General features: G+C 37.8%; 1 protein-coding gene across 2 annotated transcripts; it reads right to left on the reverse strand.

Annotated features, from left to right (window-relative positions):
- Nucleotides 1-773: 773 nt before the first annotated feature.
- Nucleotides 774-34,412, reverse strand: LOC145772695 (MAP/microtubule affinity-regulating kinase 3-like). Of its 2 annotated transcripts, XM_082584567.1 has the most exons (22): nucleotides 34,289-34,412; nucleotides 28,285-28,455; nucleotides 27,116-27,169; nucleotides 26,618-26,666; nucleotides 23,878-23,943; nucleotides 23,065-23,135; nucleotides 21,752-21,808; nucleotides 19,365-19,499; nucleotides 18,957-19,058; nucleotides 18,641-18,760; nucleotides 17,827-17,926; nucleotides 17,180-17,292; nucleotides 14,005-14,149; nucleotides 12,713-12,830; nucleotides 10,998-11,085; nucleotides 10,532-10,623; nucleotides 9,907-10,020; nucleotides 8,001-8,342; nucleotides 7,843-7,875; nucleotides 4,871-4,994; nucleotides 4,393-4,545; nucleotides 774-3,766 (listed from the first exon to the last, which is right to left on the reverse strand). In XM_082584567.1, the coding sequence occupies exons 1-22, from the start codon at nucleotides 34,316-34,318 to the stop codon at nucleotides 3,698-3,700; spliced, it is 2,346 nt and encodes a 781-aa protein (XP_082440693.1). In that variant the 5' UTR covers nucleotides 34,319-34,412; the 3' UTR covers nucleotides 774-3,697. The 2 variants fall into 2 exon arrangements, with proteins under 2 accessions (XP_082440693.1, XP_082440694.1); XM_082584568.1 differs by lacking the exon at nucleotides 7,843-7,875.
- Nucleotides 34,413-72,089: the final 37,677 nt, after the last annotated feature.

Raw genomic sequence — 72,089 nt, forward strand, 5'->3', positions numbered from 1 at the left:
GGTATGTGACCCCAATTCGGATGGTTTTCAAATACTTTAAAAACGGTAGCGATTGTGTTCTTTTTTTGCAAAGCGTTGGTTAGTTTAGAATATTTTCCTCGCACTGTCAAAGCCTCTGATAGGTTATTCCTGGCAGTTTCGTATACATGCAGCAGTTTTTAACGCAGGGTCAGTTACCAAGATTGGCAGAGTGAAGTTTCTGATGGATGTTGCCATGGAATTATTCTATTCACCAGGTGCCGCTGAATGGAGAGCAGTCTGAAATGCGTTGCTTAAGTACGCACCCCGAAAACCAAACCGGCGTGATCATGAGTCGGGCGCTTAACCACTGAGCTAACGGGGCGGATGAACATACTAAGCAAAGCGTTAGATACATACCATAAATATGATACAAAACCTAACATACAAGGCCTGAGCTGCTGAAGGTAGAGGAGTAATGAACAATACATTCTATTGGTATTAAGCCATATTCGATGGCTTTTGTAGTCTATCGTTCATCCGCTAGGTACTACAAATGTTACAGTATACAACAGTGTCTCTTTTTTTTGCAAACATGAAGCTAATCCCTCAGAGGTAGCTGAAGGTCAAGAGCGTCACGTTCAAGCAATTTAGTTACAATAAAAAAAAAAAAAAAACACAGCACAGTCGTTGAACTTAAGTAGATACAACCACCAAACAACCGATTTTTTTCACTGCATGAGCAAGACAGGGCCTGCATGGGTTTTCGTATTCCTCGTTAGTGCCGAAATCGATACACAGCAAGGACACAAAGGTATCTTTGAAATAGGCAAAGTTTCGAGTGTATTTTGGTACATTAGCAACGGTTCGACAATACGAGCGACAATGTATGAGAAAAATTATGTAAAGGACGCGACATCAGTCGTCATGAAATTTGTTTAGCAAATGCTTTCAAGAAAAACACATAGTAATACATAGAAATAATGATCAATTCAGTAGAGGTGAGATTTTTCCACATCCTAAAGGACCTTCTTGCAAATGGCAGAATCAGGTCATTCGATTGGCTTCAGTTTTAGAAAATAAAACCTAAAAAAAATCTGTTTTTACATTGACTCAACATCTTCCGACGTTGAACAAATGTAGAAAGCGAGAGAATTAAATCATCGCTGAAAAGTCAGTTTTCATTGTCGCAAGGGGACCAACTAATTTCACAACGGCGAACGTCAAAATCAACAATTGCCTTTCATTTTCACCGTCCAACAGTTTTAACAAAAGAACGAAGGATCTTGCCAGAGTGCTGACATTCGCAATGAGGCCGACAACGCCACAACTTAGCTCGCAAAAGTTGCTCTTTTTAGATTGTTTCAACGTCTGGAGAAATTAAAACGATGTACTGTGAAAAAGAACAACTTTTACTCGCTGGGTACAGAGCATTTATTCAAAACAGAAAGTTTGATGTTAACATAAATGACAAAAACAAAAAATACGAGCAACATACAAACTGTGTCCACAATCGACCTTACTCCATTGTTAGCTTATGTATATCTGACGTTGTTTTTACGTTATCGGCTTTCTTTGACTGTTTTGTACAGAAATTGTCAAAAATCGTATTGAAAAGTAATTTAAATTCACTGGTGAGCAAGTAAATACAGATAGACTCTTAAATCGTCACAACCAGATGACGATCCACCATTACGACACTAGTGGTTGAAACAGAAACGAAAAACAACCAGGGTCAGATTTTAAAACAGCAAAATGTGATAACAACGATTAAACCAACTTGTTTACGTGAAAGGGAGAGAATGTCTTGCAATAGTGTTGCCCACCAACAGACGCTTAAATTTGCTATCGGTAATACAGAAGTTTCAAATCGTCATGGATACTTTGTGGATTGACATCTGATACAGCACTTGAAGTAAATCTGTTCGATCACTCTCAAGCGAACATGGAATTAGTTGAAAGTGAATTGCCATGTGTGTCGCATCAAGTCTTTGACTTATCATCTAACAACAGCTGCTCGCAGGTTTGTACAAATTTTATACATTTTATCTAAAAAAGAAAAAAACGAACACTTCCTCCCATATAAAAATGCTCAAAAGCAAAAGTTTCCAATGCAACACATGTAATGGTACAACATGATCTACTGTATTGTTGTGGCACGAATGACATGGCAAAGAGCCCGGTATAGGCTCGTTGCACATCAGCGTGGGGAACACAGACTTTGCCTTCATCAACAGAACAATTCTTCATGATTACATAAGAAAGCAAACGGCAAAGAACATTTTTTTGCTTTTTAACTTTTGGAAAGTAATAATAATCAATGAACATGAAACAAAAAAAAATCACAAAAAGAACATGGTCAACGAAAAGGTCACAAAATCTCGGATGTAAGGGCGTCTTCAAAGAACTACTGTACATCCGGAAATCAGTCCGTTTTTACATCGATTCAATGTACGCAGACGGACTGATTTACTGGAGTACTTTCCATGCTTCGAAATTAACCGATTTCACAATAATTCAACGTCGCCATACGTTAAATGTAACTGAGTAAAAGTACAGTAGTTGCCTTAAAAAGGACGTTCTTATACAAATAAGATCCCAGATGTCAATTGTGCTACCGTCCAGCGTCCATACATTACCAAAAGCTTGCTTTTGAGATAAAACATTTCTAAGACGTGAATATCGATCAAAAATAGTAATTTGTACAAACTAAATGGTAAAGAGCACGCAAACAGAAAGGAAGAAAATTGTGCTGAATGATAGCTAAAACATTTTCAGTCAAAGCCCAACGTAAAAACGTTCGCACATGCGCAGTGGACAGCGAAAAGAGTGAAACGCTCAACCCAAGCAGGTACGGGGCTCATCAATGCTGTGCCACGATAAGATCCATTCAGCTGGGACAGAACATGTTTGCTGCTTACGCGCATGTCCTCTACCTAGTACAAGGATTCTCAAGACTTTTTTTCCTGCGATTACATTTCACAAAAATATCGCAGACGACCTATTATAATCTTAGTTTTGATTAGATTCGCAACCCTAATTGAGGTAGCAAACCACAGTTTGAAAACCTGCTCTGGTATAGTTATTATGGTTAGCCTGCATCTATAGAGGTGTATAGCGAGTAACTGTATGTTCGTTGGCAAGGTAAGCGACAGGCTATGCTCGCTGATATGGTGAGCAGTGAACATTCAGCCTTGTGCTGATAGCTAAAAACATTCACGTTGGTATATTTGCAATAAATAGATGCAATTTAACGTTAAAGTGATATTAGAACATATCAAGATGCTTTGTATGTGATGCAAATCATATTTCCCCATCGCGTCTCTAAATTGCAATTTGAAAGAGGAATTGAGCCGAGACGTATTATGCAGTGACCAGACAGCAAAATCGGTAATATTTACATTGATTCAACGTCTGCAGATGTTGAACGAATGTAAGATTGATGGATTTTGCTGTCTGGAGTTCTTACATACAGCATTTTTCAGGTGCACAAAACGACGTTAAAGCAGTTTAATGGTTCAATTTAGAAAATCTTTACAAGAAATAGTGTTGGCTTGATTTGTACAATCTCAACAAAAGACTATTCCATGGGTGACAAAAATAACCCTATATTTCATCTGTTCAACGATGCAAAACGTTGGATAAATGCAAAGTGTTCGCAATTTGCCGCGGCAGCTACAAAAACCGCACAAGTGTTCATGTCGAGTTTTTTCACAAAATGACAAAGGTTTCAGGAAAGTCACAATTGCAATTCATTGGCCACTTTAGACGCGATGTTCTTGAATGCGATGCTGGTGCCAGATATCCTCTGAAAGAGAGAGATTGCCATTAGGTTTATATTTTACAGATTCGGACAACGATTCATTCCTTTGCCTGGTAAAGTCGACGTTCAAAATATCCCTGGGTTATTAAACAGAAAGCAGAATAAAGTTTGAATGATAATTTAGCGTCACTCTTTTTCATCCCCGAGACCGACCCACCGATCAGGGTATCATCTTTTACAAACACAAGTGTATCTCCAATGCCTCTTCTATGTTGCCTTCACAGCATATAAAGTGAGGGCACGCCTGGTTCCCCTTTCACCAGTGTGGCACTTGGAACATACCACATGGTCAACGACCACCCTTTCTCAACCGAAGATTGACTGGCTCTCTGTGGTCCGGAGTAGCCTCGTAGATCCTCGGTTGTGAAACGACAAACCCCTATCTATACACTACAGTGCAACCAAACAAACTCAAAGAGCGTTTATTTTTTTAAACTAATGACGTTCACCAGACATAACTCGTGCACAGTCGGCATTAAGACATCAGCCAACAGGACAGGCTCTGAACGAGTAGAATACCAAGCGAACAGATGGAAATCAATTTTGTCAGTGTGGTTTATTTTGAAAGTAGCAGATCTTGAAAATTTAAAGATTTCTAACAAAACTCTCACCTTAAACCGGACTCCGTTCAGGGACAGTCTTGGCAATTTGCAAACCTCCATTTCCCACTGCACGAGGTTGTCGGCATGCCCGTAGCCACCATGCACGCAGAAGAGCAGAAACTTCTCTCTCTGTTCGTAGTCGCAGCTGTTAGCATCAAGCACCTGGCGAAAGAGGACCCCCTGTTAGTTGTTGAGGAACTACGCTTGGCTAATGTTTACAAGGAATTCACTGAAAGGATTTCACTTTTTGTATAGACGAGTCCAGTTCAATAGCTATTTTCAGAAAAAGTGCGTTAGAAAATTCCGTTACTGTAGCGCCGGTAAAAGTTGGTAACGGCTGTTACAAGTAACTAACCCATTTAACAAATTATACTCATCCCCAGAGGTTGACGCTACAAAAAATAAATGAAAGATTACAATGTGTTGTCATGACACAAAAATACATTTAAAAACTAAACCCGGTAATTGATAGACAGGACTATCATACTTTTCTGATTTCCTTCATCATATCTTTAGGATCCATGGACGAGGTAGTTTTCATCGACCAAGTGAAACGAAGAGAACGAGGTTTGCTTTCCTTTTCAGTTTCGGGAACTCCCCGAGCGGGATTGCTGAAATGTCACCGAGTCAGCAAGTTGTATTGGTTTTACGTCGACCATACATCTCATAGCATTGAACCAACACAACACAAACCAACCTCATCACACAAAGCACAAAGACAAGGCATTTTTTTAAATATTAGTAAAAGCTCAATATCAAACCAAATTTTGTAAGAAACAGAATTAAAGTCAAGTAAAGAAACCACTTCAAGTCAGTTGTTTCAGGGGTCGGCAACATGTTATAAAACTGTGGAGCGGTTCCAAGTAAGCGTCGTCAGATCGGGCCGGCCGTCAACGTGTGCGACAACCCTTGATCTAACCAGATCATACTGCTTCACGTTCACACTTTAACGTTGGTATGTTGGAAAATTTAACATGCTTTTCTTAAGAGGATGCACGTCCATTTGCCGGGTAAAACGTAAATGACAAAACGTCACATTGTTTAGGTTAATTGATAAAAAACATTAAAAAAAAACAAACTTGTACAGTAATATTAAACTTTGAAGATTAATCGATTTTTTTAAAAGGTTACCGATTTCTTTTGCTAACCTAAAAAATTCAAAGGGCTCTGCTAAATGTGGACAAATTTTGAAATTAAAAAATCATAATTTCAAATACGTCATTTTGATCATTGTTAAAGCGGCAGTAGCCTACAAAATACAGACCTACTACGGCTGTCGGGCAATGTTAACATAGAAAGTGCCCTTTATTTTTTGCCCTATACATTCAAAGTCCCATCTAAGTCAAAATAATTAGAATTATTTTCCTTTAGTTTTTCAATCGTTCATGTCAGTGAAAACCAAAATGTTAGTTGAAACCAAAAATGTTTTACTCCATATAGAACATAATTAAACAGCAGATGCCAAAACTTCCTCAAGGAAAAGCTGCTAATTGCATTTCCTCCGAAGCTAAAATACATGCGAAGCGACTATTTATTCGACGTTATAACTAAAGTTCATAATAATGACGTTTTTTCTTTATACTGTATTACTCTAACACCTCGTTGGAATAGTTGCACATCGATGGAAAATACATCGTGATAGAGAGACTGAAAGATTGACAAATCATGCAGTGGAATTGGGCTATGACTGATAGCAAGCAATTGCAAACAAAATGACTTGTAGGTCTTTGAGTTTCGAAGTAATATAAAAGTCAAAAAGATAGATAACACAGAAACTGGTTTCTAATTTCGTTGCTGTCAACACGTATGGGCAAGACAGTGTGACTTTTTTGAATTGCGGTCACATGTGTGCAGCCACGAGTGCTGCAAAGCAGCTCAAGCGAGATTGGCTTAGTTTTCAATCCGAAATGTTCCGAAAATTCCGAAATCCGAAAATCAATCCGAAATCAATCCGAAATGTTCTTCTTGGCTGTGCGTGGCATAAGATGTATGAGTATTGAGTAATCTTATGGCATGTAAATTCTTACAACTCACAACGGACAGCAAGTGACCAAAAAATAAGTGAAACTTAAACAGTTTGAGAACCACCAACAAGGCGATATTCAATATATCAATCTATAATAATTATTAACAAACTTTAAAGTTGATCGTCCCTTATTCTTGACAACAAGTATGTAATTCTATTATTTATTGTACTTTGAAAATCGAACTACATTTTTACAATGAATCAAAAAGTGCTTGCTCGTAACATAAAAGATATCTCAAATTTTACGTTAAATTTTAGTGTTAGATTAATTTAATACCTTAGATTAGACATCGATAATTCGATATATTTAGTACGTTTACAGATGATTACGGGTATACAAAGTGATGGTTAAACAGACACACCAAGCTTCTAAAAAACAGCAGGCACAACACACCGAACAACATGCGTTTATTAATTAACACAACACAATGTTAAGTGAAGATTAGAACCAAGTGACTAAAGAAGCTGGAGATCTGTTGCCAAGATTTCGATGCTTGAAGTGACATGGTGACTGGTGATATGAAAAACGCAGTGTCCTGGAATTGCAGTGTAGCAATAATTTTTATGTCGCTGCTCGCTTATTTTTGAATGCTGATTTCAAGAATGGATATTTTTTGGCCCCACCGTTTCGTTACAACAATCGCATACGTTTAAGTTATGTGTTGACTTGCTGTTTTATTTTTTATATTGAAACAACATAAGCGCATGACTTGCAACATCATGTCGTGCCATAAAACTTCGGCCATAACTTTTTGTGGTATCCAACCTTAATCCAGTTACCAAAAGTTTAGATTAAGTGGACAGAAAGACGAGGAAGCCACCTTCATGTCCACTTTCATGCTTTAAGTGTCTTGCCTAAGACGCAGCCGCATGTTATTGAGCAGTGTCGTGTCGGTACTCTTTTGAACGTCGAATCATGGATTTTACCACTCGGCTATTGAGCCGACGTCAGGCATGACTTGAGAGCTACTGACAAAAACGCAGCATTTCTGAAATCAGCGGCCGAAAATATATACAAAAATTCGTTGAAATGCAATGAAAAAATTATAAATTTTTGTTGCATCTGTGGTGGTGCGAGCATGAACCCAGACGTTGAATCAATGTAAAAAACGACTGATTTGCTGACTGGGAAAGTGACGTTTGTTTATTTCAAAAGATGTAGAATAGTGATGGTACTTGTGCTGTGCATTAAAAATTATTCTTCAGATGTGGCACCTACGCCGATTTGCAGATCGGCAGCAATGCAGTGAACAGGCAAACCAGAAAGAGAGCAGGAGTTAAAAATATTAGCTACCAAACAAAAAAAGTTAGGTCGCATTGACAGTGAATCAACGTTTGACCACGTTGAATCATTGTAAAAACAACATAACTTTCCTCCAGGCAAAGATGTGGTCAATGTTGCATGCTTAATTCATGCCAGTCTAATTACTGACCGTTCGTATCTGCGCGAAAACCGTAACGATCTCCTGTAAAGTAGCATTGATTATTAACACGACATCTACACACGACAAACGCATGGACAATTGACTAGCAAACAAATTAACAACATCAAACATGACTACATGAAAACTGGCATAGAAAGCTTGCTCACCTGCGGTTGAATTTCGAGGATATTTTATTAAAGAATCCTCCGCTTTCACGGGAGCCCGACGCCCCTTTGTTGGTGGGTGCACCGTGGGCGTTGGCCCCACTGGACATACAATCCCCTACAGAGGGGGAAGATGGCGGAGGAGGGCCGTTGTAGGTCGCGATTCGCCGTTGTCGTTCATTTGATTGTGGTCCGTGATAAGTGCGTCGTTCCCTTGCGTTCCTAGGGAAGGGAGTTGTGCTGCTGGATGAAGACTGGACGTGTCTACCGTGGACTGACGACCGCGCGCCTGGGGCGACACTGCTGCTACGAATTACCGGTGAAGTGTTGCCGCTTGGTGACGTACTGTGAGGAGAAGAAGTAAAACGATTCAAATTCCAAGCCCTGACACTTTCCACGTATTTTGAAACCTCACCATCACCAGTTTAAAAAGGTCGACCTTGACCTGCTAGAACACGGCCAAATATGTTGCTATTTGAAGAAATTCCTAAGAGTATGAATTGTTGCAATCATAGCAACTGAGAAACATGTCATCTTCCCATTTCCAGAAGTAAGTAAAATAAGCAATATTTGCATCTAGACATATGTTTGGCTTGTTTAACCGGAGATTAGGTACGTACGTTGAGCACAGTTGACACAATAAATGTAATATGTAAGACTTTCCAACTGCACCCTGGAGGTAGTATCGTTTGATGCAATTGCATATTTCATTTAAAATATCAAGGATTTTTGTAATTCTACTCTATGTTGTAAGCTGATCATTTGATGTGCCAATTTAAATTTTAGTTTGTTTTGTAAGTAAAATATGGCTATTGGCGAAAAATCCTGCTATACAAAAAACCTAACGACTGTATGATGACACTACCTCCAGGATGCAGTTGGAAAGTCTTACATATTTTACATTATTATTGCATAAATTATGCTTAACATGCATATCTAATCTCCGGCAAAACAGGCCAAAAATATGTCTAGAGGCAAATATTGCTTATTTTACATGACAGGTCTGTCATGGCTGATTGTAACAATTAAGACTCTTAGAAATTTTCCCAAATAGCAACATATTAGGCCGTGAGTCGACATTGCGAGACTAGTTATCACAGCGCTGTAAAGTATATTTGAGGTGACGTATCACTTTGGGTGAAGAGAGAATGCCCAGAGGAGTGGAAACAAAATAAATGTGCCACTTTTCAGAGGATAGGGGGAACAAACATGAGAAATGGTTCGAGTGGTAAAATTGAATGATATATTAGACGATAGAGGAGCAATTGTTCATTCTGAGAAGGATACTGGAAGAGCACCAAGAAAAACGATACTTTTGTTTCATGAACTTAGAAAAAGCTTTTTGCAAAGTCTCAAAGGAAGTGATGGAACAAACAATTAGAAAAAGAGGTATACCGGAGGACGGAGGTGCTGGTGAGAGAGGATGTGTCGATGCATGAAGGCGCAAGAACAAAGCTAGAGTTGTATAAGATTATTATTCAGATGAATTCATTGTGAAGGTCAGGAGATACACCTAGGGTTAGTATTGTCACCTCTGATATTTACTTTTGTTGTAGTTGATGTGGCTGCAAGGGTAAGGGAGGGCTTACTGAGCGAAATTTTGTATGCAGATGACCTAGTCTTGACCAGTGATAGCATGAGTGGATTCACAAAGATATTCCACAAATATCCAGACAAATCAGACTAAAGGAAGATGCGATGGGCAGAATGAAATGTAGAAAAGAGATAAGCTATCGCTGCATAGAAAGAATCGACCACCTCTCCCAGTGGGGACAAAACCGAACTGGGATGATGTGGACGAAAATGGCTACTTCAACTGTCCAAAGCAAATAAAAAGTTTAACAAGATTCCCCAGGACGATTAATTAATTAATGTAAAATTGCAAAGGCTAAGTCTAATGTAAACTTACGTTGGTCGAACGTCAGCTTCAACGGGCTTATCCAATAGCATTTTTCCAGAGACAGCAGCAGTGGTGGTGTGAACTTTAAGATGCTTTGAGTGGGAACTGCTCTCTTCAAATGGGCTGAAAGAAACAAAAGGCTGATGACCTTGGAATTTGGATAAAAATAGTAAACGAAAGTATGTCGAAAATTGTGATTGCGAAAATCCGTATTTAAATGAGGATACTTTCATCCACAACAGATGATGCTTTTCAGTGCGGGTTGTTTTGTCGTAAGAAATTCTGTCAGCTCAACCATTCTTATACAAATGAAAAAGTTACATAACTTTTTTGGCAAAATAGTGTGAGAATAACATATTTTACTACCCAATGTAAATACAAGACTGACATGTCGGAACGTTAAAATATTCTATTCTCCGATAGCTGGCGTTCAACGTCAACGAATGCTGTTTAGACGTTACCATCAAAGTTCCCGCAATTTCAATAGTAGCATTGTATAGTTTTAGGTATTTTAAAAGCAGTCGGAGATATTTTTCCTTTCTACTATTATTATTATTTTTCTATAACTTTCCATACAATACCAAAGTGATAGAAATGAAGATTATCATTTTATGGGGTTCGCTTGCAATCATACCTGCCGTCGGAGGGCTGCAACACGCTGAGTTTATCGTTTTTCCTTTCCGTTCCAACATACGTGTTCCTTCGCGACATGTCTGTTTTCCGATTCTGTGGAAAGTAGTCGTTAATCGAGCAGGGTTGACAACGATTTATTTCAACAGCTCATGTGAAAGTGTCTCTAAAAGGTCTGTCGTATCTTACACTACAAAAAAGCTTGGTTGGTCGCTACTTTGTGACCAGGAAATAGGAGTTTAACTATGTTGACTTGAAGGTAAAAGTTGAAGAGCTCACCACGCAATATGAAAGATTAGAGCACGGTGAAGTGGATTGCTTTTTCAAACTAAAGTTAAGTGAAAGAAAAGCCACAGTTTACACTACACAAGTGGATTGCAAGCTCAAGGTTACTATGCAAAAGGTCCAGGGATGAGCTTTTAAAGCAACAAACATTGCAGTCTAATATCGTTCATTGAAAACAAGGGAACCTTCGCGCTTTCTGATCTCTGTGAGCTTGGTATCTCCGATTTATTTGGATTGGCACCGGTGGATGCGAGCAGGGTTGTCTTCGCATTTCTGAAAAATTAATTTGGCACAATCTTTTAGATAAGGTGTTGCGACCGTGCAATATTTTAAACTGATTGTCCTGTTTCGGTATCAAGCACGTTATAACGTCCGCGTTTTGTCGCTTCGACCCTTTTCAAGACCTCTCCTACGTTTGGCATATATTGTTTATCTTTGTGCAGGCCTCTAAATTCACGGCGGACACGGCGGTCATGTCCGCCGTCACAGCATGTGATGTCCGCGGGAAGTACCATCTAGATCGGTCATATTTGTCCGCCGAGAAAGAACACAGGAACTAGCGATACAAATCGTCATTGCATACCACGAACAATTGTTGCGAGAATATAATTTTCCTCGCATTCTAGCACGCATCTAGAAAATGTGAATATTGTATCGTAACCCTTAGTTTCCATTCAATCAGGAAAACTTTCGATTTTTACGTTGCTTCAACGATTGATGACATTGAATCAGCGTAACAAAGGTGAATTCTTCGCCAAGAATCGATGGGAGTACGGTACTTCTACACTATTCACGCGCAACTTAGTTCACGTCTTACGTCACATCTCTGGCTTTGATCTCCGAGTAATATTGATAAGGCAAGGTTGGTTACAAAATTTTTTAAGCTTTGATATTACAGTAAGACAGAAAAGGCCTAGGGAAAATTCACTTTCGCTCACATGACACGCAAAAATAAACCTAAATAAAAAGCCTAGTAAAACTTTGCACAGCAGAAAATAGTAGCGTTAGTGTAGAAGTTTTCCGATTCGTGCCCAGAGCATTGTGACGCAAGAAGCCACACGACCTCGTTCGGTGGAAGTTCGTTCAGTTCTGCGGCGTATTAAGCAGCTACAGGGCGCTTTGACTCTTCAAGCGCAGGTCGTTGGTCTGATAAAAGCCTTTCAGCGTGACTTCACTGCAATTTTAACAAGCCTTCTAAACCGTAGCTATAGTTCTCAAATGGTGAAGAATTATCAAGATAAAGTAATTAAGCATGACGATCGACGCTAAAACTGGTGTGTCCGCCGTGAGACTTAATTTGTCCGCCGAGATAGCTGCTCAGACCGGAGACGTTTGTCCGCCGTCAACAAAAACGAATTTCGAGGCCTGTTTGTGATGGTCAGAAATAAAAACAAACTGATCTGATGTCATCTTTCGTGTGTAAAATAATGGTGGAAATGCATTAGAACTTGCCAAAGCTGCGTTTGGCTGCAAAAGATCTTACTCAACTCTGTAACAACGGTCATGCAGTAGTATTTTTAAACTCTCGCTTGGCAAGATCCATGCAGAAAATAATACGACTTGATTTTTCGAGAACGTGGTAAAAGATGCAAAGCAATTCTTTAAGTTGCCGGGACTTTAATGTTACAGCAAACATAGCATGGTTTCAGACGTTGTGAAAATCTCAAAAGAAATTACAATGATCTGCTCACTTCTTTGTAAGCTTGTGAAGTAATATAGATTCTATCAATATATTGATTCTTTTGCGAAAAAAAACTTTAATTCGTGCAACTCATCTCTGACGAGAACAATTCATTCAGTCATCAACACGTAATAAACACAAAATTTAACAGTCAATCAAGGGTTTAGACATAAAAAATCAACTCCGATGTAAAAAAAGGAAATATAAGTTTGAACGCACCGCGAGCTGGGGTCTTCAGGTGTGGCAGTTGCGCTGGATTTCCTAGAGTCACCGTTGTGGAGATTGTGATGATGGTCTGACGTAGATCGGGCCACACCCTTGGACGTGGCTTTCGAGTCTAAACGCAAAGGTAAGATAGATGAACAATGGATAGAAATCGAATGCTTGGTTAAAAAGATTATTATTTTTCACAAGTTTTTTTCAATTGATCAATATTAAAAAAAAGTCAACACGTTAACTGTTTGAATTAACCATTTACAAGTTTTTCCAATTGTAATAAAGCTTCAAAACATTCAACACATTAACCATAACTTTTTGCCTGTGTTAGTGAAACGTTTCATATGTTTATGCGTTGAAATAACGATGTATGGCTCCGCATAGAATTTTAATGCCAAACGTATTATGGGTAAAAGCTCAACCATACATTAGTGAACAGCCTGAGTGAAGATCTTTCATAAATGAAGTTACTTTCAAACTAAACTGCGTTTAACGCATTTGTGTTATACCTGGTGAGTATTCTGATGCTGCTGCTTTCCTATAGCGCTTTTCCATATCGGTCACGTGCACGTTGGCTAAGCACTCGCTGAGGATCCTGTACTTTTCTGTACCTGCTTTGAGCCGGGTTGATCCAATCAGAACACGGCGTTCCATTGTAAAAGCGTCCCCGGCGGAGAAGTCGCGATATCTCGAAACTAAATTTTCAAAAGCGGCCGCAGTCACCACAGCGAAGTAGTTGCTTGCTATCTGAAGCGATTTCTATCGCACTTCCCAAAACTACAAGATGGCTGTCAGGCATTGCCATTCAACTGCTTGTCTAATTAAACTATATTAAAGTACACTAGAAACCGCTGTAACCTTCCTCCAAAGAAAGTGAAGCAAACGATATAAGCAATCTACTTCACTCGAGCTCGAACAAATGTTTCACTTTACTTTCTTAGCATTAACTCGCACTAACTGCTTTCAGGAAACTTGCTCACTCAAACAAACAGTTTATGCTTGACTATCATACAACTGGCTGGTGGTGTTAGTTCCAATTGAAATTGATAAGGAACAGACATCATGCAACTCATACATGAAGCAATTGTCATCGTCTGGTCACAAAGAAACACATTTTTAATTTCACCACAACCACACCAGCTTTTAAATTCTATCGCAAAATAGTCGCACATAAAGTTCGCAATGAATTAGGAGATGTCATATCACCAAAGTGGTTTTCATTTTCAAGCAACCTGGTTTAGAGGGGCTCCATGAAAGAAGTCACGATGGCGTTTCCACCTTAGGAGGCTACTCACATTCTGCACTGCTTTTCCTTCGCGCTTTTTGATTGGTAGAGGCGCTGCGTAGCACCGATCGATTATGCTGATTGGACGGCGAGGACTGATTGGCTTGCTTGAGTGACAACGCACTGCTCGACCGTGACGCCGTGGAATCATAGAGCTAGAAAGTCGAAAGCATAAGAACTGTTAGATAATTTAATTAACACGGTCGTTAAAGTTTATGTCCTTTTAAGTCCGTCGACCAGACCATGGATTTCTTAATAGATCCTACTATTAAGAAGTCCATGACCTGACCCTTGGACTAGCGAAGAACAAGGTCTCTAACGAAGCTGGTGTGTTACGGGTGCTTTCCAGAGTTTTAACAAGGAATTCCCATTGTCATTACGTTTTATCATAACTCTTTTTCGTTTAAACCACTGGGGCCGATGGTTTAATCTTTTACCATCCAGGGGGTCTGTGTTGGCTCGAACTACACTGAGAGGCTGCTAGACAGCAGCCAAGCACAAACACAGAACCTTTTCCTGATATGATTGTTCGATTGGATGGTGTTAGCTTTAAACAGAGTAGCTTAATATTAAAACACAAGAGCAAACACAAAGCAGCTTTCAATCAACATACTGTTGTTGCTTGTTCAGCGAAGCAGCTTGCCATAAAAGAATTTGTATTTATTCACTGGTCAGCAAACAAGTGTGTTATTGGAAAAGAGCTTGGGACCAAAACCAAAACTCTACAAACTGTTACTTTTTACCCAACTGAAACTAACTTTTCTACAGTAGTTGAAGTGAATGAACAAAACATGCTTGGGCAATATAGAATATGATTTTACATTTCGATATTTAACCACTTTGCAGAGTAAATATCATACATACATAACATCAAAAAACTGGTTGAACACAGTCAAGTTATACTACCTAATACCTACTACCAGCACCGACAAATATAGGGTATGTTTATTCCTCATGTTCTCAGGGCAGGCCAAGTTGTAACTCATTAAATTATTGATGATTTCATCGTTGAAAATATGCATGAACGACTTTTCTCCACGTGTTTCAATAAGGTGGTTAATTTTGGGACGTTGAAAAAATTAATAGTAATATTGCGTTTTTCTTCAACGCTATACAATACAACTATATGGAAGCACAGAGGAGTAGTGAGTGAGCACAATATATATTTTTGTCAATTCATTTCTGAAGTGCTGAGCGCAACAGTGAAGGCCACGGTTACTTTCACCATGACATGTTTTCACAAAATATTTGATCCGACAACTCAGAGGTTCAGAGACTACAACATTATCGAACAGACCACTGCTTTGGTTAAAGCTGGTTAATTGGCGGTCTATGCATCATGTCGTATAATATAGATTTAAATAAAGAAACACTTTATTAGCCACAATGACATGACTGGTAACATCGACTTTGGATAGCTCGATGGAATATCAATAAATATGCTTCAAGAAATATAATGGTCAATACTCAACATAAATGCAAGTATAAAATAAAAAAAAGTTTCCATTGTTGCGGAGTGTTCATTGGAGAAGACGATAGCCTAGCCATTCAAAGTAATTTAGAGCTTGGCTTGATTGGTTTAAGACCTTGTATTTTTTTTAAACAAAATGTTTTCTACATCATACAAAAAAATTTAGTGGCAAAGCCTTAGTAAAAATCGAGGTCATATCAAACTAGCGGCAGCCCATGCCTCAATTGCCCCATTGCCTCCAATGTTGCATGTTTTATGGCACATGGAAAAGAATTTGATTAGTTTTTGTGCCACTGTCTGATTCTAAAGTTATTACAAGCCATAGCGAAATAGTAAAGTCTTTATCACATAAGATCACAGAAAGATATGTAAGGTGTAAAGGTCATAAGATATTTAATTCAAATTTTTCACGTAAAACTATAGATCTCGAAAAATACAATTCACATTGACAACACGCTTTATAAGCTCATATTGTAAACGAGGGAGCTATAATAAAAATGTCCTTCTAATATTCCATGTGCTTTCTTAAGTACTGAAGTAAAATAATCACGCACAAGGTGCAAAACTCACAAAAGTTGTAAATCATTTGCACAACACATTGAAACAGAAGCACTTGCACTTAACTATTGGCTACAGTGCAGTCGATTTACATCAAACTTTAAAAAGTTTCTTCATGATTTTAAGTCTTCGAGTTCATCAAAAATGTCATTCGTGATTGCAAACTTAGTATCTTGTCAGTAAAGTGCATCGGGACATAGACAGCAAAATTCGTCATTTTTACATTAATTCAACGACGTTGCATGAATGTAAAAATGACGAATTTTGCTGTTTGGGGAGCTTTCGGAAACAGACCCATGACAAATTAATAAGTGGATGCATAACTTGAAGTGGGAAGAATGTAGTGTTGGTACTATGGGCTCGGCTGTCACTATCTGCTTCGTAAAACGCTAAGAGCAACGTATATCTGCGATGGATATAGCGCTACATAAAACCACACATTTATAATAATAATTATTCTTATAGTGTGCGCATCCAGGAGGCCACAGTATCGAGGTTCACTTATTTAAGCGGCCTAGTGTTTTTGTATGAGGCAAATCGATTTATTAAACTGTGGGGCAGGCAGTGGAAAGCTGGGTTAGAATAACGTCATCTAAAACTGCTATAACGGCTAGCGCTAAAACATGTATATCGTTTGGTGCCATACAGAATACATGGAGCAGGTACAGATGACACGTTAAACAGTTAGTTTCTCGATACTGCGTTTGGGAATAACGCTGTTATCTGTCGTAAGCAGACGTTGAACCGATGAAATTAATTTGCCTGGTGGACAACAATGACAATGATAGCAAATAGAGACAACACTCCAAATCACTATGTTAGAAGAAGCAAAGAAATCGATTCCAACTGAAACACGTTTTTGAGAAGTCAAAACTGTGACGTATATCAGGTGCTGGCTCTGTGGTGAGCAACGAGCGGTCGTTTGGGATCTACGTCATCGGTAAAACGGGACCAATGAATCACACATAAGTACTCGGTTATAAAGTCACAAAACGCACCATTGAAAGTGAGGTTTTATTATCAAGCGGACAGTTACCGTACATGGTGTGATGGCAAGTGACAACGCACAAATACAATGTCATTGATCAAGACAATCCATGCTCTTTAGCAACGCCTTCCTCAGGTTTCTAATCTATAATAATAATCAGAAACTTACATCAGACGTTTTAGATCCCAAGAGCAGGTACGTGGCAAACGGATCGTCATATGCTCGCGTTTGCAGCGAATGTAGCGTTTCTTCGCGGTCGTATCCCATAGCAACCATCGATTCTGAAATTTGTCATCAAGCCAGATAACGAATTAGGTGAAAGGTGAGCAAAAAATCAAGTCAATTTGCGACGGGAAAAAACTAGTTGAAACCAGATTGTTTCAAACCGTCTGTTTGCAGTTGTTATCAAACGGAAACATCGTTGACACCTCTTTTAGTAATGTACCGAATCTCAAAAACCGTCAACTTGAACTAATGAGAAACGATTCCAAGCAAAAGAGTCTCATGGTTTGTTTGTATAGCCACTAACATGAGTATTGAGTATTGTGCCACCGTCGATTGTAACAAGCGTAATCGTTTTCACTGTCAAGTGCAGACTTTCCGCTCAATCAACAATATCCCAGGCAGCAAAATCATTGATTTAAACGGCTGCAGACGTTGAATCAATGTAAAAACGACGGATTTTGTTGTCTAGGATGGTCGTAGCCAGTTTTCTTTTATGTCAAGTAAAATAACAATTTTACTGCATGTCATCAATTCAACTCTAATCAAACATTAGTTTAATACAATAAATCTGTAGATTTTAACATCCTTACGCAATCTGTCCTCTTCGTGATCACAAAAAGGCGTCTCGGTGAACGGTTTCAAGGGATCGTCGGCGTGGCCTATGTTCATCCACTTGTCTTGCATTACAGACTGAAAGCAAGGTAGGTTGGTGATGCCTGTACCTGTACTTTATGAAAATTTAACGTACAAGAACGTCTGGACATTGTAACTTTGCTAACCGCGTGACACTTTTCCAGTCACACCACACATTGACAAAAAAACAACAACAAGTAACTTTTGTGAGACTATGCAATGCTGGTGAAAGCAAACGCAAAAAAAAGTGTAAAAACCAAGAATTAATATCGATAGTGCATGGAAAAGCAGAAGTGCAGGCATTGATGAACGGTTAGTGGCGTTACTACTCACTAATTAGCAGATTTGCCACATGATCAAAAGTATATAAATTCTAAATCTTGAAAAAACAGTTACAACAAAGTAAACCCATATTAAAAGCAGCTCAATTGAGAACAAAGACATCATAAAAATCATTTCGACAAACTAACAAAACTAGGACAAGTATGAACTGTATTTTTCCATGTTTTATTAAAAAAATACGCAAAAATATCTTATGCCACGCAAGCACAATGAGACCTACAGTTAGTACGAATGTAGGGTTGCCAGATTAAAAAAAAAACGATGAAAACAATCTTTTCAATTATCATCATTATGAAAGGTCACAGAGAGTAATACAATCATAAAAAAAATGTATAGCAACAAAAATAAACATACAATGCGTGCTTATGGGTAATTCGACGGTGCTTATGAGTACTTGGGTGAATTGTAGGACCCTTCATAAATACTTACAGTTAAAGTCCCTCGCCGAGAAGGGTTGAGAACAAGAAATTTTCTAAGCAGTTGCTCGCAGTCAGTTGACATGTAAAATGGAATTCGGTATTTGCCACGGAGAACTCGTTCTCGCAGTTCCTAAAAAGATCTCTCATGATGGGAAACTGTTTAGAAACCTCAGGCAGATGACAACTGTCACAGTTACAACGGGCCGTCGTCTGTGCAACAAAAATCTTCACCGATTTCGGGTTGAAATATCAATTTATGAACATACGCTTGTGATTTATGCAATAAAAATATCCACAATATTATACAGATTTCTTATTAAACTCACTTTTAAGTTTTGTCCGTCAAAAGGCAGCGATCCACTGACAAGAGTGTACAGGATGACACCGAGCGACCACACATCCACTTCTGGTCCATCGTACTTTTTACCCTGAAGCAAAGGCATGTTAGATCGGCTAAAGAGAAGGTGAAAGTATTATTTTCTAAAAGTGTATTTTTTTATGAAAAGCTAAAGTGTGTTCATACTTATTAACACATTTTTAGTGCCCAGTCAACAGCATTTTTGTGAACATGCAATTCTTGCTTTTGTTTCTCGCGAGGTTGCACATTTTATTTTTAATGTTAATATGATGTAACGTTTTTAACTACAGAAGACCATTCATGCTGTCATTGTTCACTTTCTCCGACTCTGCCCACAAATTTGTCGGCTAGAGAGAAAATGTTTGGAGATATGTACCTGAAACAACTCTGGTGCAGCATAAGGTGGACTTCCACAAAATGTGTCCAACTTTCGACCGGGAGTGAACTCATTGCTGAATCCAAAGTCAGCTATCTTAATATTCATATCGGCATCTAGGAGCAGATTTTCAGCCTGAAAATAACAACGACTGGAATTAAAACGAATGCAGGTGGAAACACACAACATAAAATTTAACAGAACAGAACAATGACATAACATGACATAACAATGACAGAACAATGATATAACAGAACATAGATTTCATAAAATTGTTTGAGTTTGTGGTCAAGTCTTTTGCGACAATTAAGCACTGTTGTTATAAATCATTTCTTGTGACAGTTTACGCATTTATTCCACTAAACGGGAAATTTTTAAATCTGAGTGTGAAGGGTATTTTCACAATGACTCTTGGCATGCCTTGTACACAAACAAAAATGGTTTTCAACCTAACAGTGTAACAGACGTTCGACAACCGCATCGATGATCGATGGACAACTGCATGTTAATTTTAACGACGTTAACGTGAGTAGATTTAAAAAGTACCAACAAATGCGTTCACATCCTGTGGCATTGAATGCTGCTTTCGTTTGGATGATGCTCAGACAAAAATGCATGCACTTTGCATTCGTTCAACGGTAAAAAAAATAATTTTTGTCAAAACGTTTTGATTTCCTGGCTTGAAAAAGAAAGGGAATGTCATCATCATAATCCATCGTCGGTTTGTTCCCCACTAGTGGGGGTGGCCGATTGTTTCCGCGCAGCAATTGTTTTAATCCCTTTTCTCCATTTCACCCTGTCCCTTGCATCTTCCTCCTTCAGTCCGACTTTTTTAAATTCATCCTTCACTTGTTGTTTCCACGTTCTTCTTGGACGACCGCGTTTCCTAGTCAAATGTCAACTAGCTAAACTTTATTTGAACCCCTGGAACACTTTGTGCTCTGTAAATGTCACTGTCCAGACAGAAAATCAACCGTTTCTTTACATTGATTTGCTGTCTGGGTAAGAACAGCCACAACTATCTGGCTTTTGCTCTTACAAAATCAAAGGTGGTTCTCCACAGGTTAATATAGTGGTGATGGGAATTCAACAACAATTAAAGCTGAGAAGCGTTTGCTAACGCAAGGCCTACGCCGTTTCATGGCTTAAATGTCAGTTGCTTTCAAATCGCTAGCACGTTTGCAAACAGCTAATAATATCGCAAATGCGTTCTTTCTAATGGCTAGTGCTGACAAACAATCTTGCACTACGTTGCATGCAGATACTGTATCATCACTCTGAGACAACAAAATCCGTCATTTTCACATTAAATGCAAAAATGACGGATTTTGTTGTCTGGAAAGCATACGTTGTAAAATTGTTATAACGAAATGTGTTATTCCTTTGTGACAAACACAAGCTCAATATTTCATGTAATGAATGCCATATCGATTTCAGTGAATAACCGTAGACTACCAAACAAATCACACTGAGAAGTTAATCAGAAGTACAAGCGATCATGTATGGGGTAAAAGCGTAGCTTATGACGTCTATGCAGTCACCAAACCAGTCACTTTTTTACATCAGACAACTAGTCTGTCAAAGACAGCAAAATCCGTCATTTTTACATTGAATGCAAAAATGACGGATTTTGCTGTCTGGGGCAGAGATCCTTAGCCTGAAGACGATGAATTAATGTAAAAAAGGACTGGCTTGTTGGCTGGGTTGAAGCATGAGAAGCACCTTCTAAAGTCGTCGGGTTTGTAAATAAGGTGAAAAACACAGCACGTGTGATAGTCGTTGACGGGACAGTTTTGTTGATATTTCACTACTCTTTCCGGACGAGGTCGTTTTTAGAGTGTTTGGCACAGTGTTTGCAAAATTCATTTCAATATGTATGACACCGTGCGCTAACAACAGGAAGGCTTCAGGCAAAGGATTAATTTTAAAGTTGCAAACGACAGCTTTTAAATACTGAGCGAGCTTAAATAAATTATTTATCAAAAGTTTTATTTTGGAAAGTGAGGCATGCAGCGCTAGATAACAGAAAAGTTTCATAAGTGAAGGTAAAAGGTAAGTTTCACAATGCAAGTAACACTTTTTCCACTACGAAAATTGAAAAGTGGTGCTACTTCATCTCTGGCCTACATAAAAGCTAAGCCACCTTGAAATGCACTGTTCAACACTGTGTATAACACAGAATGGTAACATGTTACAGAAGACCGCTTTAGAAACAAAAGACCAAACGCATGATCAGTTGATCACACAACAGCAATCGATTTGCTTTGTCATGCACTGCATTAGAACAATGAAAATTAAATATTGAAACACAAAATTCTACAACCATCCAGTTTGTTTTTCTTGTAAAACACGAGTAAATGATTGATTTTTTTAAAGCATTTTGTTACCTTCAAGTCTCTGTGGACGATTTTCTTGCTGTGTAGGTATTCAACGGAAGAGACAATCTGAAATGTAAGTTTTGAGTATTCTCTCTAAAACAGTCTCATGCTTCTTTAGCATCGTTTCAACGTGCCTTAACGTTGCAACAGTGTACAAAAGGCAACTTTTGCTGTCTGGGGCATGGATGGTTCGACCAAACAGCTGTGTTATGAACAACAATAGGTATTCTGGCATAGGCAGACGTTTACATTGCGTGAGTTTGCTTGAAAATGATTGAGTGGAAAACTAACTTTTCTTCTCAGCTTAATGAATCATCGCTCACGCAATAACCAACACACATCTTCATCACAGCGGCAGAATAAACAGTTTCTGAACAGCGCAGTTACCAGATGGCATATCAAAACACATTTCACTAAATATGCCACAAGTCAGGGCGATAAAATAATACAGATCTGTGATAGGGTTGAAAGACCACCAATGGAACGCACATTTACAGCCATGAACTAATAGACGTAGAACAGGGCTACGATACCATTAGCGAACATTTTGACTTATGATGTAATTGATGAAATAGACCAGACTGAAAACTGCAGCGTTTTGCGTTCTATTGACATGGGCAGTTTAAGGCTTTAAGCCTCTCCAGACAGCAAATCAGTCGTTATTTACATTGATTCAACGTCTGCAGACGTTAAATCAATGTAAAAAAAAACGACTGATTTGTTGTATGGGACCGCTGTTTGGGACAACAGAGCTTATACCTATCTTTCGCTTTTTTGTATCAGCAGTCAATATTGGCAGTTTTGTTGGGAAAAATTATGCCAATAGCGAACAAACTTTGTCCTGCCTACATTGGTTCAATCTTTTCTTACGTTAAACACGTTGCAAAAAGGACAGGCTTTTGTTAGCTGAAAAGATCACACAATAAGGTTTTTAAATAGCTGCACCGACAAGAAGTTAAAACGTAATAGTCGCGGAATGAAACTCCCATATAGAAACTTCGCAACAACATAAAACGTTTTCCGGACAGACGCTACTTAAGAAAATTCTAAATATTAAAAGCATAGGCTTCTTGTCTTTCGGGACCTGTAAATCTTGTCCTAGTAAGCAAGTATAGCACAAAGATACAAAGCACAATCAATATTGCGATTTCGTTGCTGACTTGATAAAAATTAATGGACAATTTTGTCAAGGTTTATCCACTTAGGTCCACGTATCTGCTGGAGAGAGCAAATCGCAATGAACTAAATGTCAATGATGTCAATATCGTGATGTTGTTTTCTTGTAAAAATAAGTCAAGATAAATATCGACAGTGCTTCCTACCTGTCTGAATTTTGCTCTGGCTTCTTTTTCTTGCATCTTTCCATGTGCGACCAAATAGTCAAAAACTTCACCTGAAAGAAAAGTAATATTATCATGCAGCACAAAACCACCCAACAAATGTTTTCATTGCAAAGCTACGCCACATGCCAGGAAATTTGCCAGCAGCTTCAAAAAGAAATACGCAAAGCAGACAATAAAAACACAATGTAATTTGAATATGGATTCGTTTTCTGGTCAAACATGTCTACACTCTACATATGGGAAGCTTGAAGAGCACACAGTAGGTTAGCTGTGCTGCTTTTCGCTGATTAAATACAGATTGTGAAGGTATAATTAAGCCTGTGCTTGTGGTTGTTACAGGTCAATAGGGTTTGAATAACAACCAGTAAGATTGAGAAACTTGTATCAATTAATCATGGAACGAATGGTCGTAGTGACATTGTTAAAATTGGATGTTCAAAAGCAAAAACAAAAGCGATGACATACAAGCCGTTGTACCAGGCATCACAACATCAATAAAAGTTGATAATTTCAAGAGTGCCTAAGCTTGGTGACGTGGACAGTTCAGTTTGTTTGGCTTGACATCAGCGACTTACAAAACAGGATTTCAATGATATTATCAACGTTATCACGTAAGCAAAAGTAAAAATGATGTCACTTTATCAACAACAAATCAACAATTTTACGATAACTGAACACAGCCAGACGTAGAGTCAACATAAAGTGCTGAAACTGTTGTCTAGCGTCTATAACAGTTTGACGCATGACAGCAACAAAAAACTGTGTTTTACGATTACTGAAGTAAATACGTACCTCCATTTGCATATTCCATTACCAATAATAGCTGCTTGCTGTTCTCTATAACTTCATACAGTTTAACTGTAAATAAAAAAGAAGTTTAAAACGTTTCGTCAATGTCTTCTAGCACTTTACTTTGTGGAAACAATTTCAATGCGTAATTTCACAATAGATTTCATAAGCAGAAAATGCACCAAAATTGTGAGTTTCGGTAAACTTGGTGTAGTCGCAGAACACTTGCGTTTCAAGTCTTATTTTACTACCTACGGCACGTCGGCACCCAGTTTGAGATCACACCAGATTGTTTATAATAACCCAACCACACTGAATCCGTCGCTGTAATGTAACAAAAGGACTGTTTAAAGAAGCAAAGTAACATTTGAGAGTGAGACCAGCTCAGTGGCCAAGTGGTTTCGCCTTTGGTTCTGGTAGATCTGAGATCGATTCGAGGTCGGGTTAAACCGACGACTTTAAAAACGGTACCGATTGTGTTCTTTCTTGCATAGCGCAGTGAGAATAAGTCAGGTAACGATGACATCGTAAACCTGATATCAAATTGAAAAAATGAGCCTTGTCGCTAAAAGACCTTAGCTGTTGTAGAGCGACAATAAACAAATTATTTGAGAGTGGGACAATAAAAACCACTCCATTAGTGCTGTACAGCAACTCTATTTGTAAATCCTTTTTAGAGTCAAAAGGCCTTATCTTTTGGATGACAGTACCTGGAAAAAGCTACCTATTTCACAAATCAGTTATTTTTCGTATTGATTCAACGTCTAAAATCGTTGAATCAATGTAAAAAAGAACTGGTGTGCTGACTGGACAGAAAATAGATGAATAAACCATCTGGAGCAATCAAAGCAAACGTTGAACATTGCTACAAGTTTTGAGATATATGGCGATATGACAGGTGCCTCTACACTTAAGACGATTCCAGCTAATGGTAAATAATGATATTCCAATGTCAATATACCTTAGGCACAACAGAGTAGGTCAATAGCATGCAGAAAGATATATTGACTTAACAATGAATTTTAGAGAGACGTTATTGGCAAAAGATTAACTTCAATTTACACCGATTCATAATAATCTTACATCAAAAACAAGGCAAAACGCCTGCTCACACTTATGTGTCAGTCGATGAACACATTTGCATGTTCAAATTCACAATCAAAAGCTGTCGAACTTATGCCATGGCCAAGTGCATGTCTGAAAGGACATGTCGAATAAACATGAAAAAAGAAACTCGTCTCAGTGACACTCCATAGTCGAGAAACCTAATTACAGGTATTGGTTCCAATTATACTTGAAGCCTCGAAGTAGGCCATAAGTGGTAGTGCGAGGTAGAAGGTAAGCTGCTTGTTTATATAAGTAAGGAAGCACGCGTTGTTTCAACGTAAGCAGTGATCTAACTCTAATATTTTCAAAGGCTTTTCTGTGCAAATGATTAACGTTTCAAAATGATATGCGCTATGACATAAGACGTATACGGCACTCGCATGTTATTATTCAAGCACAAAATAAAGGAGGTTATACAGAAGAGAAAGAGATGAAATTACCAACATGTCCGGATATAGTTTCAATCGTTATATTTAATATTGAATTGAATAATTACAAAATATTAATATAATCGGCCGAATATGGAAACCTGGAATAAGAAATTCAAATTGGCTATGGTGCCAACTACAAAGTACACTTTATATAAATTTAAAAATGGCTAATATTCTTTGTTATGCAACAAACAAAAGTGATTTAGAAAGGTAAAGCAGTGAGCAGCAGTTGGGTTTCGAAACGGTGGTTTGCTTCATAAGTTAATGTGAGTGTGTTTTCAAGAAGGTGGAAGTCCAAGAACGGAAGTTTGAGGTAAAAAACTACTCTGCCCAAGACTGCCTTGGAGTTGATCTTGGTCTGAATCATGGTCTGAATGAAGGCCTACCAAAAGATAGAGGGAGCCACGACGAAGCTTAAAATGTAACTTTATTATCTCTAACCAACAGGCCATGCCAACGTGCAAACTAAAATTGATAGTTTTAGTAGAAAATAAATATAATCTTTGTGTATATTTGGCGCAATATTATGCTGTTTTTACCATAAAGATATTTGGCATTTTAGTTGGAAATCCAAAGAGCATATGGCAACACTGGTAAAAGGAAAAGATTTATCATTTTTTGTAATTCAGTGAAACCCGAAGTTTTGCAGTGATTTGAGGTTCAGTGATCATACTTTGGTAATCCGGATTCTCAAACCTAACATTTCAAAAAAATATAAAGTAGATTTAGCTTAGTTTTCAAAATCAAAGTTACATCGAACTCCGGTCATTGTTATAGATTCGCACATTGGCAAGGCCTGTGTAGTGTGTACATGGTAAATAGACCGCCATGATTCCAACCTGAGAATGAAAGACATGAAAACGCAACGCTACTAATCTTGTTTGTGATAAGCGCACAAAAATGTATTTTCGCCACACTCAAAACAAGCTATTTCAAGGAGAATTCAATAAAGTGAGAATTTACTGATATTATATGTCATCACCTGGTTGGATATCTAGATGAAAATCAAGATATAAACAGCCAGCATGACAAGGACACAGTATCTTATCAGTGTGGGCATCGCCTTGTCAAACATTTACATAGGATGGCAACCGCCAGCGCAATACATAGTGTTTCAAGTCTAATTAGAGGTAAACAAATATTCACGCAAAGAAACCATAAATACGAGTCAAAGAATAAAAAAGCAGCGTAGAGTGACAACTCACCGATATTAGGATGGTCTAAATGTTTCATAATACGAACTTCACGAAATAGCTGAAAAAGAAATCTTTTAAAACACAATGCAATAAACGCATTGAACATTGCTTTGACATTTTTATGTTTAATCATTGTTTGTGTCGAGATTTAAAACAAAGCGTAGGCTTTGAATGAAAGCTTTTTAGCAATGCTTCATGTAGCAAGGCAAGGCTTGAAATGGAATAGGTTGCGTAGAATTAGTACGATAGCTGAACTTTTTCGATATGTTCAAGAAAAAGTGTAACCAATAAATTGAAATAAAAAAGACTTTATTTTATGAGCAATGGCATATTATTCACATTATCATGTATAGAAAATACAACGCGAAAGTTGTTGCCAAAAAAACACAAATTGTGATTGTTACAGTTACACAAGGTTTCACTGACTCATTAACGTTTTAGCTGTGCAAGTGTAAACCGAAGTAAACAGAACTGTCAATCAATCAACAAAGTTAATTTTAATCAAACCTTTTGTAAACTGTTCTGGTTCAATTGCTTCTTATCTATGATTTTAATGGCGACCTGAAACGCAACAAAAAGTAGTGAAGTAGTGCAAGAGTACACTCAAATCAACGTCGAAGTGATTTGATTCTAAGACTGAATTGCAAGGATGGCGCAAATACAAATCCCCAGGAAATACAAAACGAGATAACTGCTTAGTTGTCAGTTGTCATTCAGGGAACTGTGAAAAGCTATGCGGATCAAAAGATTTCACAAAAAGGGTTAATTAAACATTTGTAATTACTAATATTGCCAGTAACATTAGAAATTAAGTGTAGCAATTTTTTTTAATACAGGCAATAGTAACCAAGAATAGACCCGAATTGGCTGATGCAATACAGTGTGAACAGTTCTTGTTACTACAGTACTATGGCGTGAGGTCTAACGATATACAGTATATCGCCTACCCAGGTACAGCTAACGTGACGTGAACTGTACACAGTGTGCGCTGTGCAGCCGAAGAATACACCTATAGAAATGTATGAAAACATGCTAATTCATAGCGTTAAACCTCACGCCATTTACCACCTAGTTCTTTATAAAGTTCCTTGACAAGAAAATGCATAGCTCACAACCCCGTGTACAGAAATTCTTTTGGTTTAAATTGCTGAATGTCGATAAACGCGTGAACTTTGGTGACGCCATCAGACAAAAGTGAACGAGTGACTGTTGAGGTTCTGTTTCTATATCTCATATGATTTGCTTTGATCATGAAACTCGTTACCACAACACTTAATTAGACGATATGCAAAAAAGTTTTGTGCCCAGACCCAGATGGAGGAAATGGAAACGGATGGTACTGAAGTGTCACACTAAACTGCGTGCGAGATTTCTCAAAATAAAAATTTGTTTCTGCTAATATTTTGCAATTTAACTTGGCGTGTAGGCCATGAACACATGCAGGATATAAGAGGGATGACAATATAGTGACCATTTTGCTACGAGTTGTCTTTTTTCCGACCACCTGACAATTGTTTTTGACTGCAAGTTAAGTGAATCTCTGCATACCAAATTATATAAACATTGCCGTTACTGACAAGAAATCAGTTTCGCTAAATGACCAAACTAATTTCATCAAAATCATCGTTATTCCGCATGATTACGATTAAGAAGTTAGGTTGACAACAATTATGTACCTCTTTTCCGGTTAAAACATGTCTGGCAAGTTTGACTTTGGCAAAATTTCCTTTTCCAATAGTCTTTAATATACGATACTGTCCGATATGTGGTTGCTCATCTCCATGCACCACACGCGGACGATTGGATTGACTAGAAGAATTGCGGTACCTTGGTCCATCACCTCCACCCTGAGAGAGATTATTGGCGTCATTAAGTGATGAGATTTCCACTAAATACACAAAATACCCAGACAGCAAATCAATCGTTTTTGACATTGACTCAATGTCTGCAGACTTGAATCCACATAAAAAACGGTTGATTTACTGTCTGGATAAGCTAATTATTCTATATATCTTTAGCTGATGTATGTATTTAGACATTGATGATTGGCAGTGTTTCACACAAAGCTATGTAACATCAACTTTAAGCTAAACCTATTTCACAAAAGATGTACGAAACACATCAAAGCATTAAAACACAATGTTTGATGATACAAAAATATATGTCTGGCTTGAAAAATTCAAGAATTAATGTGGAAAACGATTGAAAACGAGCTTGCATCGTCATTAACTGGTTCCCAGAAAAAAACAGGAAGCAGCCAACCATGTAAAACTTGGCAGTCTACATTTCAAGAAAACCTAACACAGTTTGGGGGAAAGACCTAGCAGATGCAACATCAATGGATAAGCCTAAGGAGTAGGACTGCAATAGATGAAAAATTGTTGTCGTCCAATGTCTCAATAGGGAAGAAAAAATACTAACTAAATGACACATCGATTTCCTGGCAATTTGTTTTCAGGTATAATACATATATATATTTGTTTTTAGTTCAATGTATCAGAGCATAACCATCAAAAATAAAAGTAAAACCCTAAAGCAAAAGTTAAATTTACAAACAGGATTGCTGTCAAAGTAAGTATCGACACAAAATGAGACACATAAAACTTTTACTATAGTATAAAAGCAATCATTTAAAATTGAATTATTCAAACATTAAATAGCAAAAACTTAAACGCATAAGACCAAACTTTCATGTTCAAAATGTACAATCAACATATAAATGATGAAAACTGTGATTAATCACAAGAAGCTTGCACTTTATCACATGATTTAATGATACATTGGCACAATGGTAAAAATTAAATGCTACCATATCAAAATAAAACAAGTAAAACAATATATTATATATCGTTAAGATAATACGAAACAAATTGGAAGTTACTATGCATCAAGGTTATAGATGAAATAATACTGAACCACCCATCACAATAAATCCACACAAAAAAAAGTTTGCAATTTTAAGACGGTTTCACCATATAGATAAAAAAAAAGTAACAAGTCTTTGCAAACAATCTTATTGCTGTTCATTTTCATGCAAAACACTGAAAACTAACATAAACTTACAATCATGCTGCGTTTTCACTGTGTAACGCTTTGCATTTTGCAATCCATTTATACTCCAGCTATTCATGTGTAATCGTGTATGCAATATAAAGAACTCATCATTACAGGGTGTCTAAACAATATTGACTCAAACCATCATTAAACATATTTATCACCTAAGATGTGATGCCATAAAGGGAAAAATAGAATAAAGGTGATGTAGCCACTATGCAAAGTCAGCATGTACAGAGTCCAGTCCATTTAGATATTGTGTTTCACAAGTACGGAAAAAAATCTTACTTTATGATCGAAAACTGTGAAACAAAAGGTTTGTTCTAATTTTCTTGTAAATTCTAACTAAACTATCCAGTCTAGTCAGTCTAAGTCAGTGTTATATAACATACTGTAACAAAAATATTCACTGTGGAGTGTGGAATTCTGATTTTATATAAAACAGTAAATTAACTAAAACACAAATGAGCAGTAACTCAATACTGTACTATGTGTACTAACACACTAGATTATATTTCAAACACAATCACTTAAGAAATTGTGACTTAATATGTTTTTCAATGTAAAACACTAACTCAAGATTCTGTTTCAATAGAAAGCTGAGAAATTGGATAAATGAAAAATCAAGTCCTAAACCTTTACCAGAATGAGTGTCTAAGTTCAACTACTAAATTACAAAATTGCATTTAAGCTTTATCACGACATTCATTCTCAGTCCTCATAAAAAAAAATGAATACAGTTTGATTCCATTGTGGAATGTGGATGCATTGTGGAATGTGGATGCCGTAAAGTTTCATTGAAGCATGCTTATGCATTTCTTGAGATTTTTACATATTAAAGAATGGATTAAGTGGATGAATGGTTCTGAAATTAATGATCAAGCACGATTGTTTGTCTGAGTAAGCCTACTTTTGTAGGGTCTGCTACTATTCGGCGAGTCCGATTCGACTAGTCCGATTCGGCGAGTTCCCTATTCGGCGAGTGCCCTATTCGGCGAGTTTTTGAAATTTTTAAAAGGAAATTATCGGGTACCGTAGCCTAAGTACAATTGCCGTTTTTACATCGTTTTAACGTCGCTAAACGTTGAAATCGTGCAGAAAGGAATAAAAATAAAATGTTTGAACTATTATTAAATTAAAATTCGTCATGTCAGTTCAGTTGTTTTTATTTCTGACCATCATATCAAAAACAATACACGTCAACATAGCAAAGGTAGAAGCGACAAAACGCGAACGTTAAAACGTGCTTGAATTCGTCATGTCCGTTCAGTTGTTTTTATTTCTGATCATATCAAAAACAATGCACGTCAACATAGCAAAGGTCGAGAAAAAGGTAGAAGCGACAAAACGCGAACGTTAAAACGTGCTTGTGACCGAAGTAAGTTATTGAGTTGAAAGAAATTTGGCACGTTCGCAACACCTTCAGAAAAATTTAAGATATGAAGGGAAAATAAAACAAAGAAAATGATACAAAAAAAATCATGTTTATGTCTATAAGTTAGTACTTTTGAATAGTTAAAATGATTAGTTTGGATCAACAAATGTGTGGCCTATAGCTTGGATTGAAAGGAAATTATCGGGTACCGTAGCCTAGTTATCCCGACCAGCAAAAATTGCCGTTTTTACATCGTTTTAACGTCGCTAAATGTTGAAATCGTGTAGAAAAGAGAACTTTGCTGACTAGGATACGTTGAAGCTGAGAAACATTCACAGAAGCCCTTCGATTTGTTCCAAGAACCCATTTAGCATAACATTTCATTTGTACATTGATTCAACGTCTGAATACATTATCTTAAAAATGCAACGTATCGTAGGGCTTCTGTAAATGTTTCTCAGTTTCAACGTATCCTAGTCAGAAAAGTTCTCTTTTCTACACGATTTCAACGTTTAGCGACGTTAAAACGATAGGCCACACATTTGGTTCGCCTTTTCATTCTATTACTACAATGTAAAAATGAACTGTGTTCTTGAAACAAATTTTTGCTGGTCGGGATAACTAGGCTACTGTACCCGATAATTTCCTTTCAATCTAAGCTGTAGGTCACACATTTGTTGATCCAAACTAATCATTTTAACTATTCAAAAGTACTAACTTATAGACATAAACATGATTTTTTTTTGTAACATTTTCTTTGTTTTATTCTTCCTTCATATCTTAAATTTTTCTGAAGGTGTTGCAACCGTGCCAAATTTCTTTCAACTCAATAACTTACTTCGGACACAAGCACGTTTTAACGTTCGCATTTTGTCGCTTCTACCTTTTTCTACACCTTTGCTATGTTGACGTGTATTGTTTTTGATATCATGATCAGAAATAAAAGCAACTGAACGGACATGACGAATTCAAGCACGTTTTAACGTTCGCGTTTTGTCGCTTCTACCTTTGCTATGTTGACGTGTATTGTTTTTGATATGATGGTCAAAAATAAAAATAACTGAACTGACATGACGAATTTTAATTTAATTGTTCAAACATTTTATTTTTATTCCTTTCTGCACGATTTCAACGTTTAGCGACGTTAAAACGATGTAAAAACGGCAATTGTAATTAGGCTACGGTACCCGATAATTTCCTTTTAAAAATTTCAAAAACTCGCCTAATAGGGCACTTGCCAAAAAAGGCTCTCGCCAAATAGGGAACTCGCCGAATCGGACTAGTCGAATCGGACTCGCCGAATCGGACTCGCCGAATCGGACTCGCCGAAACGGGCCATTCCGACTTTTGTAAGATATGTAACAATTGTAACAACTTCAGCACGTTAGTAATTTAGAAAAGCTGTACATAGTAACACAGATTTGAAAAGTGTGACACACGAAAACCTTCTTGTTGATAACTATTTGCACAAAGGTTTTTAATTATGATCAATTAACTGAATCTCTTCTTTAGCCTAACTGGTAAGTTTTAAAAAAAATTGGCACCTGGCAAACAAATACAAATTCACCTCAAACAATCATTCATTCAACATAATATAATAGGAACACTTGGTCTAATTTAGAGGTGTCCTAACTTTTTCCCAAGCAGGCCAAATTTGATAATGCGGAAGTGCCCGCAGGCCAACAATTTCTGATAATGTTGTTTTGGTCGAAGAAAGGTGTATTATAAAGTACCGGTACTATATATTAGTATTATTTTGTTATTTAATATCATTTTCATACAACAAAGTAATATGCAGATATAAGATTTTTGTTATATATATAATCACAAAATGTGATAAGCTAGGCTATCGTGCTTTTCCATTATAAATTGAAACATGCAGAAACTTTGTAAAACACAGCCGTGTTGGTGTGCGATGAAACTGACCAATTGATTTCAATCCCTAGGTCAAATCTGGTTCCAAATTGGTGGTAGATCAGGCTGATCAGCATAAAACATCACATATGAGAGAGTCCCAAGTTTTCCTTCTATGTAATCAACTATAATACTTACAAAACCACAAATCACATCAGATAGTAGGTACAAGACAGATCTCGTTTTTCTAACCAAGAGTTTTCCAACTTCTCCTTTGTCCTTTATAAGTACAACATATATATACAGCAAAGACAAAATGCAAGTCCGTATTTTTGACAAGATATGGTATTCTTTGTAATGTACGATCTGGTGAAGTAAAGTTTTGCCTATGCCTCAACTTGACACATTGGAGTGTTATCTTGACGAGATTAATCTTGTATCTTGACCATACTTTCAGCTGGTTTTGAGTCTGTTGTTTCAATCTTGCCCTGGACAAAAAAGTCGCCCTTGGCCGATCTTTCCTTAATTTCGACAAGTCATGTCTCACTACAACACTGCTACAGCAGCATACTAAAGCACTAAACCACACACAATAAACGCTAGGTTACTTTGTTAAGGTACACAACATTCTGGTGTGACTGACAACCTCTAGACAATTGACCACAGCTGACTTTTTGCAAGAACATCTATATCATCACAGAGTCATTGGAAAGCGAGATTGTTTGGAGCAAATTTCATCCAGTGAGCATATCTTGCTTTCTTCTACAGATACTTTTGTTTACCAATCTTGAATTCCCATCACAAGATGAGACATATTGTTTGTAACTTGTATTTTTTGTTTCAGGATGAGATAAATTTTCTGTCACAACAAGTGTCTAGCAAAAAAAAGTGTGATGAAAATTCAACTCCAGTAACCCAAAATATCTGCCAAAAGACAAGAGATGCTCAAGAAATGAAATTTGTGCCTTGTCTTGAGAAAAATCAGCAGCACCAGAAGATCCTGATTCCATGACATTATTTCACGAAAGTTCAACCTTTTTAAGTGGCAACATTCTTAAATTTGGGCTGGTTCTACAAAAACCAGGTCTAAAATTCACAAAATCATTAATTCTGATGTTAATCGGGAATATGCATCGATAAACACAACGTTTCGGTGAATAAAAACTAGGGCAATAAATAAGAGAATTGAAAATATGAACTGAACAATGAACATCCTACCAATGATACGGTTTAACTATATAGATTATTCAACAGCTAAGGATATTTGAGTATAGTATCATGTTATAAACTGCCTATCATTTAATCATTTAACTAATTGATTTATCTCACTGAGCTTCCTTTTAGTATTACTAAACTATGATGTTATTATTAATATGCAAAAAAAAAAAGTCACTTACCCCTCGATCTTCCGATGTGTTTCTTGACATATCAATACGATCAGTACATCTTGTCAATTTCAAAAAATAATTAAATCACTTACAAACAAATCAAATGTAGATTTGTTGTTTGTACTATATATATATGTAATGTATATGACACTGTATCATGCAAAATATCATGGAGTATGAAATAGATTGATTTTTGCTTTTAGCAGCATGATCGTTGCTTCCTTCACAATGTAGATACTAACAAGTAACAACCGATTTTAGCCTGATACTGCAAGTTTGCTGTGGTATTAGCGATTTGCACTAGTTTTTCGGAACACAGAACTTTTCGAAGTCATCTGCTATGAAGAATGGTGTTAGAGTCCGTGTGTTGTTGTTTTATACAGTTCTTTTCTTTGGCTTAAGGCTGCTGTCTGTTGATGTGTTGTCCCTTGTCAGGAGATGTCATTGTAAAATTTGTCCTATGTCATTGTAAACAGAGTCCAAGGATCAACAACCATGCGGAAAGCGAAAAATTACATCCTCTAGGCTAATGTATTAATCAACTGGTTTAACAAGATTTTACAATGACACGCCTGACATGAAAACCAATATTAGCCTAGGCCCTATATGCCAAACATAGCAGGGGTCTAAAAAAGCGGAATGGCCCATTTCGGCTGGTCCGACTTGGCTAGTCTGATTCGGCCTGTCTGATTCGGTTAGTTCCCTATTCGGGTACAATCTTCCTCACCACACATTTGTTGATCCAAACTACCGGTAATCATTTTAACCAGTAGTTCTCAAACTGTGCGTCGCGACGCCCCGGTGCGTCGTTTCACTTTTTCAAGGGCGTCGCAGAATAGTTCCGTTTATTGGCTGAACTCAGTTTAAGATTATAAAAATGACGTTAACCCTTTGAGGACCGCTGAGACACATGTGTCCCATGCACTTAGCCGATTACACCGCAATTAACTAAAGATTTGCCACTGTTGATAGTGAAATCCTATTGGATGTCTATCCTTCAAAAAAAATTTGCAAACTATGAATTATTTTTCTTGGTGTTATTACAGTTTGAAAACAGTGAAGAGTTGAAATTACAAGTGCGTTTTTTTCCCTTCAAATTTGCGAAGCATATTTATTTACATTTGTCCAAGCTCGAGTCGAAATTTGTAAAATGCTTCCCGGAAAATTTTTCAAACTACGAATGGATTCGTGATCCTTTCATAGTAGTAAAACCGGCAATTTTTTGGATTCAATGAATGACGATTATCAATTTTGGTGAAAGAAAGCACTGCAAATAATTATCCCATTTGCTATGTCGTATTTATGTAAAGCAGGATTTTCTGCCTTGGCAATGATAAAACCAAATATCGATCACGAATAAACAGTGAAAGAAAAATGCGGGTGGCAATTTCAAAAATTCTCCCAAGATTCAATGAACTTTGTGAAAACAAACAAGCCCACACGTCACGTTAAATAATATGCATTGCTTTTTGTTGTTGTATCAATAAACAAAACTTTAATCATTCATAAGTTTCTTCATTTACTTTTATTTGCTGGTGCGTCGCAAGTCCAGAAAACTTTTCCAGAGGCGTCGCAACAAAAAAAAGTTTGAGAACCACTGATTTTAACTATTCAAAAGTACTAACTTATAGACATAGACATGATTTTTTTTTGTAACATCTTTTTTTTTATTTTCCCTTCATATCTTAAATTCTTCTGAAGGTGCAAATTTCTTTCAACTCAATCACTTACTTCGGTCACAAGCACGTTTTAACGTTCACGTTTTGTCGCTTCTACCTTTTTCTTGACCTTTGCTATGTTGACGTGTATTGTTTTTGATATGATGGTCACAAATAAAAACAACTCAACTGAACTGACATGACGAATTTTCATTTAATTGTTCAAACATTTTATTTCTATTTTTTTCTGCACGATTTCAACGTTTAGCGACATTAAAACGATGTAAAAACGGCAATGATAATTAGGTTACGGTACCCGATAATTTTCAAAAAAAATTTCAAAAAATCTCTGAATAGGGAACTCTCCGAAAAAGGCTGTCTCCGAATAGGGAACTCTCCGAATCAGACTCTCCGAATCAGACTCACCGAAACAGGCCATTCCGAGATATTTTAGTAGGTAGGCTATACGGTATTATATTTAATGTTTCTCATCCACTTGGCTAAAGGTGGCTGCTTGATTCGAAGACCGACATGGTCACTTTGCAGCTCCCGTGGTGGTTTACTTACTTGAACGATGTGGTGTAGAATACATTTATTGTTTTTCATTGTGTTCATCCTGCATGCTGTATCCTTTAATGTTTAGCTGTTATGACATTGCACACCACAATGAACCAATCAAACCATTCTTCTTTTTGCACAGTCAGTTACCACCTGTTTGGACTAGTATGACACTAGACTGGTAAGAAGTGATGTTTAATCGCAAGAAACTCGGTCAAAGGCCAGAAAAATTTTTGTTTCTCCACTTTTACGGGTCTGCTACTATTCGGAGAGTCCGATTCGGCAAGTGCGATACCGGCGAGTACCGTGGCCTAATTCGGCGAGTACCGTAGCCTAATTATCATTGCCGCTTTTACATCGTTTTAACGTCGCTAAACGTTGAAATAAGACCCGAACCCCAACCCTAAAACGGCAGTGATAATTAGGCTACGGTACCCGATTATTTAAAAATAAAAAAAATCGCCGAATAGGGAACTCGCCGAAAAGGGAACTCGCTGAATCGGACTAGCCGAATCGGACTAGCCGAATTGAACTCGCCGAAACGGGCCATTCCGACTCTTACGCCTTGTAACGATATCATACTTTTCTTGCAAACTTAAACTTTTAGTGCAATAGATCTTCTTGGCATTGTAGAAAATTATGACTCACAGCGACCTTAAGTTATGTGTTAAATAAACGTTTTTTTTTTTTAATAATAAGGAAATAAAAATTTCAAATTAGAAGGAACACCAAATTTGACTTAATTTGATTTTAAACCCATTCTTCCAGTCATTTCTTAAACCAAAAACAGCTTGCATCGATGTATTGTGGTGACTAATCAGGTGGCTTTGTTGCAGTTTGCCTTGGCAAAATTTAAGAAAGCCTATTTTTATCAGCAGACGGGCATCCTCACATCAGGTCTATTACATTTAATTTTTCTGAGCACTTTAACAAATTCTGAAACAACAATCTGGCAGTTATATTGGAAGATAGGTTAACTTCTGGTTTCGGTTTTCACTTCTGTTAACCAGGCCTCGAAATTCGTTTTTGTTGACGGCGGACAAACGTGTCCGACTGTCCGGTCTGAGCAGCTATCTTGGCGGACAAATTAAGTGTCATGGCGGACACACCAGTTTTAGCGTCATGCTTAATCACTTTATCTTGATAATTCTTCACAATTTTAGAACTATAGCTAGTTAGCTACGGTTTAGAAGGCTTTTTAAAATTTCAGCAAAGTCACTCTGAAAGGCTTTCATCAGACCAACGACGTGCGCTTGAAGAGTCAAAGCGCCGCATAACTGTTTAACTAGGAACCACCGAATGAGGTCGTGTGGCTTCTTGCGTCACAATGCTTTGGGCACAAGTCGGAAAACTTCTACACTAACTCTACTATTTTCTGCTGTGCAAAGTTTCACTAGGCTTTTTTCTTTAGGTTTATTTTTGAGTGCCATGTGAGCAAAAGTAAATTTTTCTTGGGCTTTTTCTTTCTTACTGTAATACCAAAACTTAAAACATTTTGTAACCAACCATGCCGTGTCAATCATAGGCGCCTAACCCGTGGGGGCGTGGGGGCCTGGCCCCCACGCATATTTCTGCGTGGGAGCAACTTTTTATGCTGCATTGATACATAAAACAATAGATGAACTAGCGATCGGCAGCAGAAAAACATTTTTAAATGCAAACCGCAACAGCTTCGCGATAAATAATCACTAGAACGAGTAGCGATGCTACAATCCCACCCCAGACAAAAAAAATTGTCATTTCTACATTAGACGTTAAATCAATGTAAAAATGACTGATTTTGCTGTTTAAGACATAGCAAAAATCTACTATTTTGCGTCGATTCAATGTCATCAGATGTTGAATGCACCCAAAAACAACATAATTTGCTACGGAGACGGAGCGTGCGTTTAGCTTTTCGAAAGTCGAAACCTCTGCACTGCAGTGAATTGCGGTGCCCAGTGAATCGCTCGCTGTGAAAATGAACTTGAAGTCTCGGCCCGAGGTGACCACTAACCAACATAACAAGGGCTGGTACAAACCGCATTGCGCACACGCGGCATAATCAACACAACAACGGACTCGTGCAAATTGCATGGAGCACACACGACCGTTGCCATAGAAACCCGATCAAAGGCGGGGAATATGCGCGTCTTTTGTTTCATCTGCAACACGGGCGTATTACAGCCAATTGAAACTTGAAAACCGGTCAGCCATAAGTTGCAATATTGTAGTGAAAAGGGAGCAATGTCAAGTCGAAAACTTAATCAAAGGTCTCTCCGTAACTATTTTTCAAGGGCTGTTTACGGTGTCAGCAACTTTTAAATTTATTCAAGTTGACGTGCTGTTGAATTGATGTAAACATGAATGGTTTTGCTTTCAACAGGTATATTTTCAAGCATATGATCAAGTTAGTGTTTTCATTCCATTTACAGTATACCTTTTAGTAAACCTTTTCGTCTCTTGTTTCATGCTAATAAATCTAGTTCGTTGCTAAACTTTATGTTGTGCTTAGCTTAAAGAGTCGCAGTCCATCAACCGCTGGCCAACGCAGACGCATAGCATGTGTTTTGGTCGAGTTTTGTTTATTATAATTAACGGTAGGTCGAACGTAGCGATAACTCCGAGTGTGGCAATAAAAGCGATCCTAGTGTGACGACATAATTACGTCATCCATCTGCGTGACATTTCGCTGAATTTACGTTGCTGCTTATGAAACACGCTTTCGCCCCTACGGCCAAAAAAATAGTTAGGCGCCTATGGTGTCAATATTACTCGGAGATCAAAGCCAGACATTGTGACATAAGACTTGAACTAAGTTGCTCGTGATTAGTGTAGCTGTAGAAGTACCGGTATCCATCGATTCTTGGCGAAGAATTCACCTATGTTACACTGATTCGGATCCAGATGCAACCTATTTTGTCTCCTGAACACTTCGTACCCCCGTTTCGTACCCTGAAATCGGGGTACGAAGTGTTCTAGCGATGAAATAGGTTGAATCCTTGGCTTAAACAGGAAATAGCATGAGCAATTGTTGCGAGAATATAATTTCCAGCACATTTTAGCATGCATCTTGAAAATGTTAATAACTGTATCCCTTAGCTTCCATTTAAGCAGAAAGGCTTTGGATATTTACGTTGCTTCAATGACTGATGACATTGAATCAGCGTAACAAAGGTGTATTCTTGGCTAAAAATGGATGGGATTACCTACTTCTACACTAATCGGCGCAATTTAGTTCAAGTCATTATGACATCACAATGACTGGCGTTGATCTCCGAGTAACATTGATAAGGTAAGGTTGGTTACAAAATTAGATTAGGAGTAGGCTAAGTTTTGGTATTACAGTAAGAAAAGGCCTAGGGAATCTGAACTTGAAATTGATTTGGGTAGATGCAGACGCAGTATCGTGCTTTCTAATGATAGCAAAATTGTTAAAATCATTTCAGAAATGAGAAAACTGCAGCACATTTGGTGGAGGCACTTTGAAAGTTTTAAAAATCTATTCTATATCCATTCCACTTCATCACTTATTCCACGGTTTTTCACCCTCTTCTTTCTTCCCAAAAGTAGTTGCGCCTTTTTGTCTGATGTCACATCGTCTGATGACGTCAATGACCAAGGCGTTCGATTCAGTAGAACCGAAAATTCTATGAGATTGAGGGCAATGAACCTACTTGCTCTTCATCACTTTCGCTTACATGACACGCAAAAAACAAACCTAAGGAAAAAAGCCTAGTGAAACGTTTGAATTTTCAAGCGCAGGTTGTTGGTCTGACAAAAGCCTTTCAGAGTAACTTTGCTGAAATTTTAAAAAGTCTTCTAATAGTGGGGTTCCATGCCTGTGCATTTTTTCAATTTCATTTCAACTTGATGCAAAAGTTTTGTTTTTAGTACCAACTTAAAGGTAAGGGCCTATAGAACAATTTTGGTTCGAGTGTCAAGCTGTCAGATGAAAAAAAAAAAATGGCCGCCAAAATCCAAGATGGCGGCCAATTTCCAGATTTTTTCACATTATGCCTCGTAACTTTTATATATACTATTGAACCTAGAATGGTGATTTTGGTCTTAAAACCTAGGTTTGTATGTATGAGTAATTCAGTTAAAATAAAATAAACACGATTAGACCAATATGTTTTCTTATATTGAGTTAAGTTCCAAACAGATGTGTAACAATCTTGTTAGTTCTGCGTTAGAAGTACGAATGACCGCGAAATAGCGAAGCAATGCAGAGTTGACTAGACAGTTAGTCGAAGGCACGCAAGAATGCCAAATTTCTACATCAATAGGCTACAGATTCAGGTCGTATAGTTTAGGGCAATTAGGGCAAAACTGTCCGCACCTTAAAGATGTTTGGCACGCGAAGAAGTCATTAACATTAGCACATAGCCACATAATTCGAAAACTGACAGGCTGCGTTCAAAAGGTTGCCGGCCTAGGATCATAAAGCAAACTCAATTATAACAAAAGGCTTGCAAAATTGCTCGAAAAAACTCCTCGAAACAATACATATATACAATAAGAAAATGGCTAACAAATTAACGAAGGCCCATATATTGAAATAATTGTATATATATTTTATATAGAGCTTCGGTAGAGAGTTTGTCTTGTTGAACCATAGGCATACGAAGCCGAGCAACGTGATCAAGTTTAACATCTTCAAGTTTATTACATTTACATAAACATAAAACTACGCAACAAATTAAGTATCGAACGTTTTCGACATCACAAGATGTCCTCTTCAGGATTTTATATTCAGGATTTTATATTATTATATTTTATATAGCCTACATGTCAATTATTGTCAATATTGAAAATTGTTGTGTAGTCCAGCTATTTCTTGCATATGTGCACTTGCACTGACGTGTGCATTTTAACTTAGTCTTGACGCATTTGCACCGAGAGCAGGTAATTGTGCAAGAGCACTTCACATCTACATGGAACACATCCTTGGCGAGGGGCAGCGTGGTCCAAATGGGAAGCCGCTTGCCGTCCTCTTCCTTCCACCCATGGTCAATTGGGTTCATGACAAGCATCATGGACATGTAGGCTGTTGCCCAGATGCTTGCTTGGAAGACACTTCTTTTAAGATGATGATCCAAAGCATCACTAGTTGGGGAAATTCTCTCCACGTCCCTAGTTGTCTGTGAGAACAACTTCATTCGGACGAGGTCAACATCATTGTCCTCATTTGATTCATTTGAGTACAGTCTACAGACAAAGTTCTAGGATTTCCACTGCTCAGCAACATCTCCATCAGGTTTTTAACATGGCGCAGAAATCGGTGCTGAGATGCACATCCTTCTTCATGATGAGGGAGTTCTTCTTCACCATCGTCGTGAGCATTTGCACCACTGAACTCCTCAACGACACGGCTGATTTCTGGGCCAGTCAATATCCAGCGTTCTAACATGTCATGATTCTCAGTGAGACCAATAATGCCACCAACTCCTTTCACCCTTTTGTTGGCTTGCTCGTGTGCTTGATCGATAGGTAAGGATGAGAAATGGTGATTGCTTTGATTTATTGTCCAGTGTCCCATATTAAATTCTTCCTGGATGCTAAGTGGAAGACCTTCCGGGTCTCGGATAAAGATTGGAATCCACCTTGCGTAATTGTGGTGGTCTAGAGAGCAACGAACAGAGGCGCAAGTTTTTGCAAGGTATTAACCATGATTCAAAGAAAATGAAGGGGTGTACCAGCAAACATCTATAGGATTGGCCCATGATACAAGAGAAGGATCCCCAGAGGATACAAACTGATATGAATGAATCAACAAGTGAATAAAAAAATAACAGTTAACCTCTCAAGTACATGTAGCTCCACACAGAGTGAAATTTACATGCCTTTTGACTCTTTTTTATTTCTTTAAAAGTATTATTGACTCAAAAAGAATGTCTAAAAAGACATTACGAAAAGTAACTACGGACAAAGGCCAGTGTTTCGATCTTCAGATCTCTTCAGCGTAGTAAAGTGAAAGTAGAAAGTTGTCTTGAAGCGTTGGTTGAGGTGATGATTTGAAACTTGAGTGATTGTTGTGAGACAATGAGACTGGATTTAAGTTTTAAATTTGGACCTCAGCGAAACGTAGTTTTATAGCCTATTAAAAGGTGTGATTTTTTTAAGAGAATTTGTGCTAAGAAATGGCAGGAATTTGTTAAAAATAAAAACTAGAAAAAAAGACAAGAATTTGCAACTGAGCTAGGACAAAACAATCATCTGAGATGGATCTAAAATACAAGAAATTAGATTCTAGCGGCACATATAAGTATAAAAATTCAAAGAAAATGAAGGGATTCCCTACAAATGTTTGTAGCAACTCCGATCAGCGTCTTTGGCTCTGTTGTATTTTTTTCTCGATCTTTTTAGGGTGCAAAGTGTTCAGGAGACAAAATAGGTTGCACCCAACTTCAGCTTTGCTCTATTTTTTCTCTCGATCTTTTCAGGGGGAAAATTTTAAAATGTGTGCGGATGATCCTATCAGCGACTTCGGCTTTGTTCTATTTTTTCTCTTAATCTTTTCAGGGAACGAAATGGGGGTAAGAAATGTTCAGGGTATGAAATACCAGTAGGTTGCATCCAAATTTCACAAGTTATAGGCTATTTAGTTTTGTGCAAAGACTAGGCCTAGTTAAATACAGGCCTTGAAATTTGTTTTTGTTGACGGTGGACAAACGTGGGGCTAGGGATGCACAATACAGAATACCTGGCTATTCTAGAATATTCTAGAATACTTAATTTCGAATCCAGAATTTCAAATCTATTCTGAAATTACGCGGCAATTTTTTCCAAATAATATCGAACAAACAATAATATTTGTACAAAAATATTTGTACCACTTTCAGTTTCACCCTGTTGCCGCTGTAATAATCGCAAAGCTTCTGCTGCCTTATGTGGCTGCTTAAAATATTGCATCAGGTGCCTTGCAGCTGCAAGAGCAGATTTTATAGCAGGTAAGGAACAAGCATCTTTGATACACAATTGCAGAGTATGTGCCGAGCATCGAACATGTGTCCAGTTATGCCGTTCAGTTAAAATATCACATGCACGAACCATGTTGCTACCGTTGTCTGACACCACAGCAAATATTTGACTAGGGCTCAGTGAATATTCCTCAAGTGTGGACTCAATCCAATCTGCTACATCATCACCAGTGTGTGAGTCCATTACTTGCTTAGTAGCTATAACAAAAGTTTGTAACTGACCACTCTTGGTGTCCAAGCAGTGAGCTGTTACACCAATGTAGGATTTGTAGGACGTAATGAATCATTCGTGGCCGCACACACAAATTATTCACTTGTACGGGAACGCACTGCGTGTCTGCAGTTCTGATAACTGCGTGAACCCTATGAAGAAAAAAGGCGCTTGAAACAAACAGTCCATGAAGAAAAAGGTCGACGCGCAAGACGGAAAATATTAACTTTACATTTGTTTAACGTCGCACACTGTTCATTTAACAGATTTATTTTCGAATCCTGATATCCGAAAAGAAACTGCAAATGCGATTCGAATACATTGAGATTCGAATCTTCAAGATTCGATATTCTGTATTGTGCATCCCTACGTGGGGCAACACTAAAAGGCGGAAATAACTTTAGAATTAAAACAGTCAAAGTATTTAATGACCTCACAATTGCTTCTAAACAATATCTTTCAAAGATATTTCAACACATGAAAATGTTCGGTGGTGAGTTGTTAAAAATCGCATTTCCGCCTTTTTCCTGTTTCAATAAATGCCTATCAATTTTCGAAATTTACTTCAATAACTGTGGAATTAAAACAGTCAAAGTATTTAATGACCTCATAATTGCTTCTAAACAATGGGTGCAACCTAATTCATACCATGAACAATTCGTACCGTCAGTTCGTACCTTGAAAAGATCAAGAGAAAAAATTGAAAAAAGCCGAAGTCGCTGATTGCAGTTTCCGCAAACATTTTAAAATTTTTTGCAGTTTCCGCAAACAAACAAACTGAAAAGATCGAGAGAAAAAAATAGAACAAAGCCGAAGTCGATGATTGGAGTTTCTGCAAACATACAAACTGAAAAGATCGAGAGAAAAAAATAGAACAAAGCCGAAGTTGCTGATCGCAGTTTCCATTTTTCCCCAGTTTCCGCAAACATCTTAAAATTTCCGGTAATGATCCTAAGAGTTCGCTGAAGTCGCTGATCGCATTTTCCGTTTTTCTGCAAACATCTTAAAATTTCCGGTAATGATCCTAAAAGTTCGCTGAAGTCGCTGATCGCATTTTTTGTTTTTCCGCAAACATCTTAAAATTTCCGGTAATGATCCTAAGAGTTTGCCGAAATCGCTGATCGCAGTTTCTGTAAACATTTTAAAAGGTTTAGGGTTAGGGTTGATCGGAGTTTCCACAAACATTTCTAAAGGGTTAGGGTTTAGAGTTAGGGTGTTTCCGCAAACAAACAAACTGAAAAATCGAGAGAAAAAAATAGAACAAAGCCGAAGTTGCTGATTGCAGTTTCGGTTTTTCCCCAGTTTCCGCAAACATTTTAAATTTTCCGGTAATGATCCTAAGAGTTTTTGTTTATTTGCGGAAACTCCGATCAGCGACTTCGGCTTTTTTTAATTTTTTTTTTTCGATCTTTTCAAGGTACGAACTGACGATACAAAAAAACAATATCTTTCAATGATATTTCAAGATAAAAGTAGGTTCGGTGGTGAGTTGTTGTTAAAAATCGCATTTCCGCCTTTTTCAATGTTGCAACATTTCATTCTTTCACGATGAAGTTATCACAATGTTAAACAATATGGATGCCAAGATCGCATTTCCGCGTTTTCTACATTGGCATTAAATCGCTACTTCTGCGGACAATACGCCATTTCACGCCCGCCGCCCGGCTTATTTCTGCGCTTCCGCCTTTTAGTGTTGCCCACAAATGTGTCCGGTCTGAGCAGCCTTCTCGGCAGACAAATTAAGTCTCACGGCAGACACACCAGTTTTAGCGTCGATCGTCATGCTTAATCTAGAGCTCGACCGATATATCGGTCAGCCGATATATATCGGCCGATATCAGGTGTAGCCGATATATTGTATCGGCTATTTTTCGCCGATAAACATTGGCCAGCAAAAGCAAACTCAGAACCAGCCATACATGCCTTTAGAAGAAACACAAGTTGCTTAATGTGCTTGCATAGCACGAACAATTGTTGCGAGATTATGATTTCCCACCCATTCTAGTGCGCGCATCTAGAAAATGTTAATACTGTATCCCTTAGCTTCCATTCAAGCAGGAAAACTTTCAAGTTTTACTTTGCTTCAACGATTGATGACATTGAATCAGTGTAAGTTGTGTAACAAAGGTGAATTTTTCGCTAAGAATCGATGGGAGTAGGCTACCGGTGTACTTCAACACTAACCACGCGCAACTTATTTCAAGTCTTACGTCACAATGTCTGGCTTTGATCTCCGAGTGATATAGATAAGGCAAGATTCGTTATTACAGTAAGAAAGAAAAGGCCCAGGGAAAATTAACTTTCATGACATGCAAAAATAAACTCAAAGAAAAAAATCCTAGTGAAACTTTTGCACAGAAGAAAATAGTAGCGTCATTGTAGAAATTTTCCGACCCGTGCCCAGAGCATTGTGACATCAAGAAGCCACTTTGGTGGAAGTTAATCAGTTATGCGGCGTATTGCAGCTACACGGCGCTTTGACTCTCCAAGCACACCTCGTTGGTCTGATGAAAGCCTTCGCTGAAATTTTAAAAAGCCTTACAAACCGTAGCCATAGATCTTAAATGGCGAAGAATTCAGACCGGACACATTTGTCCGCCGTCAGCAAAAACGAATTTCGAGGCCTGCGTTGTTTCTTTTTTGTTTGGTGTTTTTTGTGATTAGTGTTAAGATTGATTTTTCCATTACAGCAACTAATGCATAAACTTTCTTGGACTGGTTTGTTGCTTAATAACTTTGTTGGTAACAAACTTTTCGTAGCTGATAATATCGGCCGATATATATCGGTATCGGCCTAAAAATTTCATAAATATCGGTATCGGCCTGAAAAAGTGATATCGGTCGAGCTCTAGCTTAATCACTTTATCTTGATAATTCTTTGCCATTTCAGAACTATAGCTATGGTTTAGAAGGCTTTTTAAAATTTCAGCGAAGTCACTCTGAAAGGCTTTCATCAGACCAACGACGTGCGCTTGAAGAGTTAAAGCGCCGTGTAGCTGCTTAAGCTTATATTCTCGTAACAATTGTTTGTGTTATGCAATGACAATTTGTATCCCTCCTGTGTTATTTCTCGGCGGACAAATATGACCGATCTAGATGGTACTTCCCGCGGACATCACATACTGTGATGGCGGACATGTCCGCGGTGTCCGTCGTGAATTTTGAGGCCTGAAATACGATTTCCATGGTAGCCATTGTGCTTTTTGATAGTGAAGTGCAAAAACTGCAAGCATCATATTTTATTGATGATGGAACCATAGCCTCGGTGGCTACACCGGATGCAACCTAGTTCGTACCCTGAACAGTTCGTACCCTCATTTTGTACCCTGAAAAGATCGAGAGAAAAAATTAAAAAAAGCGGAAGTTGCTGATCGCAGTTTCCGCAAACATTTTAAAATTTTCCCCCTGAAAAGATTGAGAAAAAGAAGCACAAAGCCGAAGTCGCTGATCGCAGTTTCCGTTAACCCTAACCCTCGCTGATCGCAGTTTCCGCAAACATTTTTCTGCACTTTCCACTAACCCTAACCATAGACTAATCTATGCTCTAACCCTAACCCTCGCTGATCGCAGTTTCTGCAAACATTTTCCGCAGTTTCCGCTAACCTTTACCCTAAATCTAACCATAGAGTAATCTATGCTTTAACCCTAACCCTCGCTGATCGCAGTTTCCGCAAACATTTTTCCGCAGTTTCCGCTTACCCTAACCATCGAGTAATCTAGGCTATGGTATGCTCTCTAACCCTAACCCTCGTTGATCGCAGTTCCGCAAATATTTTTCCGCTAACCCTAACCCTCGAGTTGTTTGCGGAAATTGCAATCAGCGATTTCGGCATTGTGCTATTAAACTGTGATCAGCGACTTCGGCTTTTTTAATTTTTTCTCTCGATCTTTTTAGGGTAGGCTACAAACTGAGGGTACGAACTGTTCAGGGTACGAACTAGGTTGCACCCGGCTATACCTACCATACACAAATACAACCACTTCTTATTTTCTGACTTTTGTTGTTTAGAAGAAAATCAAGTTACCGGTATGTATCCTATGTCTTTCATGCTACATGTTTTTCCTTAAATTGCCTTATTGCACTTTTTATTTCCTGTTGAAAGTTCTTCAAATGAGAAAGCTCAGAGATCAGGATCTGAAAGAATTTATGCTAAATTTTCATCACAAAATACACCACCTTGCCCAAATTTCCTTTCTCATTGACAATTCACGGTTAGCCTATTCATTCACTGTAGTTCATAAAAAAATCGATCAAACCTGAACTTTCAGTTAACAAATTTACAAAAACTGCTTTCAGTCAAGGCAAGCCAAGCCTTTCTTCTTTGATTGTCATATGGTGTTGCCAAACTATTTTTTTACAAAACAAGTCTATGGAGCAGTGGTTCTCAAACTTTTTCAAAAAAATTTGATGAACGGTCCCCTTGCGATTTTTTCAACGACTCACGGTCCATCAAAAACTTAAGGAAAATTATCACAAAAATTGTAAATAATAATTTATTTGTTACATGCAACTAAAAATACACACGTCAATAAAATGGGTGCACCTGCTCAGTGGCGTAGCAACGCAATGTACCGCACTTGGATTTTTCCACGAAATGCCCCCCCCCCCCCCCCCTTAACACCGTGGTAAATATGGACTAAAATTCCACACAATAGAAGAATGAAATTAGTGTTTGTTTAATTTTATTGAAAGTTCAAAATAAAACCACGTCTTACTCAGAAAGCTTAAGGATTTTTTCTCTTTGTCTCCTTCTTTAATTACTCTAATCGCTGGCTTGAATGGCCCTTCTTTATTCTGAAACCTTTCGAGTCCTAATTTGATCGTCTCAACTCTTATGTTATGGTATGAGTTAATATTTCTGGCCAAGTAGCTACATTACATCGTTATAAGAATAATAGATATCATCTGTTTTATCTTTATCTGAAAGTGCTTCATTCACAGGCTGATTTCTTTCAATGATCACTTCGTTATTGTTTTGCTCGAGGTACACTTCTTCTTCCGTCTCAACTTGAGGTAGCGATTTACTGCGGATGCTAACCTCTTCTGTTTCTTTAGCAGAGGCAATTTTTACGAACTTCAAAATGGCTCATTCATTCTTTTTTAGTTCATCTTCTCTGTCTTTCTTTTTCTTTCTAAAAAGCTTCACTTTGTTTTACTCTCAGAGTCTCAGTCTCTTCGTAGGAAAAATTAAGTTAAAAATTTGTAACTTAAGTCTTGTTCTGGAATCTGCAGCACGATAGTTAAAAAACGATAACCATAAATGCAAATTTGCTGTGTGATCTAGCCTATTTTAGACCAGAAACTTTAAACCTTTCACAAACCTAACCCATCTTCACACATGAAGATGGAGGAATCGCGTCTATTTAGGCTACTACAGACAGATGGTAAAGGTAGGCTTGCCATATGTCCTTGTTTAGCCGGGACAGTGCCGATTTTAAGGCCTTGTCCCGCCCGGTTAACCAGTTTGTGCCGGTATTTTCAATTTGGGATTTGCAAAAAAAGTCTTGAGTTGGCCATTTTGGCAATTTATTCTCAAGTGGGTGTGCGGAAAATATCAACAAAACGTTTCAGAAGCAAATGATCAACATCGACTTCCTTTTCGATGAGCACGTTTTGGTAAAGAACTACATGTCTGAGAGTGAGAGGAAAGAATCATGGCAAAATGCAACGACATCTCTTGAACAAAAGTGGATCCAATTGTTCCAAACTGTTAACAAAAACATAACCATTCCAAACTTGTAAAAACTTGTCCAGTTCGTGCTTTGTTTGCCTGGGACAACAGCACCAGTTGAGCGAATTGTTTCAATTATAAACAATATGTGGTCCGATGACAGAGACCAAATGGTAGAACAGAATGTCAAAGCTCTCCTGACTTGCAAAACTAATGTTGATTTAACTTGTAGTGAATTTTATGAAAAGATAAAATCGAACACTGTAGTTTTGAAAAAGGTGCTTAGCACAGAAAAATATTACTAGGCCTGATTCATTTGTTCTAATGCTCATAAATATTATTAAGTTCTTTTGTTTTCGTTGGTGAAATAGGCCTACATGCAGGGCCGGATTAACTATTAGGCTAATAAGGCTATAGCCTTAGGCCCTGAAAAAATTCGGCCCTCAATTTTTTAAGGTTAAATTTTTGTAAGGCTGATAGTGATACATATCTAGTACCAGTAGCCTACAGTTTTTGCTTAAAAACGAATGACTGAGTTGAGTCAATACATATGAAGATTGAAGAGCTGATTTCCAAAACCACGTAGGCGCCACTTTTACCGAAATTGAGTTTAAAGCAGGGATTTTAAACCTGGGGATCGCGAGTCGTTTTTTGGAGGGTTGCGAGGCGCTTGAAATTCCAGTGTATTGTTTTCAATTCTTTTTTGCCAGAATGGATTGAAAACTGTGTCGTTTTCGCAATCGACCATTCCTTTACTTGAGGTCATTATATCGTTTAAGCTTTCAGACGTTGCAAGGCTTTAGGCTATATAGGAAAGCATTCGATATTTTTCACCAAGTTCTTGTAGGTACGTTGCTTTGTGCAGACTGAAGTTATCCAGTAGGCTAACCACTAGAGATGTAAAAAAACGTTTTTTTTTGTTTTTAAAAAAAACGAGCTCGTTTTTTTTGTTTTTTATCGTTTTTTTTGTTTTTTATTCGTTTTTTTTGTTTTTTTTTTGTTTTTTTTACCTATTTTTTTATTAAATGTCACAATATGCAGCAATTAGGGTAAACTCATTGCAATAGCGTGTCTTTCAACAAAAAAATAGTCTCATAACTCGTATAACATCTTTCAAATGAGACAATATGTCTCTCAAGTCTCAACACACGAGCCATAAAGGTTTCTCATCGTCTCAAATAGTAACACAGTGTCCTATGGTTGGCACATCTCAAGTATTGTCTGTAATTTGGTTCAGCCAGTTGTTAAATGCAGTACCACACTCGTGTACAGTTTCGAAGCCACCTGGGATTTTGGTTAATGGGCATGTTACGTTAGGACCAGGTGGTCAGGGTCCTGTTTCTCTACTTCACAAAGGCACTTTTCACCAGCACACCACACCATTACCAGTACAACGTCAAGAGATTGTTCCAGTTGATGTGCATTTGGTGCAAACGTGATGAAAATCACACAAGCGGTTCTCGAGTTATAAGTGAAATAACCTTAGCCACTAAGTGGCTTTATAGATAAGGAGCAATAGAAAAACGGCCATATCTCAAGAACCGCTCAACATATTTACATAAGTTTTAGCTCTACCCCCATGTTTTATGGGGTGGGCTATCTGTTTATGAATATTAAAACAAGTTTTGGCTACTACTTTTTGAGCTAAAAAGAAATTAACCTCTTGTCGTTACGCACCAATAAAACCATGGTGCGTAAATTAAAAAAAAAAAAATTGGGTAGAAGAAAGATTGATGACAAGTTTGGCAAAAGCAGTGTAGTGCTAAAGTCCCAACTTTTAGCCCAAATCACATTTAAATGTAGTGAAATCTTCACCTTCCGAACTCGTATATTTTTTTTTTCTCGTACTGTATTTTACATTTCGTATTCCGACATTGATCGATATCATAAACCGACTAACTTAGGCTACGTCTACGTAAGTATATCCATTATCCTCGCCAGTCTTAATTCTCTTTTTAAGCTGCATATTTTAATCAGGTCATTTTAACACAATTCATTTGATTCTATATCACTGCTTGACGGAATTTTGCCCTGAGTTACCTCTCATCAACTAAAGTACCGTAATTTAATTTAGTTCTTAGTTTCAAATTAAAATTATTACTTAGTCAATTTCCAAAATCCTTGCTAAATTAAATATTTTATAACGCAATAATAGTGTTTTGTTTATTTTCTAAAGTGTTTCTTACACCACTTAAACCAGACTTGTTATTTGTTCTTTTTCGGTGCTTGTTGGTCACCGTCCTATTTCGTCACACATAAGTGAATTCTTTGATTATCCTGACTACAAGTTATAAATGCAGGTGTTGGTGATTTTGCTTTTAATCTGTTTTGTTGCAAAGTCATTTTGTAATCTTTCGTGTCCTGCGTTATTGGTTTTGTATTCATCTGTTGGTCATACTTTGTTTGTGGCAATGTCTGCGGATTGTAAAAATTTTTATTCAAAAAACTCCTTCTCTTTAACTAACAATATTAATAGGAACCAGCTATCGATTTTACATGTAAACATGAGAAGCCTAGTTGGCAACTTTGAAAAATTAGAATCACTGCTTGTCGAAATGCAAGAAGCACCGGACCTTATTGCTGTGTCAGAAACCTGGCTGAATGAAAATCGATTGCATTTTGTTAGCTTGCAAGGCTATAATTTTGTCCACTTTAATAACAAACAAACTGATGCTAAAATACAAGCAGGTGGTGTCGGGCTATACGTAAGCAGTTCAATAAAGTATAATCAAATTAATAATTTAAGTCTAAACTTACAGGAATGTGAAGATCTCTGGGTGGATATTACTTTATCAAACAATAGACAGTGCACAGTTGGTGTAGTATACAGGCATCCCAAAAATAAGTTAATTGAGTTTCAAACCAAATTCTGTGAGCGCATTGATTCGTTAAATAATTTCAAAAAACAATATTACATTTGTGGTGATTTTAATATTGATATGTTAGCAAAGACAAAAAATTCTGCTGTAAAAAATTACTGTGATGCGTTTCTCTCTTTAGGCTGCAATCAATTAGTACAATCCCCAACCCGTGTAACTTCCACAACTTCAACTTTAATCGATCATGTATACAGCAACGACCAATCAAATAAAATTCAATGCCATGTTCTTATTCACGATGTTTCTGACCACTTTCCTATTGTAGTTGTGATAAACTCTGTAAAACCAAAACAAGAAAAATATACACAAAAAGTAAGGAACATGAAAAACTTTGTTGCTGATGAATTCGTTTGTGATCTGGAAAATAGCTTGACCAACCAATACACAGAAAGGAATGATTCAGTTCATAGCAAGTTTAATCATTTCATCGACACTTTTAATGACAGTTTAAACAAGCATGCACCTTTACGATTGTTGTCTCGAAGAGAAAGAAAACTCAAGACCAAACCATGGCTAACAAAAGGAATTTTGAACTCCATCAAAACTAAAAACAGACTATATCACTTAAAAATAAAAGACCCAACAAACACTTCTGCACAAGCAACATACAAAAAGTACAGAAATGTACTTACTCATACCAAAGAGCAAGCAAAAAAAATGCATTACAGTTTTCTTATTACGCAAAGCAAGCACAACACTGGAAAAATATGGAAAACCATAAATGACATCATCAAGTACAAACATAAGCACACAGCTCACATACCAGAAGAAATAATTAGCACTGACAATGAAAAAATATCTGACCCTGCACAAATAAGTAACTGTTTTAATGATTATTTCACAGAAATTGGTCCTTCTATGGCATCTAAAATCCCTCTACCGTCTCCTGGCTCATTATTGAAATTGCAAAGTGTCCCATTCTCCTTTTTCCTAAAACCTGTCAATCAAGAAGAAGTATTAAAACATCTTAATAATCTTTCTGTCTCTAAAAGTACGGGACATGATGGAATACCTATAAGATTTGTCAAACTATCCTCACCAATAATCGCCCCTTTCCTCACCAACTTATTCAATGAGTGTATCGATAAAGGTGTATATCCTGATGTACTAAAGGTCGCTCAAGTTACCCCAATCTTCAAAAGTGGCTCCAGGAAAAATTGTTCCAACTATAGGCCCATATCACTATTGTCCCCCTTCACCAAAATATTCGAAAAATGCCTGTATGAACAAATGTACAATTATCTAACAAAAAAAGACCTGATCACACCACATCAGTATGGATTTAGACCACAATATTCCACTTCGTTAGCTGTGTCAAACGTTTGTGATAACATCTTAACTAACCTAGATAATAAAGATACAACTTGCTCTGTATTTCTTGATTTAGCTAAAGCCTTCGACACAGTTGATCACACTATTCTCATACAGAAACTGCAAACATACGGTTTTCGGGGCCTTCCATTACAATTGTTAAAAAGCTATATCAGCAATCGTCTACAGCACACGGTCGTCAATGGAATCTCTTCAAACTCAAGACAGGTTACCTGCGGTGTGCCCCAAGGATCGACATTGGGACCCCTTCTTTTCTTACTCTATATAAATGACTTACCAAATTCAACAAACATGAATGTTAAACTATTTGCTGACGACACCAATCTTACGATGAGCGACAAATGTGAAATAAATTTGCAGAACAATGTGAATGCCGAAATGCAAAAAGTTTACAACTGGTTGAAGCTTAATAGATTATCATTAAATTTCTCAAAAACTGAATACATGCTAATAACAAATAAAAAACACATAAAAAATTTTAACATTAACATTGGTAACACAAGCATTCAACAAAAAGATCAAATAAAATACCTTGGCGTTTACATAGATAACAAATTAACATGGAAATATCACATAGATAAAATTTGCGGAAAAGTAGCAAAAGGTTCATGGGCGTTGCTTAAACTCAGAAATTATGTCAACACAGACACTTTAAAAGATGTGTATCACGCTTTGATTTACTGTCATTTGCAATACTGTATTTCAAGCTGGGGAAAGGCCTGTGACAGTGCACTGGATCCATTAATAAAATTACAAAAAAAGGTTATAAGAATAATTACGAAACAAAATTACTATGCTCACACTAATTTTTTATTTTTCAAAATGAACATCTTGAAACTAAAAGACATACATAACATTGAAATAAAAAAACATATGTACAAAGTTCATATGAATGAGTATCCGTCTACGTATTGTGATTTATTTACAAATGCTTCCTCTATTCATCAGCATAACACAAGATATCAAACAGGCAACAATTATTTTATAAACAGATCAAACACAGAATTTGGCAAGAAATCCATGCAGGTATTGGGACCAATGCTCTGGTCAGAGGTTCCAAGTAGGCTAAAAAACTTATCATTTCATTGTTTCAAAAAAGAGATCAAAACGTTAATTTTACAAAGCTACAGTGCATCGTAAGTGATATGTTATGGAAACCAACTTGTCAGTTGCTTCGGAAACTTTATTATTCTCTGCTTGCTTCATGGAATTTTGTGTTTTGGCCTACGTTATCATCAATATGTTTTTTTTTTGTGCGTATGCTGTTGTTGAAGCGCGGGAACGTTTCAATTATTATTTTTCTCTTGTAAGCTTATTTTAAATGGCAAAATCGTAATTTCCGTAGGGTGGCAATTGACTAGTAGACCGTATGGTCGTCTCGTTGTCTCCCTGTCGGTATGGGAACTTGTGTAACTTTTGTACTGTGTATATTGCATATTTCAAACATGTACCTATGTTCCTGTTACTGACAAATAAAACATTGATTGATTGATTGATTGATTGAAAGATGGAAACGTTTTGATGTTTTTTTATTTTCCCTGAAGAGATTCAATAATCCTTTGTGACGTCATAGTCATGTTTGTTTTCCCTTAATCACACCATTGTGCTGTCATAGACATGTTTAAAAGAAGTATGGTTATTGGTTGCACTTAATCCATCCAATTTGAACTAGTTTGCAGAACTTTGATAGCACTTTTTTTGTTTTTGCCTAACTTTTCGTCAATCTTTCCTCTGCCCAATAAAAAAAATTAAAGTTTGCATCATGGTTTTATTGGTGCGTAACGACAAGAGGTCAATTTCTTTTTATCTCAAAAAACAGTAGGCCTAGTTCTCAAATAAAATAAGTTTTCATCTTTGATGTTTGTTTTGTATCTTTATCCTGCATTGTGGGAATTATGGGTAAAACTTTATTCTTGTCAGGAAAAGCATTATAAAGCATTTATTCACTATGTGAACACTGAGCACTGAGCAGTGCTGAAAAACTCCACTTTAAAGGAAAAATTTCTTCATTCAAGGTTGGTAGAATGGTAGTTATACTAGCAATAGTCAACATGGGTGGTGGGCAGTGGCGCGGGAACTATTTTTCTCTAGGGGGGGCTGAAGCTGCCGTAGTGTTGTCAGCTTCTGGGGGGCTTCGCCCCCCAGACCCCCTTATGTGTGAGAAAATTTTAAGCTAGTAGTGGGCATTCGGACATCTCCTGTATATAAAAAATGGCGCCAAAACACACGCATTGTAAATTGTAACAAATGAAGATTGAAAACGAACAAATTAGAAAGTGATATGAAAACGACAGTTTGTGAAAATGTGCTCTCACACGCTTCCGAAGATTGATTTTCGCTCAGGTGTTTTCTCTAAGAACTGTGTCATGAGTTGTTTGACATCGACAGTGTCCAAAATGTTTTGGTGGACATGCATCAACGCAAGATAAGTACCATAAGTCTTTTGTGTGTCATTGAGCTTCTCAACCACGTTTTCAGGCGTCTTAGAGCAGAAAAAGAACGTTGTGATGATGCAGCTGAAACCGAGAGGCAATGGCAGAGCACGAATTTTCACGTTTCTTTGAAAAGATCTGGTGTTTGAGGGTTTATTTGCGATAATAGCTCAGCAATCTTTTGAACGGAGTTTGCGGTTTTTCCACTTAACTTCGCTGAGCAAAGTAAGTTCCGTTTTTAGGCGACGGCATCGGGTAAGCTGATCTCAGTATCAAATCTTTCCTCACCGTTTGCACAGCTCTAAAGGGCCTTCTCTCTGTTGGTTGCTGTAAGCAGATCCGCCTGGTCAAATCTTTGATGAAGCTCAGCTTGAACAAAATCAAGGGTTTCGATGTATTGCCGTTTCCAAGCTCCTTCTCCCGCACACGACAAATTATCCGATTCCTCTGTGTTTCAAAATGCTGGAGTTTTGTTCACTCGGGGATCCTTTGGCGTCTTTAGGTTATTGACAGACGCAAAGACGTTCGCTGCTTCCATAAGCATGGAAACGAATTCATATTTTCTGACATTTTTAATCCGTTTGCGGAGAATGGTGATCGATTCCAAAGCTGAAGAAGCAAAGATCTTGTTTTGAAGCTGTCTTGCGACGGCTTCTGCAGGCTGAAAAACTTCACCGCTGCAGGTAATCGCAAAATAGAGACGCATCGTGCGTGCTTGTTTTACCAAGCCGAATATGTTTGCATGTGCGTCTCCTCTCATTGCACTATCTTCTGTTATGTGGGTCAGACATGACAAAGCGATATCATGCATTATTGTAATGTTCAGAAGTACGCATGAAATGTAAATATTGCAGAATGATGTCCAATAAACGATGGACCGCCGTGTTAGCATAGGTGTAACATGTACCATGTTTAAACTAGCAGGGTGGCTAGTAGCCTACCGCTACTGCGAGGTATAGCTCCCTATGATTGACGACTCTTTATTGCAATTGATGAGCGCGACCACACGTAGCCTAACAGGAACTCGATTCATCGTAGCAATTATTGTTCGAAAAAATTTCTGAAAATATGTTATGTAGGCTAGGCCAACTTTAAATTGTCAGAATTTTCTAGGGGGGGGCTGAAGCAATTATTGAAAATTCCAGGGGGGGCTGAATTTGTTCTAGGAGGGGCTGCAGCCCCTTGAGCACCCCTACTTCCCGCGCCCTTGGTGGTGGGCATTTGAAAGGAACATTAACCTAAACCTTTTCTGACAAATGCACTAACTTTTGACAGCTAAAAATATCAGTGATAAGGTCTCTTGCATTATATGTCCCAAATAATCTGCAAGAAGCATCAATGACGAAGTGTCCAATCCAAGATCTTACAACACACGAAAAGAATACTTCTGTTTCAACATTTATAAAGCATATACATCGTTGGCAAGCTATCAGTTACAAAACATGTTTAAACAAGCTATTGGCAAAATTGTGTGTGTGTGTACAAGAATAACCAGTACCACAGTATACTAACATCATAGGCTAACTTCCATAAAAGGAAAAAGAAATTAACTCATCTACATTATGTCATGTATCAAATTTCATTAATTCAATGTTTGCCAGGTCTACTGCCACAAACATGCCAGAGAATGAAGAAGAAAGCGAAGCAACATAGGTCCTCATAGGACTATGCAAGAACATATGCTGCCAAACACAAACACTTAGGAATTTCAGCACACCAATAAAACTATTTTTAGTAATTTAATGTTTTTCAAGAGCACTATAATGAAACTAAGCTGTAAATTGCAAAAAAATTGCAACTTTTTCAGAAAAATATGAAAAAAAACAAAAAAAACCAAAAAACGAGTGTTTTTTTTGGCTCAAGTTTTTTTTGAAAAAAAACACGTTTTTTTTTAAAAAAAACGGTTCGTTTTTTTTGCATTTACATCTCTAGTAACCACACTATGGTAAAAAAGCAAAATTATGTAGAATCCTATGCAAAATATAGATTTCTCAGTATCGTTTTCAATGGCATTGAAAAAAATTAGTGACTGCTATTTTGTTTGTCAATGCGTGCACCTGTTGCTGAAAGAACTTTCAAAGTTAATAGTTAAAATATGCAGCACCAACCATCTCACTAAAATTGATTTAAATAGATCCATAAAAGATTGCAATAAATTCAGTCGGTTTTTTTTTCAGTCGGTGAAAGTGCGAAAACGTAGATTAATCTCATTATTTTTCTTCTATTATCTAGCTAAGCTTGATAGAAAATGGAAATAACAATCGGAGGAAACGTAATGAAAGCCGTGATAACATCGCAAAAAAACGTTTTCCGTTTCGGAAGTTTACGTTGGAACGAACAGCAAAACTAAACATAACTAGATGTCGGCATGAATCAAATTTGGTTAAACTTTGCATTAAATATGCTATTTGTGGAATACTTTTATTGGGGGGTCGCGAGTTTAGGCTACATTGATTGCTTTGAGAGGGTCACGGTGGAAAAAAGGTTGAAACCTCCTGGTTTAGAGTATCATTAGCTAGAGCAGGGGTCACCAACCTTTTTTTGCATGCGGGCCACTTTGGCACTAAGGAGAGCTGTGGCGGGCCGTACTAATAAAATTTTAGGTAGGCTGACTCTTAGCTAGAAAAGAAACGTATTACGTGCCCAGTAGCCTATCCAGCGTTACATGTTGTTAATATTTATCTTAGAATACCGCAGCAACAAAATTAGTCGAACAACGCTACTGCCAGGCCAAGCTTCTTTAACAACACTTCTGACTTCTTTAACAATGTCTAATAAACGAGACCACTTGTTTTGCGCACTTATAGGCCTAACGAGGCGAGCGGCTTCATCAGAATATTCATCGCCAAGCAAGAGTGGTGTTGTCACTTCGCTTCACAAATTATATCTTGCAATTAACAGTTTCAGTAAACGAGGAAATATTTGACACATCGCAATACAGGCAACAATAGTTATCTGCAAACATATCAGGGAAAATAGGCTCCAATAAAAGGGAGAGAGAAACAAGGCACCATGCAACAAATGCTTGTGGAAATCACCGAAAAAACGTTTCTAACGTAACTCATGAACAGCGTTCCCTCTAAAAAAGCAATGAGTTGGTTTTTCATCCTTTTTGTGAGAGTCTATAAAACCACCTTTCTTTGATTATTATTAGACAACAGTCACTTGCGGAGTTGCGGTGCTTATCAGCATGGCAAGAATTGTTGATTAACAGCATTTTTGCAGTAGGCTACTAAGCTAAACATTTTTCAGCTGTCCAGAAGCATAATAATTGCACTTTGCACGCGTTTTAATCAACCACCACTGGGACAGTGTGGCTGGACATTGCATTGGAATAACTTTAAGCGACCCCCACCTAGAACTACTATCTGATGGGTCGGTCGGTGGAATCGCATGCAAAGCGAAAACATGCTTCCCAGAAAGTATTTTTTGCCTTCATGCTCTTTCACTCCTCAAGAAAAGTGTTTTTGGTTACTTGTACGCTGATACCTGATTTTTCGGACCGAAAATAACAGCGTGGCGGGCAGCATGCGGCCCGCCAGTTGGTGACCCCTGAGCTAGATTATTACCATGGGTACCTACTATCCATTTCTTTTTTTCCAAAATCGTTTCCATCTGCTTCAAATTCGACACTAAAAATGCGTTTGTCTCCAAAACCAATCAAGCGCCATCATTAGCCATTTCTCTGTTATGTTGATGTTATTTTGCATCAAGTTAAATAATTTCAATTTTTCATGTATGTGTTTTTATTACTTTTTGTAGCTTGGTTTTCAAAATTAGACCCTTCTCTAGTAAACAGCCTTAAGCCTACAGTAGGGGAAGGTCGGGACCTGCGAGCCACTTTTTTCTTTTAGATGCATATCTTCTACGTTTCTCAATATTTTTCTCTAAAAATTGGTTTTGCAATGCCTTGTAGTGCTACCCACTCTACAGCAAAAGCACAAGTTATTATTTCAGCGAATGTTTAATTTACGCGCAAAAACATAAACACGTGCCAAGCGGCTTATCGCACCCCACATGTGGGGACTTGGGGAGCGATAAGCCACAATTGCGATAAGCCAAAAAATGTAGTATTTTAGCAAAGAAATCACTTCGCCATATCAAAAATAAAATTCTAAAACATAGTTGTATTATTTATGTGTGAAATCAATCTTTAAGCCAGCTTCCAAGCTTTAAATTTTGAAATGAGCGATGGAGAATTTTCAAATGATTCCTTGGGATGAGTTGTCAGAATTTTCATGTGAAATAGCATAATTAATAGTTGCAAACGAAACAAAAGTCAGAATTGTGATATATCCTAATGGAAAGGTGTGAAAACAAAAAAATGATGTCATATGACACTTTAACATCTACTATCACAGGCACTTGTCATGGCTTGTAGGTCCCAACACAAGGTGACTCAAGGCTCCCTACCTGATCGTTCAGAAATGAAACAACAGCTGAAAAAAAAACTAACATTGCTATCTAAAAAACTTTCGGCTTAATCTCATCATAAATACATCACCTACCACTACAAAAAAGTTCATGAACATTTCTTGCATAACAAATGAGTTATTTTAAAACACATTCAGCCAAAAAAATTTTACTTTTTTAACCCAAAACCTATAAATCCTCTTTGCACCTTCATTTTTAGTACAATTTTGACCAAAGGATTGTGGGAAAGTTATCCAAGCATAAAAAATATAATGAAATTAAAAAATGCAAAAAGAGTACTTTATATTAAAAAAAAACGGGGGTGGATTATGGCTCCCACCATGATCATGGGTCCCGACCTTCCCCTACCCTTAATCCGGCCCTGCCTACATGTATTAGTAACTTGCCCATATTAATTAATTAGTTGCATTAAATTCTTTTGTATTAGGGCTACATTAAGTTCATTTTTTGCATTTCTAAAAAATGGCAAGCCTAGGTAGCCTAAAGGTGGCAGTTGACTGGATGACCTCACGGTCCCTTCCTGAAAACTAATCTAAACTTAACTACCAAAGCTAAATTGGCTAAACAATGCTACCGTATAGCTTACAAGTTACAGCCGACATTTCATTATGACTTCAACAGCAGGAGTAGGCCTATCATTATACCGTCACAAATAGGGTACTACATAGTGAGTCACAATCTAAAAAAGTTGCAAACTAGTTTAGAGGCATAACTTGTGTATTTTTTTGGCTTCACTAAGATCCGTGTTAACTTAAGTCGTTTAAGTCTGAGTCTCTCTGAGAATAAATTAGTGTGACTGTCTTTGTTCGTTTAAAACGTTGTCACATTTTGCCGCCCTCCAGCAACGTGCCGCCCCTGGATTTATCCACAAGATCCAATGGGTAGTTACGCCACTGCACCTGCTTGGATGTTATCAGTTCTACCTAGGGGTATCTCTTCAAAAAGTTTCGCAACCCTTTTCGCCAAAAAGATTTTCGCCCTTTTCGCCCGAAAGATTTTAATTTGAGTTGAGGGTTCGCGATATTCGCTTTCAAGTCAAGATTTTCTTGGAGCCATAATATAGGCTAGGCCTTAATATAGGGTTGAAAACCACAATTATATTATGAGATACACAACAAGATGCATTGCGGTAATTGCAATACAGCAGTGACGTTCGGTGGCTTAAACCGTTGGGAAAGCAACTTGGAAATATGCTGCAACAAGGTAGTAGGCACGAAGGGCGTAACCGTCGGGCGAAGCCCGAAGGCGTGTTGCCGAACGCAACACTTCCAGCGGGGGTCTGGGGGGCCTCCCCCAGAAATTTTTGAAAAACACTTCTGTTAACAAAAGAGTGATAAGGAGAACAAATATTACGTGTCAACTGTACTAGGTGCAACTAAAGAATGATTACACTGAACACAGAACTAAGAACACGACGCCTACCAATTATGACGTCACACAATTTACGTTGGTGCTTGAGGTTCCATCAACATCCTTCTTTCTTTAAGAATAGAGAATTACGTTTCTGAAATTATGAGGAGTACAAGCAATGCAATAAACATACAAAATAACATTAATAATACACATAATCAGCGAATCTTGCGGGAGGTTTTCGACTTCTCCGAGGACGCTCTCGGACAGACTCCATCTGCTGTTCATGTTGTTGTGGCTTGCAAGGCTCACCTTGTTGACTGGCTTCTGATAGTGGGTAGTAATAATACGAAGATTCATCACACGTCTTTTTGCAATGATTAGGGCGCACATGAACTCTGTTTCTCCTGTAAGTGGCACCATCACTCGTGATGATCAAATACGTACGATCAAATAATTGTTTTATTACAGTTCCTTTAAACCAGCCAGGCTTATCCGGATGTTGGAAATAAACAGATTGATTTGGATAGAGGACACTTAAATCCTTTGCATTTTTGTCGTAGGATTGTTTCACCTGCTTTTGACGGTTCATCCTTTTCGAAGGATCAAAAGTACGTTGGGTAGAGTTAACAGAAGGAATGATAGAGCGAGTTGCTCGACCAAACACAAGTTCAGCGGGGCTACAATTAGTACTTTGTTGTGGAGTATTTCTAAATTCAAGAAATGCCAAATACGGGTCTGAATTATCACGAATACACTTTTTAATTAAGTTTTTTACAATTTTCACAGACGATTCAGCTTTCCCATTGCTTTGTTGATGTCCTGGAGATGAGGTGTTGTGTGTGATACCCCATTCTTTCGTAAATTTAAGAAATTCATAGGAAGTAAACTGAGTACCAGGGTCGCTTATTACACATTTAGGTATACCATAACGAGCAAACGATTTCTTCATACATGCAATCACTTGACTACTAGTTAAGTTTGGTAAAACATCAACTTCAAAAAAATTACTGAAATAACCAACAGTGATTAAGTAGTTTTTGTTTTGATAGTGACAAATGTCTACACCAACTTTTTCAAACGGCGTTTTACCTTCGGCATGTTGAATTAACGTTTCTTTTTGATTTTTTGGCTTAAATTCTTGACAAACATCACATGAATTAGCAATTTCAGAAATTTCTTTACACATGCCTTTCCAAAAAATGGTGTTTCGAGCACGGGGCATCATACTGTCACATCCTAAGTGTGCTTTATGAAGGCGCTGCTTCATTTCATGTCTGAGAGTTTTTGGTATTAAAAGTCTCTGTCCTTTTAGGACAATGCCATCGTGGCAACTTAGAGTGTCTCTTAAGAAAAGTATGGTCGTATAGATACCTCGAGTTCATTTTGGTGATCTGGCCATCCGCTTTGAATAACTTCTAATAGTTTCTGGATGTCGGGATCTTCATTGGAAGCTTTTCTTACTTCTTCTACCAGAAGATCGGGTATATCTCCGAATCCGTCGACTGATATCGAGTTGACATTGACGAGAGGAATATCTAAGTAAGCTCGACTTAACGTGTCAGCTAAAATAAGTTGTTTTCCTGGAACATACTGAAAAGTAAAATTATATCTGTGCAGCCGTAGCATCAATGCTTATAATCTTCTTGGGGCTTGACTTAGAGGCTTGTTTAGGATGATTTTCAGAGGCTTGTGATCATTTTCCACCAGAATCGTATTGCCATAAGTGTATTGGTCAAATCGTTCCAAACCAAATACTACAGCAAGAGCTTCTTTTTCTATTTGAGCCCAATTACGTTCTGCGTATGTTAAGCATCTTGAGGCATACTCAATAGGTTTACCTTCTTGCATCAGTGCGGCTCCTAGACCATCTTTGCTGCTGTCTACCTGAAGACAAAGCTCTTTTTCGAGATCGAAGTAAGCTAACAGTGATGTTTCAGACACTTTCTTTTTGATTGTTTGAAAAGCTTCTTCGGCCTCACTTGACCAATTCCATTCTGCACCTTTTCTTACGAGGGCTCTGATTGGTTCCAGGTCATTCGCCAAGTTAGGCATAAATCTTGCCAAGTATTGAATCATGCCGGTAAATCTTTTCACACCGTGTATATCCGTTGGGGCAGGCATTTTCATGATTGCTTCAACTTTTGCTTTATCGGCTGAAATGCCTTCTTTAGTTATTCGGTGACCCATAAAAGTGATTTCTTTTTGCTTGATTACAGCTTTTTCATTGTTGAGAATGATGTTTTGCTCTTGACAACGTTTTTGCAGTTTCTTGATTTTGGTTTCGTGATCAACTTCAGCTTGTTCACTCGCGTTACCACAACCTACTACAACAATGTCATCGGCTACCGTTATCACACCGGAGATATCAACAAGGGCATGATTGAGACGTTTTTGAAAGATTTCGCTACTCACTTTTAGTCCGAAAGGTAATCTATTCCATTGATATCGTCCAAATGGAGTGATCATGGTTGTGAGATTTCTTGACTCTTCATCCAGCTTGATGTGCCAATAAGCTTCTTTTACATCTAGTTTGCTGAATATTTTAGCTTTATTCATCTTTGGGAGTACGTCATCAATGGTAGGTAGTTTGTAATGCTCACGCTGTAGAGCGGCGTTCAATGGTTGTGGATCAATGCAAATTCGTAATTTTCCATTAGGTTTCTTTACTACAGCCATTTGGCTTACCCATTGTGTGGGTTTGTCAATCGGTGATAGAATGTTCCGCTTCACGAGACGTTCGATTTCTTCTTTGACCTGATCTTGAATGGCAAATGGAAGTTTTCGGCATGGTGATATTCGAGGTTTCACGTTAGGATCAACAATTAAATTTGCTGTGCCTAAATCTCCTAATTGGTCAGGTTGTTTAACTTGAGATATAAAGTTATCGAAGTTTACTTTTATAAGATCCATATCTCGTATAGACTTTAGTCCTAGCAAACAGTCAAACTTGTTTTCTTTAACAGTGAATGGTAATTTATAAACTTCCTTATTTTTAGGATTCACTACATGCAAAACTGTTTCACCAATCGATTTTACTTGTGTAGAGTTCCACATGGTTAGAGCATTGGGTTTAAAAGTTATTTGATGTTTGTGAACATTCTCTTCACGAATAACGTTGACATCAGCGCCAGTATTCAGGTGGAATTTGACGTCTTGTCCATTAATGTTGAGTTTCACCATTAAGCGAGTCTCGTTATGTTTCAACGCATAACATAAAAAATCGTCATAAGTTTCGCAGTTACCTTTTTGCTCTTCCTTGTCATAGAGTGAATTCGTCCTTTTCATAGAGTGAATACGAGTGCGACAGACTGTACTGAAGTGATTCATCTTGTTGCATTTCAAGCACTTTTTTCCATAAGCAGGGCAGTTACTTCGGCGATGAGATTTTCCGCATCGTGGACAGTTCTTGATAAAGTTGTCTTGTGGTTTCGATGGTGTTGGATTCTGCACTTTCTGGATTATTGATTCAGATTTTTGAAGAGACATTTCATTAGCTTGTTTTTGTGACGTTTCGTCCAACCTGCATATTTGAATAGTTTTTTCTAAATTTAAATCCGGATCTCTCAACAAAACTTGTTGTAATTTGTCTGGAATAAAAAAAACAATTTTGTCCCTAATCATTCTGTCTGCTTCTTTGAAGTTACATCCTTCAGCTCGTTGTCTGAGTTCAGTTAGGAATGTGTCGAAAGGCTGTCGATATTGCACTTTCCAAAATCTATAACTTTCCATGACTGTGTTCTGTTTAGGAAGGCAATATTCTTCAATCTTTTTCAAAACAACGTCTGGTTTGTTTTGTCGTCCTCTTCATCGAAGTTCATCTGAAAGAATGCTTCTATAAATTGTGGTACTGCACATTGAAGTATGATGGCTGCTTTTTCGTAAGCTCCACTTGCATTAAATAAACTTCTAGATGTTGCCTCCATCTCTTGTATGCTTCTGATAAATTAGGATCACGTAAGTCTAACGGACAGGGCGCTCTAAAGTTATTGTTTGCCATCTTTTTTTAAGCAATATACTTTCAACAGTTAACTTGTTTCATTTGTTCAACTTAAAGTTTTCGCTGCCACCATGTTAACAAAAGAGTGATAAGGAGAACAAATATTACGTGTCAACTGTACTAGGTGCAACTAAAGAATGATTACACTGAACACAGAACTAAGAACACGACGCCTACCAATTATGACGTCACACCAGTAGCGTAGCCAGGAATTTTGAAAGGGGGGGGTTTTGACGGCCCAACGGCGGGGGGTCTGGGGGGCCTCCCCCAGAAAATTTTGAAAAATTACTTTGAATTTGGTGCATTCTGAGAGCATTTTCAACAAAAATGTAGTTACGAATATTCCTGTAAAATGGTGGTGTCTGGTGGCATAGCAAAAGAATAAGATCATGTTTTCTTCGGCATTTTTCGGAAATAAAGCTAAGTCTCTATGTTTTCTTGTTGCTAATTCCTGGCTGAGATGTTTGGTATTGGCAAAACTTGCTCTTTTAATGCAATTTTGTTTAAAATTAAGCAATTTTTTTTAGATTGAAAGCATCATTCTCAATATCGTAACGTCACACGCGTGCCAAAGGGGGGGTTGTAACCCCCAAAACCCCCCCCCCTTGGCTACGCCACTGCGTCACACAATTTACGTTGGTGCTTGAGGTTCCATCAACAACTTCCAATTTGGTGCGCTCTGAGAGCATTTCCAAAACAAATCAAAAATAAAAATCTGTCAAATTGTGCTTCGCCTATGTCGTGATCATACATCCATTTAATGTTTAGAAGTTATGAAAAATCTTAATTTTAACGTTGCAGGACCAAAATCCTGTGTTAGACATGGAATAATAGTTGTCTAAATATGTAATTCGTCATGAATGTTCATTCTCAGATATCCAGTTAGGCCTACACCACAAAAACTAACACTTAGGCCTAAACATTACAACCGCAAGCAATTTGTACAAAAAGCTGGATAAGTTTGCCTCCTGCGTATAGAAGCTTAACGAACTAAATATTGCATCCGCACCTGAACGTTCATTGGCGAAGTAACGTTATATCGACGCTGTAAAAAGGGCAAAGGCATGACTATGAAAGCTAGTAGGCTAAAGTACATGGCGAGGAGACATAAAAAAACAGCAACAATCTTTTCGGCATTATGATGCTGTGCTGTGTACCGTGACGAGAGACCATTCTGTGCGTATGACGAGTTAGTCTAGCCGCTCTAGCGACTGTACGCATTGACGTCACTGGGAAAGCAACTCTAACCATAACACATCTGATTGGCTAAGCAGCTGGTGACGTTTTGCAAAACGAGTGAGGATTGGATAAAACGAAGGCGTTTTTTGACATTTTAGAACCTGGGGAAAGCAACTTTGATAGTTGCTTCCCTGGAGCTTCAGTGGTTGTTTCTGACAGAAGCGTTTGCGTTAATTGGCATTTATAGGCAAGGCATGCGGTTTGGTGAGGACTTAGACTACTCACAAGCGTTACGAGTAATTCTAGTCACGAATACAGTAATTTTCAAGTTAAAATAGACGTGATAAAAATAATAAGAAGTTAAACCTAGAATTCAGTCATTTTATTTTGCATAGTTTTCGCTCAGGTAAGCACTGCTTTCCTTGCTTTCCCTCACCGATCGTCACTGCAATACAGAAATAAGGAAAAAGGGTAACCCACTTACCAATGTTCTGACGTTTTCTTATGTATTGTAAAACCTGCTTACGTGCGGGGTCACCAATGTGGTAATAGCCCATATATTTCACGTGTAAGGATGGTTTTATTAAGATTTTAAACGGTAATCGGTTGTCTAATGAAATTCTGTCTGCCTGATGGACATTCTAACTAATTTGACTATCCAACTCCAGTACTCTATTAAACTATTTCCTCACAATTGTTACTCGAATTATAATTTTTAATTATCAGAAGGTTTTTGCATAATATTGTAGGCCTAGCCTATAACAAAAATGAAATTGAACGTAGCCTATAACGAAACATTGCGAGGTTACGAATTATCATATTTTAGCAGTCGTCCAAATTGTAAACGTTCTAATTTTTATTCTTTCTCGTGTTGTTCGTTTCTTTCCGTCAAAGGACGAATGTGAACACTGAACAGTTTCATTTTTTGTTCCCTTTTTTCTATTTAAAGCAGCTTATATGGAAAAATAGAAATTCCTTAGAAAATGACGTAGGCCTATGGGAATGGTTCACTTGTTAGGAAGGAAAACGTGTTTGGCATGATACTGGATTGCTACAATATGACTTACTGGTATTAGCAAATGGGCGTTTTTTCAATTTGTTTTCGTTTCGGTTTGAAAAAAAAATTGAATGCCCCTCCCTCTAGAAAATCCTACGTACGCCACAGCCTAGGCTACATATAATGTGTCGTTTCGACACATTTGATGCTGTGATTAGTAGATTTGCATTGCAAAAGGTCCGAACAGGTTTGAAAAAAATGCTTTTAAGCAGAGGCGTAGCAACCGCTCTCCAAACCCTTCGATCGGAGGGGCCCCCCGCAAGGAATGAGGGCCCCTCCGCCGAAGTTTTTGGAAGACTATCGAAATACAGGATATAACCACGTGGTCACAAATGCACGCGAAATAGCAGAGCGTATTGGTATTGAGCAGGTGTTTTAAAAAAACACGGTGCGACGTGGGAAGAGAACGTTTGGTTACGAATGTGCTGATGATTCGAGTCGTCTTTCTGCTGAAGACAAATTCATATCGCAACTTTTTTCTCACTGATCAGGCCATGTCTTCTGTTTCTTCGCGCTTTTACCAACTCGTGGAGTGGTACAAGTTGTTTGAATTTCTGCACAACGCTAGCAGCCCAAAGAAGTGTCTCAGAGAAAATGATTGGGTTGGTTGGTTTTGAATCTTTATCCTTGGACTGACAAAGCCTTGATTGGTTATTCCTGGTAGTTTCGCATACTTGTAGAAGCTCTTGACGTAGGGCCGGTTACTGAGATTGGCAGAGTGAAGTTTTCCGATTATTGAAATGTTTTTGCCGAGGAAATTATTCCATTCCCTAGGTGCCGCTGAATGGAAAGCAGTCCTGAAATGCGTTGCTCCAGCGCACACCCCGAGAGTCGAACTTGCGGCGCGTGGTCTTGAGCGGGCACGTAGGCCTAACCACTGAGCTAACAGGGCGAACAATGGAACTGGACAATCACTGCAAAAAAATTAAAAGAAACATGCGAGACAATGATGCCAACGAACTAATAATGGAATTAAATCGTTTTATTTATGTCATCGAGAAAGAGAGAGGACTTGTCACGGCAAGCATATTTTAACGTACAAGAACAGCCTGCAGGAGATATATCCGAATCTTTGCATTTGCATCGGAATTCTTCTAACCGGCCACACCAGTTACTGTGGCCAACGTTGAAAAGACTTTTAGCAGAATGAAACTGATCAAGAATATCCTGCGCTCAAACATGACAGATGACAGGCTTTCTGTTCTTGCAATTACCATCGAAAACAAGATTGCCAGATCCCTGGACTATGACCCAGTACAATTTGCCCAGAACAAGGCTCAAAGAAGCGTTTTGCGTAATTATGGAATAAGTTATATGCAGTTATATGTAGACCCTACACACTGTCACTGTAGAGTGTAGACCTATGTATAGGCCTACACAGTGTAGTGTCGGTCCTGGGGTATTTCGGGCCCTGTGCGGAATATGGCTTGCGGTCCCTAATGACAATGATCCAACTCAGTAGTGTAGCTCGGTATTTTGAAAGGGGAGGGGGGTTTTGACGGCCGGCGGGCGAAGCCTGACGGCGTGTTTGCCAAAGGCGACACCCAGCGACGGGGGTCTGGGGAGCCTTCCCCAAATTTTTTTGAAAAATTGCTTTTAATTTGGTGCATTCTGAGAGCATGTTCAACAAAAATTTGGGTATGAATATTACTGTAAAATGGTGCTGTCCGGTGGCACAGCAAAAGGATAAGAACATGTTTTCTTTGGCAGTTTCGGAAATAAAGCTGAGTCTCTATGTTTTCTTGTTGCTATTTCCTTAGAAAATAACAAAAATTACTGCATTTTCTGAGTAAATTGCGGGCCCTGTGCGATCGCACGGTTTGCACACCCCCAAAGACCGGCATTGCTGGTGGGCGCAGCTAATGTAAAAGTTAGCTTTTAGCAAAGAAATTAGCGGATTTCCAATAAATTTACTTTCGCCATCGAGTCCGCTAAAATTTCTAAATATTAGCGGAAATGCTAATCCACTAGCCAAAGCGATAGCTTCGCTAATTAACGAAGCTGTGCCCTCTACTATGTATACATAATATGAACCCTGCATGTTGTGTAAAATAAATATCACATTCCAGTTTCTGCGTTGTAGGGGGCCCCAGACTTATGTTCGGAGGGGGCCACGTTCTTTGTTGCTACGGCCCTGCTTTTAAGCTATTTTCGTTGCTTGTAGCCTATTGGATGTTTACATTTTTCGTAAACAAAATGGTTAGCAACAACGGCATGTTTGCTGCAAGTGTGGTCGAGTGATTTTTGTTGATTTTCATAGCTATAGCTACCACAATGCGTCAGTTTATTTTAAACCGAATAGTTGAGCTATCAAAGTTAAATTTGAAATGTTTTTAAAGAGCACATGAACGCAGGTTAGGTACAAGTATTGTATCTTAAGAATTTTCATTTTTTTTCACTTTTATTTAAAATCACACTTTGGGGCAAAACGGAATATTGCTGGTGTGACAAAGAGCAACGCTGTTCCGCTATGCCGCGTGCATGGTTTTCGCTAGTTTTATTGAACAGCACACACTCAAATCAAATTAAAGCAATGTTATGATGACATTTTTAAGAAAAATGACCAGATGACGTCATCTATCTGGTACCGATATACTCCATGATACATTGTAAGTTATAAAAAACATGGTTTTATGTTACCAGCGTAAAACTGCAAATGCTACGTGGTTAGTAGTCTAAATGAATTGCAAGCTGCTATGCAAGGTATAAAAATACAACAAGCACTTTTTTTTGTGCAACCGAAGTTTATCACATAGCCTACCAGGAACATACGTTCTGCTTTGCCCCAAATGGTAGGGCAAAGCAGAACAAAAAAAAATTATTTTAAAATTGTGCTGTAGGGGAAGGTGGGGCAAGATGGGACGTGGGGCAGGACGGGACACCGTGGATATTTTTAAAAGTATTAGCTTTAGCGTCCTCTACCCATTTAGATGTTAAAGGACACCATGATTCTCGATGACTTGCAAAAAAAAGAGATGTTCAGAGAAAAAACGTGGTCGTGGCAACAAGATAACTGATTAGAGGCTAGTTGCTATAAGAAATCTTATCAAAACTTTTCACATTTTAGCATGATTTCAGAAAAATTTGGAAGATGATACGTGGTCTGGAGATACAGTAATAAAAGTGCTTTTTGGGGTATCTGACTTTTTAGATTTGAGTTACATATATAATAAACAAACAGAAAATTTCAAAATGTCAGTCATTGGGGCAAAACGGGACAGAGCTGCTTGGGGCAGGATGGGACATCTGTTCTGCTTATAATGGGCGTGGCAATTTTGTATGTGATTTTTATGGAAAAAAGTAGTCTGTCATTTTGCCCTGATGTAATTACGTGTGCTGTAAATGCAAGTCATTTTTGAAATTACAAGGTATTACCAGTAGATTTGTGGTTTTACAGGTGATTCCTCATATGAACAATACGCGTCCCGTCCTGCCCCAGGTGTGGGGCAAGATGGGACAAATTAATTTTTTTTGTTTTTGTTAATTATAAGGTCATGCGATACTAACTGAGTCTTTGTATCTTGCTGGTTGGTAGTGGTGTGCAATAGAAATAACATGATACCAAAGTTACCGATATTGATAAAAAGGAATTCTGCAAAACATCGATTAAAGTTAAGTGTCCCGTCCTGCCCCACCTTCCCCAATAAGTTACAAAATAACTTAATAATAATAATACTTACATAAAAACAAGAAATATTAGATAATGTGTGAAGATAGTCTTACTAGACTTGGAATGTAACGATTACCACTTTGAACAATGTCCGTATCATTCATAGGCTATAGCGAAAGTTATGTAGGATTTTGAAAAATTGTTCTGCTTTGTCCCACGTTCCCCTAATCTAAGTTTTGGCAAACATCGTTATCCTGAAGGGGTGAAAAGATAGACCCTCGGCGCAGCAGAGGCTCAAACAATGACGACTATATACAGTACGTCTAAGCATTCCAGTCAAGACGACAAAACTTACCAAAAAGTGCTTTTTTATTCAGAAAAAATCTTACTTCCTTCTCCTGACAAATCTATTAACCTAGCTACATATTTAACCTAACCCACAGTAGGTTAACGAGAGACGGAGCCTAATTATGCAT

The sequence above is a fragment of the Aplidium turbinatum genome, chromosome 6 (assembly GCF_918807975.1).
Source record: "Aplidium turbinatum chromosome 6, kaAplTurb1.1, whole genome shotgun sequence".
Taxonomy (NCBI): Eukaryota; Metazoa; Chordata; class Ascidiacea; order Aplousobranchia; family Polyclinidae; genus Aplidium; species Aplidium turbinatum.

Bases quoted from the DNA above. Each gene is read 5' to 3' on its own strand.
- LOC145772695 (XM_082584567.1), bottom strand. From the start codon at position 34,318: ATGTCAAGAAACACATCGGAAGATCGAGGG. The intron at 19,500-21,751 runs GTAACAAAATGC...TGTTATTTTCAG, and splicing joins TCGTCCACAGAGACTTGAAG to GCTGAAAATCTGCTCCTAGA. The intron at 17,293-17,826 runs GTAAGGATGTTA...GACAAATTTCAG, and splicing joins TCACGAAGAGGACAGATTGC to AATCGATGGTTGCTATGGGA.